This window comes from Camellia sinensis, unplaced genomic scaffold, assembly GCF_055761805.1.
Source record: "Camellia sinensis isolate YWXY unplaced genomic scaffold, ASM5576180v1 Unanchor1, whole genome shotgun sequence".
Taxonomy (NCBI): Eukaryota; Viridiplantae; Streptophyta; class Magnoliopsida; order Ericales; family Theaceae; genus Camellia; species Camellia sinensis.
Genome location: NW_028128987.1, coordinates 12,460,477 through 12,532,565, shown reverse-complemented (window position 1 = coordinate 12,532,565; position 72,089 = coordinate 12,460,477).

Sequence of the window (72,089 nt, the reverse complement as noted above, 5' to 3'; positions counted from 1 at the left end):
TTTCGATATTTATTTTCATTAAATTAATTTCCATCAATTTATCTATATATTACATATATCTATCTATCTATACTATATATATAATCAAATGTAGTGGTTTTGTCAAAAATCTATAAATATTCATTCCTAAATTCTCATAATTTTAAAATCATCTATTTCCTACGTGGCAACCCTTTTTGATTGTCTTTCGTGTTTTCTATTTTCCTCCATTTTCTATTTGTTTGATTAATTAAAATGAAAATTAATTTCATGGCTTATGGATAAATATTTGAATTTCAAAATTCCTCCATATAGATAAACATATAAAAACTAATAAATAATTTATGAAAATTAATTTCATGGTATACAGATAAAGATAAAAATTAAATACTTAATTTCATAACTTATAGATAATTTAAAATTTCTTCCCATAAATAAGCATATAAAAATTGATAAATAATTTATAAAAATTAATTTCATGGCCTACTGATAAAAATAGAGGTTAAAAAATTGATTTAAAAAAAAAATTACTCATATTTTTTGCCCTTCACTTTGTACTTTAATTAATTTCATTATAAATAAATATATAAAAAAATCATAAATAATTTATGAAAATTTATTTCATGACATTTAGATAAAGATAAAAATTTTAAAAATTATTTGAAAAATAATAATTTCATGACTTATAGATAAATAAACATATAAGAATTGATAAATAATTTATAAAAATTAATTCCATGGTCTACAGATAAAGATAAAGATTAACTAATTGATTTACAAAAAAAAATTAAAATAATAAAATTTAGATAAATATATGATTTGTTAATCCATATCTATCAAAAACATATCTGTCTAAATCTTTATTTTAGTTTACTTATATTTTTTTTCTCCTTTTATCACATATTATCTTTTTTTATTTTGAATTTTTTATCTTGTGAAATACTCTTATCTATAACTTCTTATCTCCTCTTAACCTAATCCTCATAATTTTTATTATTTGTTATTATCTACCAAGTGATAAAGATATATATAAAAAAAGAATGGTTGGCTATGAATAAATAATTTTAAAATCATCTCTTTCCTACGTGGCAACCCTTTTTGATTGTCTTTCGTGTTTTCTATTTTCCTCCATTTTCTATTTGTTTGATTAATTAAAATGAAAATTAATTTCATGGCTTATGGATAAATATTTGAATTTCAAAATTCCTCCATATAGATAAACATATAAAAACTAATAAATAATTTATGAAAATTAATTTCATGGTATACAGATAAAGATAAAAATTAAATACTTAATTTCATAACTTATAGATAATTTAAAATTTCTTCCCATAAATAAGCATATAAAAATTGATAAATAATTTATAAAAATTAATTTCATGGCCTACTGATAAAAATAGAGGTTAAAAAATTGATTTAAAAAGAAAATTACTCATATTTTTTACCCTTCACTTTGTACTTTAATTAATTTCATTATAAATAAATATATAAAAAAATCATAAATAATTTATGGAAATTTATTTCATGACATTTAGATAAAGATAAAAATTTTAAAAATTATTTGAAAAATAATAATTTCATGACTTATAGATAAATAAACATATAAGAATTGATAAATAATTTATAAAAATTAATTCCATGGTCTACAGATAAAGATAAAGATTAACTAATTGATTTACAAAAAAAAATTAAAATAATAAAATTTAGATAAATATATGATTTGTTAATCCATATCTATCAAAAACATATCTGTCTAAATCTTTATTTTGGTTTACTTATATTTTTTTTCTCCTTTTATCACATATTATCTTTTTTTATTTTGAATTTTTTATCTTGTGAAATACTCTTATCTATAACTTCTTATCTCCTCTTAACCTAATCCTCATAATTTTTATTATTTGTTATTATCTACCAAGTGATAAAGATATATATAAAAAAAGAATGGTTGGCTATGAATAAGAAGAGTATTAATAATTAAATAATGAAAGCTGTATGGGAGAAGACAATACAAAAATCTCACAAAATTATTTTCCGTCACTATATTTATCCAAGGTAATAATTTGATATTCTTTCTTTTAATTTTTAAAAATAGTTTACATTAGATCATTGTTATGTGTTTTTTCTTTTTCTTTCTTTTTATTTTTTTTATAAGATTGTCATTTGTTATAGTATTTTTTCAATCTCATCTCTAAATTTTCTCTTTGAAATTTCTATTTTTTTAATAATAAAGTTTAGAACTAATTTCTTATCAAATTTGTTTTCTTGGTGCTTATTTTATTGAAAGATTGAGACAAGTAAAACTTTCATATGATATATGAAATTAATGAATATAATACAAAGATGGTAGAGAAATACTACATATTTGTTGATATCTTTCTTTTATTATTAGTTGATTTATTAAATTATATTATCAATTTAGAACCCATATGATTTAATTCAATGTCCATGACTTTAGTTATATTCGACCATTTTGTTGTTGAGTAACCTATATAAATTTTTTTTTTTGGGTATATAATGATTAAAGCTATCATTTGTTATATTTCTTCAAATACAATTCAAATAATTTGTCATCATTTTTTTTTTATAAATAAAATGGATTAAACTATTTTCTTATATAATTTTTATAATCCTACAAAATTCTTATCTTGATTTTTTTTTTTAAAATATTGTAGAAACTATGCAAGTATTATTCAAGTTATGGAGAATGATTACTTACAAATTATAATTAAAAGTTGAGATTTATTCATAATTTGGTCCCACAATAATAATATAAATCATTGATTTAAAATAAGTAAATTTACGATAACTTATACAATTTATTTCTTTTAATGCTTTGTTTTTGTTTTTGTTTTGTTTTGTTTTGTTTTGTTTTGTTTTGTTTTGTTTTGTTTTTTTTGCATGACACTGTAGTCTGATACAAATTATTTATGTTAGCAAGTGATTGTAATACTATTATCCTAACAATCTTTATAATTAACAATTTTTTATGTATATCAAATTTTTATTGTGAAATTTTGTAGATTAATTATTGTTAACATCAACCAAGATGGCCTAACGTCATGGCTTGCTGCTATTAAAATATAATTCAAGATTAGAATAATTTATATATCACATAAAATGTATATAGTTTATTTTTCCGTGCATCGCACGTGTTACCGCTAGTATTACATAAGCAAAAGTGGGTTTATAACCCACAATGCCTCCAAAAGCTCAAATATCCCAACCTTAATTTTCTAATTTTTTGATTTTAATTTTTTTTTTTAAAAAAAAGCTTCTATTGGTTAGCTCTCATTCAAGCAAAAAAAAGTAATAATAAAAATAAAAATTAATATCCCTTAATTTATGACCTTCAAATGGAAAGTATATCAAATCTAAAAAATGAAAAGTATAGTAATCTATTCCAAAATTCAAATTTGAAAGTCACTAAATATGGAATGCAACCTATTAATTTAAATTTAAAATTGACACAATATAAATTCAAAATTATAATAATATATCCCATGATTTATAAGTTTTAAATATAGATTTAAAATTATCATAATTATCTTATAATTTTTGTATTATGGAGCAGTAAGAGGGATGTTGAGATTATCAATATATCTTTATATTTTACAAAAGAATACTTCTAAGGAGAGATATTATAAAAGTTTCAAAATCTCATACAAAATTATTTTTAAAATCAAAACCTCTATTGACTAACTTATTTAAGTATAAAATTTAAATTCATAATTATCACAATACAAATTTAAATTTGCCATAATTATTTCATGATTTAAGAATTTTATTTAAATTACCATGATTTATCCCAAGATTTAAGGATTTCAAAAAGGAAAGCCCTCTAACTCAATACAAGATTACCACGATTCATATACCTACAATTTTTGAGACTTATCTCATTCTTTTAAGTTTTGAAAAAAAAAAAAAAAATTTCTCTTCCATAGCTCTCTAAATTTAAATAAGAACATTTTCTCTTTGAATGAAAAATAACTTTTATTTAATATTTTGACTGTAGTAATACTTTGTGAATACAGATCTATATTACAATGGAGATCATGGTGATGGTGATGATAAATTACGAGACTTTGTTGTCATATGAAAAAGAACACACAGTTAAAGCATGGAATAACATGTTAACTATATATATATATTTTAAGTAATTATATATTTTAAGCAAAAAAAATATTAATCGACTGATGGTAAAGTTTTATTTACTATTTTTTTTTAAATAATTGTCAATTGCAAGAAATAGCAAAATTGATCGTATTTTTATAAATGATGGATAAATGGATGTTTATGACGAAAGATTGAACGCATGTCATTCTTTTCTTTATTTCTTCGTGTTTTTGGTAAGGAAATAAATTTCATTAAGAGAATGTCTGAATTTAAACTCGAGAAAAGGTCATATATAAATAATTTTCTTATCTTTTATTTTATTTTTTAAAAATAATATGTTATAAATAGACAGGATATATCAAAATCCATCTCCCAAACTCATTCCAATAAAATAAATAGATTTGAAATTAAGTTTAATTCCAATAAAATAATTACGCCTAAAATAATACAGAAGTTAAGAATTGTACCAAACAAACTATTTTTTTTTTTTTTTGAACTGAAACAAACTATCTTTTGTATTTTAACTATTTTGTATACTTGTAGTAAATAAATTAAATAGGTTTAAAATCTAATTTAATCCCGATGAAATAATTATTCATAAAATAAAATAAAAAATAGAAATGTATCAAACAAACTATCTTTTATCTCTTATGTATTTTATATGCCTATTTTTTTGCCAATAAATGAATTTTTTCGCAAACTTCCAATGAAAATTGTAAAGTTCCATTATGAGAAATTTTAGAACTTCTATAATTTTTAAAATTTTTTGTAAAAAATAAAAAGAAAAAATCAACAAGGCATTTTAGTATATAGTGCAGAATAATATTAAAAATTTTAAGAAAACTATTTGTAAACGATTTACATGGTAGCCTTTTGGTTATGGTAACCAGAAAAAATATTACTTTCTTAAGAAATTCTCAAAAAAAAGAAAGAAAAAAAATCGATGGAGGAATCTTCACTTTAGAAAGTTATAGATGAAACCTTTTTACACCATAGAAAATAAATTTAGGGGAATTTTTTTAATGTTCCTGATATTAAGATTTTATAGGATAAAGGGCATCTAATATTTTCAAAATGTCTAAGGTCCCTCAATATCGATCTTGAGGAAATTTGATCTAGAGAATTTCTCTATAGAGAAAATTCGATCTAGAGAATTTCTCTAAACTTCCCAGAGAACTTCTCTCCAGAGAAATTGTAGCGATCCCAGTTTTGCCACTTCGCTGAGTATGTCGGGGATCGAGCTGCCCGGTTAGCTAGCGGCGGTCTAGGGGACAGCGCCCTTTGGCGGGTCCTAAGGCAGCGTCCTGGCAGAGTTGAGGGGCAGTTTTGCTTGTCCGCTCGAGTAGCCGTTTATGCGCTCGAGCGGAGAATGTTTGGTTCTAGAAGTTTGACATGTCTGCAAAAGTACTAGGAAGATGCATTCGACGCTCGAACGGGGCTTTCCACACTCGAGCGGACCATGTATTATATCAGTTCGTGAATCTGATATTTCAGATCACTTTTGTATATCTCTCTCTCTCTAAAAACCTTTCATTTCCCTTCTATCTACATTTCCTTATGCCAAATTGGATCAAAACCTTAATTTTTCAAGATCCAGTAGAGTTTTGCCATAGGTTCTTCATCAAAGTTGGTTAACTTCTCGAGGGCTTCGTTGTGTGCGGTGAAGATCGAGTTTCGACACCGTTGATTTTTGGGGTTTCATCTCATTTCTTCTTCAAAACTTGAGGTAGGGATTTTCTTAGAGTTATATATATATTTTTTTGCAAAATCTATATGATTTTCGAAATCATCTTTCGATAGCTTTGAAAATTGATTATTGATTTAAGAAGTTGAACGATTTTGAAAGTGGGCTTGTCTCTTATTCTTTTAAAATGATCTTATGGGTTTTGATCTTCGTTGATTGAAGAAAAGATGATTTTGGAAAGTTTTCTTTCAAAAGATTTGAGTTGTATAATTTTGGTGAGAAAACCTAGAATTTGGAGATTTTTTTAATAGAGACTGAAAATCCATGAATGATATTGTTATATTTATTTGTGTGTCAAAATAAATGGATGTTTAGAAAATTTCTTATTTATATTTATATAAATGATGAATTTCAGGGAATATGACAATTGTTGTTCATTTTGGAATTATTGTTCAAAAAGTTGAAATAGTCTTGAAATGACTAATTGTTGAGGATACTTGAGAAGAGAGAATTGTTTTATTCATTGGATGATGAAGTGGAATAAAAGTATTTATATTCATCTTATGTTATTGGCATATCAATTCATTTGATTACATTAAACTTTGAAAATTGATTTGAAAACTTGCATTGAGAAAAGAATGTTGAGAAATAAGTTTTCATGGAATGAATTTGGGGTAAATACGTTGGTAAGTCTTGATAGGTGGTGTAGATGATATTGAATAAGTTGGCCTGAGTGTAATGCCCCAAATTTCTAGCCCAAATGATAATACAGCAATCATAGCTCTTTCAAGGAAAACCGAATATAAATCACCAAAACTTACATTACATGATACAATAGTTTTTCATGCAACAATACATTAATCATACAACAAGTAAATAAACAAATAAATACCCCCAAGGGTTTACAAGCTTCGAAGGCTTGAACCTGATTACATAAAATAGTTATTCAAACCCACACACATACAAATCTTGGCTTACACACAGAGTCACAGCAAAATGAGAGTCTCGTACTCTCAACACACATTTCCTCGCCTTTAGTTAGGCGACATCACCACATCTTTTCCTGCATAAAAATTTCGTAGGGTGAGCATAAAACCCAGTAGGAAATCCTTAACAAAGTATATAGATTTTATACAAGTCTCAAGAGATGAAATGCACATGCCATGCTATGCTATGCTCTTTTGAAAGAAAATCACATCTTCATCTTTGAAAACCCTCATACTCAATGATGTCATGCAATTTCAAGTGTTCAATACTTAACAATTTATTTCAAAGGTGGTAAATACGACTCTGGTAATCCCTAGGTCGGTGTTTGCAAGTAGACTATACAAGTACTACCAAATTGTCATTTTTACCGGTATTAATAGGAAGGCTCGACACTTATTCGCGCAGGTTTTCGGTCTTTCAGCCCGGACTCTCAGACCAACTTATTCAATATCATCTACACTACCTATCAAGACTTACCAACATATTTACCCCAAAATCATTCCTTGAAAACTTGTTTCTCAACATTCTTTTCTTAATGCAAGTTTTCAAATCAACTTTCAAAGTTTAATGTAATAAAATGAATTGATATGCCAATAACAGAAGATGAATATAAATATTGTTATTCTAATTCATCATTCAAGGAATAGCACAATTCCCTTTTCTCAAGTATCCTCAACAATTAGTCATTTCAAGACTATTTCAATGTTTTGAACAATAATTTTCCAAAATGAACAATAATTCTCATATTCCCTGAAATTCATCATTTATATAAATATAAATAAGATATTTTCCAAAGATCCATTTATCCATTTATTTTGACATACAAAATAAATATAACAATATCATTCATAGATTTTCAGTCTCTTAAAAAAAAAACCCCAAATTCTAGGTTTTCTCACCAAAGTTATACAACTCAAATCTTTTGAAAGAAAACTTTCCAAAATCATATTTTCTTCAATCAACGAAGATCAAAACCCATAAGATCATTTTAAAAGAACAAGAGACAAACCCACTTTCAAAATCGCTCAACTTCTTGAATCAACAATCAATTTTCAAAGCTATTGAAAGATGATTTCAAAAATCATATAGATTTTGCAAAAACATATATATAACTCTAAGAAAATTCCTACCTTAAATTTTGAAGAAGAAATGAGATGAAACCCCCAAAATCAACGGTGTCGAAACTCGATCTTCACCGCACACAACGAAACCCTCGAGATGATAACCAACTTTGGTGAAGAACTTAGGTCTAAATCCCATTGGATTTGGAGAAATCAAAGACAGAAGATGACTTCTAGAGAGAGAAGTTCCCGATCTGGAATTCTGGAGAGTTTTAGAGAGAGAGAGGACTGAAAAAGTGATTTGAAATATCAGATTCATAAACTGATATAACATGGTCCGCTCGAGTATGGAAAGCCCTGCTCGAGCGTCAAATACACTAACCCAGTACTTTTACAGACAGGTCAAACTTTTGAAAGCAAACATTCTCCACTCGAGTGCATAAACCGTCGCTTGAGCGGACAAGCAACTTCGAATGCATTTTGTATTTTTGCTTCGGGGGCGTTGCCCCTCAACCCTGCCAGGGTGCTGCCCTTGGACCTGCCAAGGGGCGATGCCCCCTCGACCCCCGCGAGCTAACCGGGCAACTCGATCCCCGACTGGCCCAGTCAAAGTAGCAAAGCATGAATGAATGATCGAAACCGGGATCGGTACAGCCTTCCCCCTTTAAAGAATTTCGTCCCCGAAATTTCAAATCAAACTACCCAAATAAACGGGTTTCTAGCGATCAAAGCCACGCTATTTCATTTTCAAATCACAATACTAACTCTCATCCAAATTCCACCATTTCCACCATGGTTATCTCATTAACAACAACCTCCCAAATGTGCATAAACATGAAATTTTCTAAAATGTAATGGCAACTCTCAACAACCTTATGCTTAAAACAACAATGCACATATCAATATGTGGTTAACAACTTTAAATACGTGTAATGCCCCCAAAATAATACAATAAAGATAACTCATATGCGGAATAAATATGAGAAACAACATACTTTCATATATCAGAGTTCACTATTTAACAACCAGTTAAATGCCATGTAGGCTTACATCTTTCCAAGCCATTGCTTGGTTACACAAATTGAGTCTCACTCATTACATCTTAAGCCCTCGGCTTTACAAATAACAAATATACACACATAAGGCATAAATAAGAAGCTCTTGCTTTCCGAAAATCCATCCATGCTATTGCCTTGGAGGTATCATCTCACCTGTACCTGAAAATGATATTCCCGTACAGGAGGGTGAGCTAACAGCCCAATAGAGATAATCTTACACAATTTATGAGGTTTAGCAAAGGTATAAATACCACGTACATAAACAATACCGATACGGAAGTATTCACAAGGCCTGCATAATCATATGCCACTAAGACCAATCCTATTCCATTTTCCTTCAATTCATTTCCAGTTTATATATGCTACTCAATTCATGAGTTAAATTCTTTATCTTTCAACAACCAAAATGAGACTACAACTCAATGGTTTTCCAATTATGCAAAACACACATAAACACTTCAATCTTGCCATTTTACGGATATTTCGTCTGAAGGAACCGGCACCCATTTATATATATAATTTCGGGTCTTTCACCAGGACACTCTGGCCAACTTGCTTTAAAATGGAGTCCATCCCCTTTCTCCTCCCAAACAAATATACATTTGCAATGTATTTATAAACATAATCATATATGGAGTACATCCCTTTTCTCCTCCCAATAAACATACATATACAATGTATTTATAACATGGTCATATATGGAGTACATCCCCTTTCTCCTACCAATAATCATACATATACAATGTATTTATAACATGGTCATATACAATGACACCAACAATGGATTAGCATTAAATCGCCTAATCCTCATGCAATTTCTACAACAATCATAGCTATCTTCCACCGATAGCCCAATACAATTATTTCTAAAGAGAGGTTCAATCTCAAAATAAATATTTTATTCAAAACTTATATAAGTGAGATATTACATATCCAATATCACCATTTATAACCACAATCTTCTAATTTCACATTTTCAATGTTAATTCCAATTATTTATGCAAAATAATGATTTAATCAAAATTAGGACAAAATCCCCCTCTTTCCAAATATCAACTCAATTCACCAAAGTCAACTATTTTGGCACAACATGTTCATATGTTCAAGCCTCATACTCATTACCTCATATTCATCAAAATCCCTCTTTACATTTCACACCCAATTTCTAGATTTGTCCAAACCACAACCAAATCTCATAATCTACACACAATAGCAAATAACTAAGCTAAAAATCATATTAAAGTGTAGAAATTCCCTACCTTAAGTGTAGAAGATGGACAAGCAAGGTTGAAACTCCGAGATGACGAAATCAACTCTTACTTGGATCAACATGAAGCTCTTGAAGCCCTCTACCTTATTCTCAAAGACAATAGGGTCAATAACTCAATGAATATAGATGAAACCTTAGAGAGAAGGTGACTTCTAGAGAGAGAGAGACTGTAGATTTAGGGTTTGTGGGTGAAAAGGAGATAAAAAATGAAACAAAAACGACGCTGCTGTGAACTGATGTACACCAGGCTCGCTCGAGCGACCAGACACAAAAAGGTCGCCTCGCTTGAGCGTAAAATGTGAAGCTTCAGGTCTACCACCCAATGCAGACGCACGCTTGAGCGCAAGAGTCCTCGCTCGAGCGAAGAAACATTTTCATAGGGCTCGCTCGAGCGCAAGAATCCTCGCTCGAGCGAAGAGGAAAAAATCTGAGCGACAACCATTTGTACTAAAAGACAACCAACCTGTTTCAAATTCGCCCAACAAGTCCCAAAACTCAAATTCAAAGAATTAAACGAAGAAAACAAGACATAGACAACAATATAAAATCACGGAACCCGAGTGTAGACGTCCCGAACGCCCCGGGAGGAACGAGCTCCCGTTCTGTTCATTTGGGGTCACTACAGCTCAGGACTCTCAAATTGTCACGGTTCTAAGTCTGAACCAAAGAGTCCAAACCCGACAAATCGTTTTGAGAAAAACAGATTTTTGAAAGAAGTGCCAAATATGGACTGCTTTGCCAGATACAGAGTCGCCACCTAAATATTTTATTTTTGGAAAATTTAGGAAACCCTGACTCGTTTGCCTAAGGCCGCGTGTCTGTCATCACCAAAGTTGCCTCGGCTCGGGAACTTGGGTACGATTGGGGAAGGTCACTTCGTGAGCACCCCCGCTCGCCCGATCAAAGATCGGCCTCTACTAACCATGATATCTATTTTTGAAAACATTGTGTGTCCTTATTCCGGTTATTAGCCTAGATTACTATGTGATGTGCACAGCATACAAGTATAGACTGAGTCGCTTGAATTGGAACAAAACATTTCATGTTTGTTTGTTTGAAAATGGTTTGATGGTGCTACCCGCAGGTAGGCTAAGACGTGGATTTGCCACTCTCGGGTGGGCTTAGAAAACAATGGTTTTGCCACTATCTAGTGGGCTTAAAACAAACATTTGATGAATTGTTCCAATCCAAATAACCCAACCTTCACCCACGGGCATTCAGGCAGTTATATCACATAAGCATATAGCCTCATGGTAAGCATGCTATTCATGGCAGTCACTCACACGCATGCAAGGATGCTAAAGCATAAAAACTCACCGAGTACTCCAAGCCAAAACAGAAACTACATTAGAAATCATGCATGATCCTAAGTATACAGAAATGCCTAGTGCAACACATGCAAAAATGCAAACTATAGCAGGCTCGGCTATTCTAAACAGGGCATATGAAATGTTACAACTAACATGTATTCAACTTGGAATTGAAAATACAATGCAGTTAGTATGATGTGCCGAGTCCGGTGCATGCAAAACAGATGAATGAATGCAAACATGCTGTCATACTATATGCTAATTGAAATATGCCCTAATCTAACCATCATAAGCTGGTAAATAAAAGGGAAGAAAGACGTGGGGTTGGAAGACATACATCACACTCACCCACACTTATTACAATTATGCCCTCGCACAGAGGGTCCAAATAAATAATACAGTCCCAAATGAAAGAATAGTACAGTCCAAATATTACAATCCAAATAATGTACAAATTCCTAATTAATTTACAAATTAACTAAGAAAGCTGTAAACTGGCATGCAAGCCAGGGACTGCCTTGACTCTGATGAATGATGCGTGCCCGGGTTGCCTTTGCGTGGAAATCCATGACAATGCCCCAATTAGCCTCTGTTTGCACCTGTTCTTGAAATGCGTGCCAAGCCTCGGAAGACCGCTGATTCTTGATTTGCTGCAACAGAGAGCAGGAAAGGGGCATAGCAATGTATTTTCACAAATGTATGCATGCCTCGATCCTCGTGCCACCAATCACGCATCTCGATGTATGATGGCCGAGGAGTCGAATTGCACAATTTAATATGAAATGAATGCACATGAAAACACAACAAGGCCTAACTCCATCATGGATGATCCGGAGTGTCGGTGACTAGAGAATTGAGACACGTTCCGTCACTCGGAGTATGAAATGCACCTCGTTTCCCGTGCCCGGGCTAACTCCTATTCCGAACACGATGCAATATGCATGACATGCATGAAATGCAACTAAGATACAATCCTAACATACACAATGTTATGGAATGACATACAAGCTACACGCGGTAATACACAACCGAGCATACACAATGCTATGGATGAAATGGCATACGCAATGCAATAATGGGCTTACACCAACATGAGAGAGCCTCAGCCACACTCACATAGGAGGCCATTAGATGAAAACAAGACAGCTCGAAATGCGTGCACGCGTGTATGCAAACCGAGGACCGACCCTCAAGCACCGAAATGCCACTCTAATGAGACATGGCAAAGACATGGACTATGATATGCAAACATGCAAAAATCAGTAGCAAAATGAGGGGCAAAACAGCCCCGAAACAAGGCGAAATGACACCCGATGTATGGAATTTCTCCCGAAATGCAAAACTAAGTACATGAAATGGCTTACAGCTATACAAAGCATGCATAATTTGAACATGAGATGAAAATACAGAAGCAAGGAAGCCCCTAGAAAAGAATTTTTACAGTTTAAAGCATGGCCAAACAGTGAGCACAAGTTGGGCTAAATTAGCATACAAAAGTGGCCCTAAATGTGAGATAATGAAGAAACTCACAGCTTCTGACCCCAAACAGATTATGGCCCTTCAACAAAGTTGAAGAGGGGCCCAAAACATGATCTTTTACAGTTTATGGAAAACCACAAAAACCAGCACAAGTATGGCTAAACTCTCATGCAAGAAATGGGCCAAAAAATGGCCAAAGAAGCAAGTAGTGGTTGCTGGCCTTAAACACAAAGGGGCCCTTTAACAATGTTGAAGAGGGGCCAAAAATAATGCATTTTACAGTTGATGGTCGGACCCAAAACAGTATGCAAATATGTCCAAAATGCTATGCAAAATGAGGCCAAAAAGAGGGATATAACACAAAGTATGTAAAATATGCCTCAAACCATGAAAGACGCTTAATGAAACATGAAGAATGGGTCAAAATAAGACTGTTTTCAGCTCTGAAAAGAGCCCAAAAATAGAAGCACAATAGGCTAACAAATCATGCAAAAATGGAGCCAAAATGGAGATATAAAGGTAAGTGGCACATGGAGGTCCCAAACAGTGATGAGCCCTTCTTCAATCTTGAAGAAGGGCTCAAAATAAGCCTATCTACAGTTTACATCATGCTCCAAAACAGATCACACATAGGCCAAAAAATACTATGCAAGATTATGGCATACAAAGGGGTAATGAAGCAAGTGCAAGATGGGGGTCCCAAACAGGGTAAGACCCTTAAACAAAAGTGAAAAAGAGCTCAAAAAAATGCCACTTTCAGTTAGGGCTGGAGCTCAAAACAGCAAGCATGTATGACTTATGTATTGAACAAAATATGGACCAAAAGATGGGAAATGGAGCTTACCCTTGAAGACTTGACTTTGGCACCCTTTTGGCTTGAGATGTAGCACTCCTAGGCCTTGAAGAAGAGCCTCCAGCTGCTGGAAATGGAGTAGTGGAGGTGATGCTAGGTAGTGATGAAGAAAAAGGGGTAGAACTTGGTTGTTTGAGCTTGAAAGAGAGCGATGGAGGGAGATGTGTATACAAGGCTTTTAGGTCATTTTTTCAACCCCAAACCAGCAGCTGGAGCTGCTGTTATAAAGGCAAAAAGGGGGGGAAAATGGGGGGAAAAATGGAGGGAAAACCAACCAAGTTTCCCTCCAAAAAGGCAACCCCCTCCCGGATACCAAATCCGGGGAAAATGAATACATATTTTGTAATGTACCAACCCTAAGGATCATGGCCGGCCAATTATCCAAGCTGTAGGTGGCCGGCCGGCCACCTCTTATGGCCGGCCAGCCAAGGGTCAAAAAGGTCAATGAGAATTAGTAGCCGACCATATGATATTGGTGGCCTCCCATGTGTGCACAACACAACCATGTGGTCAAACACTAGAAAAAGTGACCCAAGAGAGAGAACAACCCACTTTTAGGAGGGGTTCAAAAGGGTCAAGCAACATTAGTGGCCGGCCATATGATATTGGTGGCCTCCCAGGTGTGTACATCACAAATATGTAGTTTTGGGTGCAAGAAAGTGGCCCTAGGGTGGTCAACATTGGCTTGGAAGTGAGAAAAACGGGCGTCGGAGGGCGCCGGAGGAATATAACTGGTTGCTGAAACAATTGCTGGCCTCCCACCCTTCTACGGCCTTCCTGGTGATGAAACAAAGGTACCTGCCAAAAATGAACGAAAACCGATGCAAAACGAATGTTCGGGGGCCAGAACGCGCAGTTCGGGGCCCCGAAAACTGCCTGTTAAGCACCGAAAGTGGCATTCGACCACGAAGTGGGTCTCTCAGACCTCAGTGTCCCTCAAAAGGGAGCAAATAAGAAGTATGCCAAAAACCGAAGTAAACGGAGGTGGTTAAGCGGTCCCGAACCGAGGCACACGGCCAACGGCTCCGAAAGACCGGAAACCGGACTCCAAACGGGCAAAATGGCCTACGACCACAAAACGTAGCCTATGGCCACTGAGAGATGATCTACGAGACCTCTCCCTCCTTTCGCGAAGAGAAAACAGAGAAAACCGAGCTTGGTTCGCAAACCGAGGCAAAGCATGAAAGGTCCGGAAATCCGGAGGCAAGGCTCGCAGCCGAGACTCTGAAACTTCTGAACGAGCACATTATGCAACATCACCGAGCGCTCAATCAGTGACGTCTGAGTCTTAAGGTCGGTCAAAAATGGGGTGTCTACACCGAGTCTGGAACACAATAAAGGTCAGGGTAAAACCGAGATTGCTATAATACGTTTCCCTCAACACTAGGGAATATTACAAAGAAAAGCAACTTAAGCATTTTCAAACAAATCCAGATATTTGGACCTGATTTTCGCTTCCCGTTCCCACGTCGCTTCTTTAACCCCATGGTGTCTCCACAATACCTTTACCAACAATATAGTTTTGCCCTATAGCACTTGCTCCCGGGTATCTAATATTTGAACCGGTCGTTCTTCATAAGAGGCATCCTCATCTACCTCTAAGTCAACCCAATCAAGAACATGAGAAGGGTCGGGTTCATACTTCCTAAGCATAGATACATGAAATACGTTGTGAACTCCAGAAAGTTGTGGCGGTAAAGCTAACCGGTATGCCACTTCCCCAATTCGCTCTAAGATCTTAAAAGGCTCAATAAACCTTGGAGATAATTTACCACTCTTACCAAATCTCATCAAACCCTGCATTGGTGAGATTTTTAGAAACACATGGTCACCAACTTCAAAAGATAAAGGTCATCTCCTCTTATCGGCATAACTCTTTGGTCGGCTTTGGGCCGTAGCTAACCTCTTCTGAATGAGAACAATTTTCTCAGTTGTCTCTTTAACAATTTTTGGACCCAATAACGGTGCAACACCCACTTCGGCCCAACAAACCGGTGATCTACAAGGTCGGCCATACAAGGCCTCAAATGGTGCCATCCCAATACTAGTTTGGTAATTATTGTTGTAAGCAAACTCAATCAATGGTAAGTGTCTTTCCCAAGGCCCCTTAAAATCAAGGACACAAGCTCTAAGCATGTCCTCCAAAATCTGAATGGTACGTTCCGACTGTCTATCAATTTGAGGATGATAAACGGTGCTAAGAGTCAACTTAGTTCCCAACGCCTCTTGAAGGCTTTGCCATAATCGGACAGTAAAACAAGGATCCCTATCCGACATAATAGTCACAAGGACTCCATGAAGTCGAACTATCTCTATAATGTACAACTCTGCCAAGCGTTCAACTGAGTCACTAGTGTACATCGGAATGAAATGTGTAGACTTAGTCAACCTATCAAAAATCACCCAAACGACATCATTGCCTCGTTGTGTTCTAGGAAACCCAACTACAAAATCCATAGTAATGCGCTCCCATTTCCACTCGGCTATCGGTAAGGGTTGTAACAAACTCGCTGGTCTTTGGTGTTTGGCCTTCACTTGTTGACAAGTAAGGCACTTCGATACAAATAAAGCGACATCCCGTTTCATACCCCTCCACCAAAACTGACGACTAAGATTATGATACATTCTAGTGCCTCCTGGGTGTACCGCAAAGCGTGAGTGATGGAACTCCTGAAGTACTTCCTCTCTACAAGATTCTGGTACAAACAAATGGTCTAGGTAACATACACTTAGATTCGAGTGAACGTTCAAACCTTTCTCTTCCTTTCCATTGGAAATCTTAACACGGATTGATTCCACATCACGGTCTCCTCGTTGTGCCTCTATGACCTTACTAACTAAGGTAGGTTGAGCATTCAAAGTAAACAAGGTATCACTCTCTCCGGACTCACCCAAGTGCAAATCAAACTTGCTAATAACATCTAGCATATCCCATTCCCGAATGGCCACACTTGCCAAACTACTCACAGATTTTCGACTCAAAGCATCGGCCACCATATTGGCTTTCCCTAGATGATAGTGTAACTCGAAGTCATAATCCTCCATAAATTCCATCCACCTCCGTTGTTGTAAATTCAAGTCTTTTTAAGAAAACAAATACTTTAGACTTATGATCGAAGAAAATCTCAAATTTCTCACCATACAAGTAATGTCTCCAAATTTTTAAGGCAAAAATCACCGCCGCTAATTCTAAATCATGGGTGGGGTATTTCTTCTCATGAGTTTTCAATTGTCGTGATCCGTAGGCCATAACTTTTTTCTCTTGCATCAAGACACAACCAAGTCCATCCCCGGACGCATCACAACAGACAGTGCAATTCAAACCCCTTTCCGAAATTATCAAAACCGGTGCGGTAGTCAATCAAGTCTTAAGCTCTTGGAATGACTTTTCACAAGCCTCACTCCACACAAATTTGATACCCTTTCTAGTCAACCTAGTCAAAGGTGCAGCTAGTCTAGAGAAGTCCCTTACAAAACGTTGATAATACCCCGTTAATCCCAAGAAACTCAAGATTTCAAAAATATTTTTGGGTTGTTCCTAATCCTATACGGCATCTATCTTTGAGGAGTCTATAGTCACTGCCTCTCTAGACACTACATGCCCCAAAAACTTCACCTTTGTCTCACATTTTTCAAATTTTGCATACAATTGGTGCTCACTAAGTAAATCCAGCACTACCTGCAAGTGAGTCCCGTGTTCCTCTTCAGAGGTTGAATAAATCAAGATGTCGTCCACAAAGACGACCACAAAACGGTCCAAGTATTCTAAAAAAATTCTGTTCATTAAATCCATAAAGGAAGTTGGTGCATTGGTGAACCCAAAAGGCATTACAAGGAGTTCATAGTGGCCATAACGAGTACGAAAGGTCGTCTTCTGAATGTCCTCCTCCTGGACTCTAAGTACGAGTATGAGTACGAGTACAAAATAAATATAACAATATCATTCATGGATTTTCAGTCTCTTAAAAAAAAAATCCCAAATTCTAGATTTTCTCACCAAAACTATACAACTCAAATCTTTTGAAAGAAAACTTTTCAAAATCATATTTTCTTCAATCAACGAAGATCAAAACCCATAAGATCATTTTAAAAGAACAAGAAACAAACCCACTTTCAAAATCGCTCAACTTCTTAAATCAACAATCAATTTTCAAAGCTATCGAAAGATGATTTCGAAAATCATATAGATCTTGTAAAAATATATATATAACTTTAAGAAAATCCCTACCTCAAGTTTTGAAGAAGAAATGAGATAAAACTCCCAAAATCAACGGTGTTGAAACTCGATCTTCACTGCATACAACGAAGCCCTCGAGATGATAACCAACTTTGGTAAAGAACTTAGGTCTAAATCCCAATGAATTTGGAGAAATCAAAGACAGAAGATGACTTCTAGAGAGAGAAGCTCCCTATCTGGAATTCTGGAGAGTTTTAGAGAGAGAGAGGATTGAAAAAGTGATCTGAAATATTAGATTCACGAACTGATATAACATATTTCAGATTCACGAACTGACATAACATGGTCCGCTAGAGCGTGGAAAGCCCCGCTCGAGCATTAAATACACTAACCCAATGGTGAAAACCCAAATATACAAAAATAAATAAATAATTAGATAATAATAATTTTACAAATCTCAAATATTTTATTATGAATCTTTAAGTGCGAATTAAATATTATTGGAGAGTCTTTTTGTGATAACCCTCACCACTGTTTACTGATAACACCACTGATTACTGCTAAACTGAGACTGATCATGATAATTGACTGTATTGACTGAAATCCTGAACTGATTGATTGTCTGTATCTGTTTAAGTGCATTTCTATCTGTTCGACTGTCATATTATCTGTTCATGTTTTATGTTTTAAACTGCCAATTGAAGGCCTTATCGGCGGCCGAATCAGAAATTTATTAGCGTTATGTGCTAATTAGAGTTTATGGGATTTTATGGTATATTTACTTGAAATGTGATTCGGTATGATTAAATTAGATTAAATAGCATTGAAGCACAAAAGTCCAAGTATTTACCATAATGCCATGTTAGTGGGCCACTTAGGCAACACATATTGAAGCCTTATTACATTCCAACAAAACATTTGTTCAGACATTCTTGAGCCCTCTACCGACTAAGAGAGAGAGAGTGAGAGAGTTGAGTTGTTCTTGAGAGTTTTAGCTTGGAATTTGAAGAATCATAGAAGAGATTGCCTACTTGAGCTTCTAGTTTTATAATTGGAGACTTAAGGTAGAGTTTATACCTTCTTGTTCATGAATTCAAGTCATTTTGTTACATGGCATGGAAGTCTAGAGATTAAAGACATGAATTAGCTTCATATGTTGAATTAAGAGCTTAATCCATGCATGCATGTTGCCATTCTTGAGTTTTGAAGTTAATGTTCATGAAATTCCTCATGCATGTTCATATTTTTGCAATGGACCATGAATTCATCTTGTTTTTGAGGAAATTGGCTCATTAGAGCATGTAATTGAAGCTTTGATCTTGGTTTAATACTTGTATGTCACATTAAAGCTATGTTCTTGAAATTTGGTTCAAAATTGTGTTTAATTGAACTACCATTGGGTTTTGATTTCTCAAATTGATCTTCAAAACATGTTATATTATGAGTTTTAAAGTGTTTTTCAGAAAATTAGCCCAAAAGGATCGAATTTGGTATATTGAAACTTGTTTTTGAGCTTGAGGTTCAAATCTGAAAATTCCAGATTTTGGACTTACGCTCGAGCGGAGTTACTGGCGCTCGAGCGTGAAATTCGTGCATCCAGTACTTTGCACTATTTTACAGTCCGCTCAAGCGTGGTCTTGGACGCTCGAGCGAGGACTTGTGTCACATGTTCGAGCGGGTATCGAGCGCCCAATCGAGCGTGATTTTCGCACATCCAGTACTTTTGGCATGTTTTACAGTCCGCTCGAGCTTGGTAACTCGCGCTCGAGCGGAGTATTTTGTTTGCCTGTACGCTTGAGCGGGTAAATCCACGCTCGAGTGGGACCCCTGTTCTCTGAAAATTTGTTAAGTGTTTTTAAAAAAGCATCTTTGCATCCTCATTTCATCCTAGGCATTTTTAGGCCTAGTTTAAGGCATCTTAATGAGGTTATTGATGTAGAAACACACCGAGGCAAGATAGGGATTAAGTTATTATTTTCCCAACTGAGTAGCTTAGTGTGTGTTCACTCTGTAACTGTGTAGGGTTGGCATCCGAGGACGTGTACTAGCTTATCTGTAGCCCAGAACTCTGTGAGTAACAATGTTGTAAAGATATGTTCAAATAATGATTATCTTCTGAACAATTGAACTGTACTGTTTCTTGAAATGATACTCTTACTGAATGAATGATGTCCTATTTGTGAACTGTACTCGTGGCATCCATAACAATTTACTGTTACTGAATTGTTACTGCTACTGTTACAGAGATCTCTGTCGGTTCCCACGTTTGGAACCATTATTGATGGCCATCAACTGACTGTTCGGTCTGATAAGACCTACTGTACTGTTTTGCTATTGGATGTACCACATATGACTATTATAGTTTCTGAATTTCTGTATGGCATAAATTATGAGCCACAAACTGAATGACTGATTTATTGATAGATGACTGTTTTCAATACTAAAAGGACATTCATTCTTAACCCCTTCACGCATATGTTATTCACTAGGCTTTAGCTCACTGCTCATATATATATGTAGGTGTACAGGCACCGGACCATTGCTAGAAGCGTCAGGGTAAACTCCAGTTTTGTCAAGCCAACCAACGTGCCTCACTGAGAGGTTCCAAGTCCTTCAAGCTAGGGCTTTCGGGGTGTTTTAGTTTCCCTTTTTTTTTTTTGTATCTGTTTTGTAATTACTGTATAGACTGAGTGGTGTTGTACTGTACTGTTCTAATAGGGATTAAGTCCCTGTCCTGAATGATTGTATATATTGTACATACTGTTTTGGTACTGATTGTATATATATATATATATATGAAAAGTCTTTTTGCATACAGGCTGTCACAGCTCATTGGACATCTTTTAATTACTGTTTTGGCTTCTGCCAGCCCCTGTACTCTGTATTACTGTTAAGCAGGCCTTCGGTAATCTCGGATTACTGGCCGGTTACGGTGCTAAACCCATAGGGGCGGGTTTGGGTCGTGACACTTTTAATTAATTTTAAACTTAAAATAAATTTATGGCGAAAGTATTTAATTTAGAGGCAAGATTTATTATTTAAAAAAAAATAGAGGGCAAGTTAGTAAGTATATTTTGTTGTAATAATAGTTATATTTTATTTAAATTAATGGATTAGAAAATAAAATAATATAAAGAGATAATAATTTAGAGCCTTTTGTTTAGATATATAACGTAACCCTAGGTTGCCTAATACAATATATAACAACACCAACATCAGCCACGGGGAGAGAGAGGTTGAGAGAAAAGAAGAAGAAAAAAAAAGGGTTGCAAACAAGGAAGAACTTTTGGGTATGTCGTAAGTCTTTATCTTTCTTCTTCTCTTTGTTTTTGTTCTTTATCCTTACTCTATTATTATTTAGTTCATTGATGAAGAGATTATAGGTTTATGTATTTTGTATATATATGTGACAACCCTCACCTCTGATTAGTGTTAAACTGTGATTGAGCATGATAAGTAATTGATTAGAATGAAATCCTAATCTGTTTGTATGAATGTGTTGCTTTAATTGCATTTCTATCTGTTTGTCGTAGAATGACTTGTTCATGTTTTGACTTCGAATTGCAAATTGAAGGCCTTATCGGCGACCGAATCAGAAATTAATTAGTGTTATATGCTAATTAGGATTTATGTGATTTTATGGTAGGTTTAATTAAAATTCAATTTGGAATGATTAAATTAGATTAAATAATGTTAAATTACATTAGTTTGCATTTACTACATAATTGCCATTAGTGGGCCACTTTCATAGGCGTCTTTGAGGCTTAATTCATACACTTTGATACATCATCTCATCCACCTCCAAGACCAAAACCGAGAGAGAGAATGAGAGTAAGAGAAAAACTTGACTTCATCAAGAACTGGCTTGGAAAATTAGAGGAATTGAAGAAGATTGCAAAATTGAGCTAACATACTTGGAATTCAAGACCTAAGGTAGGAAATTCACCCTCTTGAACATGAATTTAAGTTGTTTCTTGCATGGTTCATGGTAAATTAGAGACTAGAGTCAAGTTATAGCCTAAAGAGTTGATTTGAGAAACAATGTGTGCATTCATGTCCATATCATTGGGTTTTGGGATCATTTACATGAGAATTTCCACATGCATGTCCATATTTTGGTTGTAGTCCATGAATTCATCATGTTTTAGAGTTCAATCTTGCATTTGATCATGTTTTGGAGCTTTGGAATTCATAAGAACTCATGTATGTTATGTTCTTGCATTATTCTTTAAGTTTCTTTGACATTGGTGTTCAATTGGCTTACCTTTGGGCTTGATTTCATAAAATGATCTTTGAAACGTGTTGTAGTATGAGTTTCCAAGTGTTTTCCAGAAATTGGCCCAAAAGGTTGAGTTTTGATAAGTTTAATTCTTGGTTTGAGCTTTGAAGGCAAATCTGGAAAACCCAGATTTTGGCTTCCTCGCTCGAGCGAAGGATTCCACGCTCGAGCGAGCACCTTTGTTTTCTGAATTCTGCTCGAGTGACGGAATGCTAGCTCGAGCGTAGATTGCAAGCTCTCAGGTTTTTGTGGACGCAGACGCACGCTCGAGCGACGAGACCTGCACTCGAGCGAGCATCGAGCGGAGATTTTCAACAACCAGTACTTTTGTATTTTTACAGACCGCTCGAGCGAAGGAGTTTACACTCGAGCAACCCCTCTGTTTTGGTAAGCTCGCTCGAGCGAAGAAAGCCACGCTCAAGCGAGACCCCTGTTTTCAACGAATTTTGAAAAATGTTTTAAAGTATATTTTTGCATCCTCATACCATCCTAGGCATTCCTAGGCCAAGTTTAAGGCATTTTAATGAGGATAATGTTATAGAACCACACCAAGTCAAGTTAAGGGGCTAAGTCATTAATCCTAAGAGTGTAATTTAGTGTGTGTTTGTTCTGCAACTGTGTAGGGTTGGCACCCGATGACACTGACTAGCCTGTCTATAGCCCATCACTCTATGAGTAACAATGTTATAAAGATATGTTCAATTATAACTATTTCTGAACAATTAATTATACTGCTTTCTGAAATGGCATCGTTTACTGAATGAATGTTTGTCCTATTTGTAAACTGTATTCGTCACATCTATAGCAACTTACTGTTACTATACTGTTACTGCTACTGTTACAGAGATTTCTGTCAGTTCCATTGTTTAGAACTACTACTGTTTACTGTTTGATGGCTATTAACTGACTGTTCGGTCTCTCAAGACCTACTGTATTGTTTTGCCATTGGATGTACCATATATGACTACTATGTTTTCTAAATAACTGTTATGGCATGAAATATGAGCCACCCATTGAATAACTGATCTACAGATGCAATTGACTGTTTTAATTACTGAAAGGACATTCATTCTTAACCCCTTTACGCATTTGTTATTCACTGGATTTCAGCTCAATGTTTATATTTATATGTAGGTGTCCATGCACCGGACCGAAGCTAGGAGCGTCAAGTTAAGCTCTCGTTTTGTCAAGCCAACCTTTGTGCCTCACTTTGAAGTTCCAAGTCCGTTCAAGCTAGGGCTATTTTTGAGGTGTCTCAGTTTCACCCTTTTGTCTCTGATCTGCAATAAATGTTTAAGACTTGACTGTACAGTTATAGTTAGGGATTTGGTCCCTAACCTGGATGTTTGTGTTTATGATGTATATATATATATATATATATGTTTTGGTTATGAATGTGGCTTGTTTATAAAAGTCTTTTTGCATTCAGACATTCACAGCTCATTGGACATCTTTTTATTATTGTTTGGCTTCCGCCAGCCCCTTACTCTATATTACTGTCATTACAGTTAAGCAAGCCTTTGGTAATCACGAATTACTGGCCAGTTACAATGCTAAACCCATAGGGGCGAGTTTGGGTCGTGACAGAGTGGTATGAGAGCGATATCAAAGCACGAGTTATACCGCACATACGTGTCCAAATGAGCTATAGGATGTCCTAGAAAAGTAATTAGGGCATTGCATGAGCATGAGAAAGTGTGTGTGGCCATGATATGAATATATGTGCTAATGTGCTTAAGTAAGCAATTTCCTATGTTTATTATTATTGTATTGCATATAGTGGAATAGAGAATGCAAGAAATGCCAATGAATCTGAATCATCTGAGGCAAGAATGGCAAGGTTAGAAAGAACGGTTGAACTGTTGACTGAGACCCTAAGGCAACAACAGAACCAACAGCCCCCACATTCTCCAGTACAACCAGAACCGAATGTTCATGATGATGTTATTTCTTTGACACAGAAGTTTAATAAAATGAAACCACCATCTTTTCAAAGAGGCCTTGAACCACTAAAGGCCGAAGCGTGGGTTTTAGAAATCGAGAAATTATTTGAAGTGTTTCAGTGTTCTGAAGCACACAAGGTATTACTGGCTACCTTCACTTTACGCGACACCAACAATGTTATGACTTGGGTTCAGTTTAAAGAATCCTTCTTCAAAAAATACTTCCCCAGTGTGTCTGAGACCGCAAGGTAACCGAATTTGAGCAATTAAAGCAGGACACCATGTCAGTAGCTGAATATGAATCAAAATTCACTGAATTCACCAGATATGCACTACACATGGTGGACACTGATTATAAAAAGGCCAGGAAGTTTGAAGACGGGCTTAATGTAGAAATACTTAATCGAATCAATGTCGTGAAACTGCTTAAATATGTGGATGTCCTTGACCGAGTAATTGTGGCTAAGGCAAATGTCACTGTATTGCAACAGACTAAGTCACCGGTACCTGAATGGTGGGGTAAGAGGCGAGGCTTCAATTTCAAAAAGGGCCGAAATAACTCATTGAATAAGAAGCAGAACACAGGGTCAACAAACAGTTCTAGTCAGGGAAGTGGTTCCATACCACCTTGCTCCGAATGTGGAAAAAGGCATAAGGGGGTTTGCTACAAGATTTATAGTGCTTGTTACAGGTGTGGCAAGGTGGGCCACACTGTCAAAGATTGCCCTTCCACGTCCCAAGGCAATAGTAAGGCTACTGCTAGTGCCGCAGCATCAACTGTTACACCGAAACCCAATCCCAAAGCTACTGGAAATGAGCCTTTAAGGTAAGGCCGGGTGTTTGCACTCGTACCGGGAGATGTGCAGAATACCGAGACAGTTGTGACAGGTATACTCTCAATTTGTGCTCAAAATGCTTATGTTCTGATTGATTCGGGGTCTACACATTCGTTTTTCTCGCATGCTTTTTCATGAAAATTAAATAGACCACTGGAACCCATGAACTATTTGTTAGCTATATCTTCACCCGCTAGGGGATCCATGACTTGTGCTTATGTGTATCCTGCATGTGAGATTGTTGTTGGGGATGTACATTTGTATATTGATTTACTGCCTTTGAACATTGATCATTTCGATGTAATTTTGGGAATGGACTGGTTAACAAAATATCATGCTTCTATTGACTGTGTAATGAAACAAGTTATTTTTCATCCACCTGGTTTGCCTGAATTTGTGTTTAACGAGTTGGTGTAGTACCTCCTTCATATCTGATTTCGTCCATGAAAGCATTCAAATTAATCAAAAAGGGGTGTAAAAGGTATTTATGTTGCATATTGACTGTACGTACTGATACTAAAGCTAATGTGGACAGTATTCCTATAGTCAGAGAATTCCCAGATGTTTTTCCAGATGATTTGCCAGGGGATTTGATTGATAGGGAGATTGAGTTCACTATTGAAGTATTACCGGGTACACAGCCAGTTTCCAAAGCTCCGTACAGAATGGCACCTACCGAACTGAAAGAATTGAAAATTCAGCTGCAAGAATTGTTGGATAAGAAGTTCATCAGGTCTAGTACTTCACCATGGGGCGCACCAGTTCTATTTGTGAAGAAGAAAGACGGCTCACTAAGACTCTGTATTGACTACCGTGAATTGAACAAGGTAACAGTGAAAAACAAATACCCACTGCCTCGTATTGATGATTTATTTGACCAATTACAAGGTGCTTAGGTTTTCTTCAAAATTGACCTTAGATCCGGATATCACCAGTTGAAAGTCAAGATAGGGGACATCGAAAAGACTGCCTTTCGAACGAGGTACGGACATTATGAATTTCTTGTTATGCCTTTTGGAGTTACTAATGCGTCTGCTGCATTTATGGACCTTATGAACATAATTTTCAAATCATTCCTCGATGAATTTGTGGTTGTATTTATAGATGAAATTTTGATTTATTCCAAGAGTAAGGAAGAACATGAACATCATTTGAACATTGCCTTACAGACCTTAAGAGAACAGAAACTATATGCAAAACTGACAAAGTGTGAATTTTGGCTTGATAATGTTATGTTTTTAGGACATGTGATTAGTAAGGATGACATCTCAGTTGACCCACAGAAGATTAAAACACTGGTGAATTGGCCTAGACCGACTAATGTTACTGAAGTCCGGAGTTTCTTGGGATTAGCTGGGTACTACAGAAGGTTTGTGAAAGACTTCTCCAAAATTGCTTTACCATTGACTCAGTTGACTCGAAAAGGGACATCATTTGACTGGACCGATCAGAGAGAATCAGCTTTTCAAGAATTAAAGACTTGACTTGTGATTGCACCGATTCTTACCCTACCCTTAGGTACGGATGGATTTACCATTTTTAGTGATGCTTCTTATAAGGGTTTGGGATGTGTGTTAATGCAGAATGGTAAAGTGATTGTGTATGCTTCCTGACAATTGAGGCCACATGAAAAGAACTACCCTACTCATGATCTAGAACTTGCCGCAGTGGTTTTTGCATTGAAAATTTGGTGCCACTACTTATATGGGGCAACATGTGAAGTGTACACAGATCACAAGAGTCTGAAATATTTCTTTACACAGAAAGAGTTGAACATGAGGCAGCAGAGATCGCTAGAACTGATAAAAGACTATGACTTGCAAATTTTGTACCATATAGGAAAAGCTAACACCGTTGCCGATGCACTGAGTCGGAAATCAATTGGGAATTTGGCCTATTTACTCACCGGACAAAAAGAACTACTATGTGATTTTGAGAAATTTAAAGTTTAGATTGTTTTACGAGAACAAGGTGGGATATTAGCTGTTATTTCTGCGCAACCGGCACTCATTGAGGAGATTAAAGAGAAACAACACCAAGATGACCTTTTGAAGAAGATTATTGATGAACATGAATCCAAACCAAGCCCGGACTTTAAATTTGAAAACAATGTATTGAAATTCTAGGGAAGGCTGTGTGTACTAAATGATTTTGAACTGAAAAGGCGAATTTTACAAGAAGACCACAATTCAAAACTTTCCATCTAGCCAAGAAATACAAAAATGTACTAAGACTTGAAACTTAATTTCTGGTGGTCGGGAATGAAAAAAGAAATTGCCGAGTTTATGTCGCAATGCCTACATTGCCAACAAGTCAAAGCTAAACATCAACGACCCGCAGGCTTACTTCAGCCCTTACTGATATCGGAGTGGAAATTGGAACATATTACTATGGATTTCATTGTTGGTTTACCTCGCTCCAGTAAAGGTGTGGACTCAATTTGGGTTATTGTTGATCGATTGACAAAATCTGCTCACTTCTTACCTGTCAAAACAATTTATAGCGGACAAGTTGGCTACAATTTATATCGATGAGATTGTTAGATTACATGGAGTGCCTGTGTCTATTGTTTCTGATAGGGACTCGAAGTTTACATTGAGATTTTGGCAAAGTCTACAAACAACATTGGGTACTGAATTGAGACTGAGCAATGCATATCATCCTCAGACAGATGGCCAATTAGAAAGAACCATCCAGACTCTAGATGACTTACTGCGTATGTGTGTTCTTGATTTCCAAGGAAATTGAGAAAGTCATTTACCGTTAGCTGAATTCGCCTACAACAACAGTTTTCACTCGAGCATTGGTATGGCGCCTTTCAAGGCTTTATATGGCAGAAAATGTCGATCTCCTATTTACTGGGCAGAAGTTGGAGATAGGCCTTTGCTTGGGCCCGAGATTGTACATGAGACCATAGAAAAGGTCAAACTAATTCAACAAAGATTGAAAACCGCACAAAGCTGACAGAAAAGTTATGTGGATGTCCGAAGGCGAGACAGGGAATATAAAGTAGGTGATCACGTTTTTGTTAAAGTGACACCAATGAAAGGATATACTCGTTTTGGGGCTAAGGGTAAGTTAGCACCGAGATATGTTGGGTCGTATGAGATCATTGAAAAGATTAATCCAATGGCGTACCAAGTAGCGCTTCTTCCTGAAATGGAGCATATGCATAATGTCTTCCATATTTCAATGTTGAGGGGTTATTTTCAAGATCCCTTCCATGTTAGTGAGCCTACCCGTGTAGTGCTAAGTGATGACTACACTTATGAAGAACGGCCTATTCAAGTTGTAAACCAACGAACCAAGAAATTGAGAAATAAAGAAATTCAGTTAGTGAAGGTGGACTGGCAAAACCATGGTGGCATTTATGCCACTTGGGAAAGGAAAGACGATATGATGAAGAGATATCCTAAATTGTTCCCCTTGAATCCAGTATTCTTCCAAAATGAAGGTAATCCGAGTTTGGAGGACTAAACTCTTTTTAGAATGGAAGACTGTGACAACCCTAACCTCTGATTAGTGTTAAACTATGATTGAGCATGATAAGTAATTGATTAGAATGAAATCCTAATCTGTTTGTATGAGTGTGTTGCTTTAATTGCATTTCTATCTGTTTGTCGCAGAATGACCTGTTCATGTTTTGACTTCGAATTGCAAATTGAAGGCCTTATCGGCGACCGAATCAGAAATTGATTGGTGTTATATACTAATTAGGATTTATGTGATTTTATGGTAGGTTTAATTAAAATTCAATTTGGAATGATTAAATTAGATTAAATAATGTTAAATTACATTAGTTTGCAATTACTACATAATTGCCATTAGTGGGCCACTTTCATAGGCATCTTTGAGGCTTAATTCATACACTTTAATACATCATCTCATCCACCTCCAAGACCAAAACCGAGAGAGAGAAGTAGAGTAGGAGAAAAACTTGACTTCATCAAGAATTGGCTTGGAAAATTAGAGGAATTGAAGAAGATTGCAAAATTGAGCCAACATACCTGGAATTCAAGACCTAAGGTAGAAAATTCACCCTCTTGAACCTGAATTTAAGTTGTTTCTTGCATGGTTCATGGTAATTGGAGACTAGAGTCAAGTTATAGCCTAAAGAGTTGATTTGAGAAGCAATGTATGTATGCATGTCCATATCATTGGGTTTTGGGATCATTTACATGAGAATTTCCACATGCATGTCCATATTTTGGTTGTAGCCTATGAATTCACCATGTTTTAGAGTTCAATCTTGCATTTGATCATGTTTTGGAGCTTTGGAATTCATAAGAACTCATGCATGTTATGTTCTTGCATTGTTCTTCAAGTTTCTTTGAAATTGGTGTTCAATTGGCTTACCTTTGGGCTTGATTTCATAAAATGATCTTTGAAACATGTTGTAGTATGAGTTTCCAAGTATTTTTCAGAAAATTGGCCCAAAAGGTTGAGTTTTGATAAGTTTAATTCTTGGTTTGAGCTTTGAAGGCAAATCTGGAAAACCCAGATTTTGGCTTCCTCGCTCGAGCGAAGGATTCTACGCTCGAGCAAGCACCTTTGTTTTCTGAATTCCGCTCGAGCGACGGAATGCTGGCTCGAGCGTAGATTGCAATCTCTCAGGTTTTTGTGGACGCAGACGCACGCTCGAGTGATGAGACCTGCGCTCGAGCGAAGGCCTGTGTCCCGTGCTCGAGCGAAGGCCTGTGTCCCGCGCTCGAGCGAAGGCCTGTGTCTCACGCTCGAGTGAGCATCGAGCGGAGATTTTCAACAACCAGTATTTTTGCATTTTTGCAAACCGTTCGAGCAAAGGAGTTTACGCTCGAGCGACCCCTCTGTTTTGGCAAGCTCGCTCAAGCGAAGAAAGCCACGCTCGAGCGAGACCCCTGTTTTCAGCAAATTTTGAAAAGTGTTCTAAAGTATATTTTTGCATCCTCATACCATCTTAGGCATTCCTAGGCCAAGTTTAAGGCATCTTAATGAGGATAATGTTATAAAACCACACCAAGTCAAGTTAAGGGGCTACGTCATTACTCCCAATAGTGTAATTTAGTGTGTGTTCGTTTTGCAACTGTGTAGGGTTGGCACCTGAGGACGCTGACTAGCCTATCTATAGCCCATCACTCTGTGAGTAACAATGTTGTAAAGATATGTTCAATTATAACAATTTCTGAACGATTGATTATACTGCTTTCTGAAATGGCATCGTTTACTGAATGAATGTTTGTCCTATTTGTAAACTGTATTCGTGGCATCCATAGCAACTTACTGTTACTGTACTGTTGCAGCTACTGTTACAGAGATCTCTGTCAATTCCAATGTTTGGAACTACTACTGTTTACTGTTTGATGGCCATCAACTGACTATTCGGTCTGTCAAAACCTACTGTACTGTTTTGCCATTGGATGTACCACATATGACTACTATGTTTTCTAAATAATTGTTATGGCATGAAATATGAGCCACACATTGAATAACTAATCTACAGATGCAATTGACTCTTTTAATTACTGAAAGGACATTCATTCTTAACCCCTTTACGCATTTGTTATTCACTGGGTTTCAACTCACTGTTTATATTTATATGTAGGTGTCCAGGCACCGGATCGAAGCTAGGAGCGTCAAGTTAAGCTCTCGTTTTGTCAAGCCAACCTTTTTGCCTCACTTTGAGGTTCCAAGTCCGTTCAAACTAAGGCTATTTTTGGAGTGTCTCAGTTTCACCCTTTTGTCTCTGATCTGTAATAAATGTTTAAGACTTGACTGTACAGTTATAGTTAGGGATTTGGTCTCTAACCTGGATGTTTGTGTTTATGACATATGTATATATGTTTTGGTTATGAATGTGGCTTGTTTATAAAAGTCTTTTTTGCATTTAGACATTCACAGCTCATTGGACATCTTTTTATTACTGTTTGGCTTCCGCTAGCCCCTTACTCTGTATTACTGTCATCACTGTTAAGCAGGCCTTTGGTAATCACAGATTACTAGCCGGTTACGATACTAAACCCATAGGACCGGGTTTGGGTCGTGACAATATATATACTGTTAAGAAATTTGAGGAGTTAAATTCATGTATAAAGAATGGGTGTAATTCTTAGTCCAAAAATTATACACAGAATCACAAACTTTAAAAATCAATAAACTATATCAAATGGATGAATTTTAAATTGAAATTTTTACAGTAGATTAATTATATATTGAATTGCATATCTGAATTTTCTCATAATTTTTGGGAGTCAAAATATATATTAACTGCTGCGTTCAAATCTGTCCAGAAAGTGGTTTAAACCGTAACTTCGGAAGTGTTGTTCTCTTTGGGTATAAATCTGAAAATTATCAAATTAGCGTCCTTAGAACCGGTTATGAGTCTAGTTTCTTATATTTTTGGCCTTGCAATGATGGCTCGTGTATACTAAGAGAATCATTAATTTCTTTAAAGTGCTGCAGAAAACAACCTATTTGGGCATAATTAATTGTAAATAATTATTTTGATAAGCAAATCAAGTAAAACTAATTGGGTTTGAAACTTAGGATATATTAGTTGATATCTGGAGGATTTTGGAATTTTTTGAATAGTGTAGAGTGGGTTTTGTAATTTTTAAAGTTAGCGAATAGATTGGGAAAACTTGTTTAAAATTCTGTTTTATCTTAACGCTACTTTTAATTAAGTTTCGATTTGAACCCATGTCTTGGGTGATTTTAGACCTTGAAGAACATGAACTTAGGTAATATTTAAGAGTAACGGTGAGTTGGGTTGAGCCGTGTTAGTGCGCTTTAGTTGAGGTTACTTAGTTCCTATTTTTTTAGTATTTTTAAATTAGTAGTAACGTGTAGTTTTTATACTTGGCTCAGGGCACTAGTAGGACTATTATACTCTATTCGAGGATTACATTATTTCGTTTCCAGGTGAGTAGTTTCATGCTACATATTTTTATAAATCTTTCCCTACCCTGAACTGTTGGAAAATTAAATTGTTATTTCATGACTAAACTGTTTTGATAAATTATTATATTATCAAAGGAATCAAATTATTTCTGAAACATGTATGAACTTGGCATACTGTAAACTATTTGTTTTGGTCTCATGTTTATAATGGTGAACTACCATGTTTTGCGAAACTGATGCGTATTGATTATTGGGACCATCTGTGTATTTTAGTCCAGGAAAATTATTCCACTGTGTGTGGTGACTCTGGCCACTAGGGAACAGATCCGGGTTGGGCTGTGATAACTCTAGTGCTCAACGATTGTAAGGAAAAGACCTAGGTTAGGCTAGGTGACCTTCAATCGGATCGTCTTGGAGAAAAGACCCAGGTTACCACACTGAGGATGACTCTTGGTTCGATATTAGATCCAACGGGCTTATTGCCTTGAGAACTGTGTGGCATGTCACTTGTTATTTCTTGTTACCCAGAAAATTATTGGTGTTTATGTTGTAATCTGGTTAAGTGAAAAATGTCATTTATCATGTTCTTGAGAGACATGAGTATTTTAACTGTTGAACTGCGGAACCTTCTTTTTGAAACAGATTGTCTTTATCAAACTATATGCCAATCTAGTTTCTGTGATGTATATCTTATTTTGGAATTGAACCATGTTTTCAAAACTGTATTTACTATCCATGTTGCTACTCACTGAGCTATCAGCTGGCTTAGTTGTTTATCACTTTTAGGTGTTAGAAGGACATAGAGTGGACTTATTGCATAGCGGGGACTCAATTGCATGGACCTCTAGGACATTCATTTATTTTGTTTTAGCTTGTTATGTTGGGTTTTGTGCAAACATTGTGGTTGGATTTTTTATTTAGAATTATTTTATTTTGTGAGCGGTTTGTGTTCCATTTAGTATATATTTTTGGTAGTTGGTTATGGTTGGTTTTACCATTTATACTTGTGACTTGTCACTGGATTGGGTTTTGATTTATTTATTTATGGGCATTACATTTATTCTTCGTGATTTTGGGTTCATGTTTAGGCTTACGTGTGCCTTGGGCTGAGTCCCTGTAGGTCACGGTCGGTCATGCCTGGATTTAGGGTGTGACACTTTTGCAAACAGGTCAAACTTTTGAAAGCAAACATTCTCCACTCGAACGCATAAACGACCGCTCAAGCGGACAAACAACTTCGAATGCATTTTGTATTTTTGCTTCAGGGGCGCTGCCCTTCGACCCTGCCAGGGCGCTGTCCTCGGACCCGCTAAGGAGCGCTGCCCCCTTGACCCCCGCAAGTTGACCGGGCAGCTCGATCCCCGACTGGCCTAGTTGAAGTGGCAAAGCATGAATGAAGGATCGACACCGGGATCGCTACACTGATAGTCTGGGGTGAAAGACCGAAAACTCGCGCGGATAGGTGTCGAGCCTTCCGGTTAATACTAGTAAAAATGTCAAGTTGGTAGTACTTGTATAGTCTACTTGCAGACACTGACCTAGGGATTACTAAAGTCGTATTTACCGCTCTTGAAATGAATTGTTAAGTTTTGAAGAATTGAAATTGCATGACATCATTGAGCATGATGGTTTTTCAAAGATGAAAATGTGATTTTCTTTAAAAATGGCATAGTATGGCATGTGCATTTCATCTCTTGAGACTTGTCTAAAATGTATATACTTTGTTAAGGATTTCCTACTGGGCTTTATGCTCACCCTACGGGATTTTTGTGCAGGAAAAGATGTGGTGATGTCGCCTAACTAAAGGCGATGAAATGTGTGTTGAGAGTACGAGACTCTCGTTTTGCTGTGACTCTATATGTAAGCCGAGGGCTGTATGTGTGTGGGTTTGAATAACCGTTTTGTGTAACCAGGCTCAAGCCTTGGAAACTTGTAAACCCTTCAGGATATTTATTTGTTTATTTACTTGTTGTTGGATTAATGTATTGTTGTATGAAGAACTATTGTATCATGAAATGTAAGTTTGGAGATTTATATTCGGTTTTCTTTGAAAGAGCCATGATTGTTGTATTATCATTTAGGCTACAAATTTGGGGGGTTACAGAAATTCTAGGAAGGCTAGAGAAATTCTCTAGATTCCAGTCTAGAGATTTTCTCTGGATTTCCAGATAATTTCTCTGGTTTTTGCAAGCATTTCTCCGGGTTCGAACCAAAAAAATGCTCGAGATTGTGTAATATTACATGTCCTTTATGCTTTGTGTAATATTGTCATAATGGCTAAGGTCTCTCAATATTTTTCCAGAAAAATTTTAATCTAGAAAAATTACGTGTAGAGAATTTCTCTAGATTCAAACTAGATAAAATTGAAATTTCTCTGAGTTCAAACTAGAGAAATCCAGAGAAAATTGAAATTTCTCTGGTTTTGTTCACAAATTTCTCTGGCTTTGTTCACGAAGAAGTGAAATTTCTCTGACTTTGTTCACATAGAATTTCTCTGTGTTTGTTCACAATTTTAAACCAGAGAAAATTATTTTAACCAAGCTTGAGAAATTTGTGAGCAAATCAGAGAAATTTTAACCCAGAGAAATTTCAAAATATAAAGAAAATCTATGAAATTGAGCAAACTAGAGAAATTTCAAACATAGAGAAATTTCACAAATTTTTGTGTTTTCAAGAAAGTGAAGCAGCCGATGAAGATCTACGGCGATTTCAAGAAAGTGAAGCAATCGATCTCTCCTAGAGGAAAACTCACAAACTTTCTCAACTCTCTATTCACTACAGTAAGTACTAAAAAGGTGAAGATTTCATCGTCGTCCAACACCGGAAGTTACAATGACAAGAGTTTTGATTGTAAATCGAAATCATCAACATATGTATCTGCATCTTCATTGGCTTCTTCGTTTTCCCGATCATGTTTGAGCAAAACTCCATCTTCAAGAGGGAAATTGAGCAATGGAGTGAAAAGATCAGTCAGATTCTATCTTGTGAGTGTGATTGTGGATGAAGATTGTCAACCATGTGGAGAAAAATCGTTGAACAAAGATGTTCCAAACAGCACACAAAGAAACTCCATTAATGAAGAACTTAAGCTTCGCATCATGGAGAAGAATCACTGAGTCGAGGAAGTAGCCAAAGATTTGTTGAAGAATTATTAGAAAAAAGTTCAATACAACTAAGATCAATTTGACAATGACGATGATGATTAAGATGATAATGCTATTACTACTTTTGAGAGAGAACATTTTAGAGAGAGAAAGAGATGCAGAGATGAAAGATAGAGAGAGGAGAAGAGGAGAGAGAATGAGAAAATAGGTGTTAGGGTTTAGTGGGACTCATTTTGGGTGGGTGAGATATATAGGGGTGGGTGAGGGACCTTAAACATCACAAAATAATATTGTGAATCTCTTCCATTATTAAAAATAGGAGAGGGACCTTAGACTAATTTTCTCATAAATTTATATGTTTGGAGACTTATATTATAAATTAATTTATTTTATTTATAAAAATTATTACAAATTTGTTAGGTACTGAATTGATAAATTTACAAGTATTTAACTCATACGTACAACTCCTCTTTTGTAATGTGGAGATGATTCCTTTAGTCATGTGAATTAGAAAACTTGAATCTAAATATTTTTAGATGGATTAATATCAAGTTTCTAGTTGATAACAGAATTAAGTATGTGAAAATATCTATATTCAATTATTTTGTAACTAATTGTGAAGAATTACCTATCACTTAATTTTTAAAATTAATTTATATTCAATGAAACAAAACATGTGTAAGTATTCTTAATTTTAATATGTATAATCAAAAATGTTTTTTTATTTTCTTATATTTCAAATAACTTAAATCAACGTGCATGATAATCCTTGTGAGTCATTTATTATGCCATAAATGAATTAGATTAAATAAGATAAAATGGACTAATAAAAGTAAAAAACTTAGAGCACCTCTACTCGATATGTCAAATCTAATGTGGCATCCAACAACTCTATTTTGACATATCAAACAAGCTTCACCCGGTGTGCCAAAAGCTTACTTGGCTTTTGATATCACCCAATCATGTCAATTTTGACATGAAAACCACTTCATGACTATTTTTTTTTTGGTTCAAATGAAAGAGTTCAAATTTTAAAAATAATAGATTTGACAAATCGGGTGGAGAGCTTCTATGTTAAATTGACATATACCAATTTGTCACCTAAGCTTTCAAAAAAATTTGACATATCAAATTATGAAAGTTTGAGTAGAGATGCTCTTATGTCCTAATTTATTTTTATTTTAGCCTTTTATTTTATAAAATTTCGTGCATAGCATGGATATTATGCTAGTTTTTTTAAAAGTTAAATATGACGATAATTTTAATATCATTATTAAACCAATCCATTAAATCAAAAAATCAAAAACTAAAAACATTTCATATTTTAAACGATTACACGTTAAAAGCCTAATAGCTGTCCATCACATGATAACCATCAAAAATATTTGTTAATAATAGATACAACTATCTATTACATGATAACCATCTAAAAATATCAACAGAAATAATCATCCATTATATGATTATCATCCAAACATATACTAAAACTTAATTTTGTAAAAAATAAAAATCTATCATTTTTATAAAATTTTATCTTTGGTGGGTAGAAATAATTTTTAAAAATTTAAAAATAATTTTTTGACATTTATTTTTGTTAAACTAGTTTCTATTTTATCAAATTGACGGCTTCACCTTTGAAATGGAGCAACGGTGTTTTCAATTATCTTTATTTAGAATAAGATTCAAAACTCAAAATCAAATATATCACAATTAAAAGGTCATGGACCAAAATGACATAAGGTTCAAATTACAGAGACTGTTAATATAATTTGTCCTATATATTGGCCCTGTTTGGTAGAGCTCTGGAAAAGTGATTATAACTTATAGCCTAACAGTTTATACCTTATAACTGTGACTATAAGTTGATTTTTGACTTATAAATTAAGCTTCTCCTCCCCCACTCAAAGAATAAGTTGATTTTTGACTTATAAAAAGGTATAAGCTATATTATTAAGCTGAACCAACCACATCAAAATAGTTTAAATTAAATTAAAAACTGAATTAAGCTGGAAATAAGGCTTACCAAACAAGGCAATTATCAACAAACTTTCCTTACTTTGTCATTTGATACCTTGATTATTAACTTACAGTACCTATTTGGTTTACGACAATTTTGTTGAACAAAGTTTGGATATCATGTATGTACTTTTACATTATTAAGTTAAATTTTGTATTATGAAATAATGTTCAGGAGCATATTATTTTTATACGACAAGGGAAAAGTTATCCATAAGTAAAATCACTAAAGTAAAGAATATTTGATACATCCGAGAAAAAAGAAAAATTCACCATAGTAGCTTCAGGCTAGTGCACAAATTGGTACTTATAATGGTTCACGTTTAAAATAAAAAAAATTATATTCTCCAGTAATGTGATTATAAAATAAAAACATGCACATTGAAAAATTTCCGTAAGTTGTGATAAGTAGCAAAAAATTCATAGCTCCACTTGCCGCCACCATGATGCTATGGTTGTTACACCTATAATGTCCTTACCTGGTATTTAGAAGGGTTTAAACTAAATAGTAAAACTATGAGGGTTAAAAGTGCTAATTTTATTTAAATATTTATTTACAAGGGCCAATGTGTTATTATTAAGATGTTAGAAAGAATGATATATAGTTCAAGGGTTAGATTGAGATGTCTTAACGAATTTGCATTGCACAAAATTCATGCCATTTTCATTCAACTGCAACAAGAACAACAATTCCACAAGGTTGGGCTTTTGTTGTTGGGAGCAACCATTCACGTAGGTCTTTGTAATTCAAGAGAAGTATCTTTTTTAGCCTAAAAGTTAAAAAATACTTAAAAAATTAAAAAGTCAACAACCTATTGTAAAAAGTTAAAGATTCATTTTTCTCTCTACTTTTTACACATTTTTTCATAAAAAATCAAAAAGTCATTCCAAACATACTAATTTTTTTTACATCATATTTTAGTCAAAAAGTCAAAAACTTACTAAAAAAGTCTGTTCCCAAATAAGGCCTAAGGCCAAAAGTCACTATAAGTTATCACTTCACTCTCTACTTTTTTGCACATTGTTTCGTAAAAAATAAAAAAATTACTAAAATAGCATGTTCCTAAACAAGGACTAATTTTTTGTCTTTTCAGATTGTTCTCTAAATCTTTCCCATCTCTCTCAATTTTCTCTCCATATAAACAAAAACTCTCATTTTCTTCCCTAGTAGTGTTCATGTCATTGGAATTAAATTTTTCTTTGGTGCTTCACTTTTGAAGTTAATCTAATACTAAATAGGGTTCAACAATCAATAAGAATTCAATTGTTTTTAGATTTGTTGAATTGAAGCATGAAGTTGCAGTAATTAAATGATATATTGCAGATCCAAATTTTAAATATCATTGGAGATGTGATAACGCTAACATAATTAACTTGACATTTGCTAATGACATGATGACATTTTGCAAGGGTGAGCTACATTCAGTGTAACTAACTAAACAAGGATTGGACGAGTTTCAGGCACTATTAGGGTCAAGCCCTAACCCAGAAAAGAGTGATGTATTTTTCTCTGGGATAGATAGTTGTGATGTATTTTTACTTCGTTTGGTGTAAACTTGTATTTTGTTGGAATGGGTTCCTCTATAAGTGCCGTTTAGCTTTCTTTACCTTCATGAAAATTTCTATTGATAAAAAAAGAAAAGAAAAAAGATAGTCATGAAGAGCAAAGAAAAAAAGAAGCTTTGGGTTTTAATGAAGGCAAATTACTGGTGAAATACTTAGGGGTACTATTGACTACTACCAATCTTACACACAAAGATTGGTTGAGAGGATCAATCCAAAATCATGTCAGATGCTCATAAAATTATCTTATGCAGAGAAATGCAATTGATGATGAACATTTTATTTTGAATACAAGGGTATTGCTCTTCAACATGTGATATAGAGAGCTATAGATAAAATTTGAGATAGCGAGACATGAAACAATTTGGATATAGGAAATACTGTCTAATAATTAGGGTTTAGAGTGTGTATGTGATTGATTGTTTTAGTAATTTTTAATTTTTTTTTTCCTTAACGAATTTAGAAAAGAAATATTTAAAAATAATTACATTTTTAGATTCTACTTGATGAGATGACGAGGAAGTTACAAAAAAAATTGAAAAAAAAAAAATCCACTTACGATTTTTTTTTTTTTAAAACTTCTTAAAGCATTTACAATAAACAGACCAAAATGTAAAAAAATTGACATAATTTTGGGAAAAAAATCACTAAAAATAAAAGAATTTTTATAAAAAAACTTTTGTATATTCATTCCAAACTCATCCTTGCAAGGTAAAGTTCATAGGAACTTATGAGCAGTCGACCATTTGTTAGAAATTGGGCGCTCATGTGGCATGACTTTTAGAGCCTTTTGAACCTGAACCTTTTGAACCTTATCTATATAAGTTTGAATTTGAATTCAAAACTTATTTGGATAACCATTCAGGATATCTATATCTATCATATCAATAGATATGGATAGATGGATAGATAGATATTGGTTATATATCAGATTATATGGTTAATCTAAAGATATATATATATCAGATATACGTTATGTGATTTTTACCCATAACTTTTTTTTTTTCAGTCTCTCTTTCTCAAATATACGTTATGTGGTTTTTACCCATAACCTTTTTTTTCCAACACTCTCTCTCTCTGACTCTCTCCCAGAAAACAACGATCAAGCCATTTTGCACTGTGACTTGTATGGGTGATACTCATTTGGTAGTATCACTCCACTGCTGGGTTCATTGACTGATCAGATTTTGGAAGCACGTGATTTACCCACGAGGTTGTGTCATTAAGGTATGATCCGAGTTATTTTTATCTGCTGCGTTAATTTATAATGCTTTATGATTTACATTGGTATCAGAGCCTATACGGGTTTTTTCGTGCTTATTTTTTATGCATTAAAATATGTGTATTTTTTTTATATAAATATATACGCATTATATGCATGAAAATTAATGAAGGAGGAAGATGAAGTGCACGATTTTTTGCACTTCAACTCTCATTGATTGAGAATGTGATACACTTCATTTTTATGTTCATTAAATGTTATTTTTAATGCCATAAATGTTTTTATTGTGAAAAATGGAGTCCGGCAGTACAAAAATTGAACCAGAAAACACCCTGGAAGGTGGAGCGTGGGCCTCACGCGCCACCTGATGCCGTGGGAGGCTTCCACGCGCATCCACGCGCCTCTGTGCGCTCTCACGCGCCTCCACGCGCGCGCTGTTCCGCGCTTTCCACGCGCGCGCCCTCCGCGCCACACACGCGCGCCGCGTGCTGAGCCGCGCGCCGAGCCGCGAGCCGAGCAGAGTCGTGTGCTGAGCCGCGGCATTTTTCCTCCGCCGGCTTGGCTGCTGATGTAAGGGTCTGTTTGTTTTTTTTTTTAAATTCAGAATTACGTTAAATGGTCATCATTAATTCGTTATAGCTATGTTTTAAGCGTGGTTAGTATCGTTAGACTCAGAATTATATTTTCTATCTTTTGTAAAATTTTGAAAATTTTATGAAAATAAAAAGTATTTTTCCTGTGATTATAATTCATTATTTATGCTTTAAAATGCTTTTGGTATTGCATAAATTATTTCTGGGGTTGAATTTTTTATTGTAGACTTTTGAAATGTTTTACTATTTACTGGAATAATTTTTTCAGTTTATCAGATTCTGAAATTTTTTATTTCTAATTTAATGTGTGTTTATTAGTTATTTAGAATTCCAGAAAATTCCAGAAAAATTCCAGAAAATTTCAGAAGTGATACAGTTTCTGTTATGACATAATTTGAATATTAAATACAGCATATTATTTTTTTTAGGGTTTGTAATATGTTGTGATTAGAATAGCATGATTAATTATTTTTTTATTTTAATTCCGTTATTAAATGTAACATAGCATGTATTGATTGTGAATCTACATTATGATGCTATTGTATGGAATTAGAATTTTTTTATCATGCTTTTAGACATGCCATAGTCAGTGGGAGGTTATTCGGTTGAGAGAAATTTTTGTAGATTAACTCCCGAAAACCAATATTTTGCGCATAAATTAAATTAAATTTTGGATAATTGTCACTTGTGGCGCAAGAGATGATTACGAGCATAGCGGATTTTCGATCTTGCGACTTGTGTAATATTGTCACTGATTAATTTAGATTTTTGTGGCAAAATTATATTATGCTAATCAAATTAATCCCAATGCGAATTTCTCTCTAAATTGACTTAGCTTATGGAAGTTAATTGGTTGACCTAGACTTAGTAAAGATGTTCAAATGTGAACAATGTAATCCCATTCTTTAGATGAGAAAAGTCTTGGAGACTTTAGGTCAAGTCTTAATTGAGCCAAAGTAAGGAAACATGACTCAAAGTCGCCGTGGTTTTGTTGCCTTGTTTGGCATAATAAAAACTAATGTGTGCGCTATGGTTAGCGGCACGCTACGTAGTTTTGTTTGGCGAGTTTTGGAGTTATGAAATTAGTAAGCCCTCAATAGATCTGTATATGATCTTGACTATTGAGCTGCGTTGATTGACTTTGTAATTTGACTTGTAAATAATGTTACATCATTGGATGAAGTAACATTCAAGAGTCACGTCATCCAAGAAATGCGAGCTTAAATAAATTAGTCATTAAGTGTAAGACGAGTAGTCAGTATGAGCAGTGTTTTGCTCTTTACCCAATTATTGGGAGTGGATGGAGCAAAATTTCATGCACTATAATAGTGTGCGTTGAATTAACACTAAGTGAAAAGATTAGAATTTAAAAGCTGCAAAATCTATTAACATTATGTGAAAAGATTAGCACTTGGAAGCTGCAAAATTTATTAACACTAAGTGAAAAGATTAGCGCTTAGTGGCTGCAAAATCTATTAGCATTGCCAACTTGTCTAAGACTGGACACTTACTGTTTCCACACTTGAGTGTGAGACATGAGCAGGGGCTTCTTTGTATGATTCCTTAGCTAGGCTAACGTTTTTGAATGACGTTTACTACTAAGTGCAAACGTTGCAGCATAATAATGAAAAGGTCAAGGCTGACAAGGTTGTTATGACTCTAAGAATTTGATGCATGGCTCGTGAGAGTATTGTGTTGAATTAGACTCTTTAGCCTAATTCGTGCTTAAGTTACTTCAGGAGCTGTCATAGTTGATAGCTTATTCTCTCTTTCTTGTGGATAGTAGAATTAATTGCAAGTAACTATGAAGCGAGAAATAGATATGGCAAGAGGAGTATCGTCATCTTTCAACTAGATGCAGTAAAGTGTATGGAGAATAAAATTGACTTGAAGGTGCAGGGGATTAGCACTTACTAGTTAAATTTGCGACTTAGGCGCACTTGATATCTCCATGACATCCTTTTATGATCTAGTGAATATGAATTAGTCGTGAGTCATTACCTAGTTAGACCTAAACCTTTAAAACTTATCTTTGAGAACTCATATTAAGATGATTGGAATTAGTTTATGACATTGGTCATGAACCAGTGGCTTATTATACTTAATCACATTAATGAGATGATGACACGATGGTTTGAGTAGGCCTTCTCGGGCCCACTCGCTTATGACATCATACTCTCATGTGAATGTGTAACTTTGTTCGCAATGGGTGCGCACAAGTAAGTAGGAAAGCCGTAGAAGGTCATTTGTTTTGGCGCATTTAGTCCACTATGATATTTGTGACTGGATATGTGTAAGGGTATGATAGCTAAGCCTCAATCTCGACACATTTATAGATTACGATACGCATCTGAGTCAAGACTATTTGATCTCCCATAAGTCAAAAGTTTTGAGATGATTTTTGACATAGCACATATGAGGTTAAGATAATAGCTTTCGTGCCTTTAGTTTTGACCAAGGTGGCGAGTATCTATTTGAGTTATTTTAGAAAACTCTGTGAAAAGAGATAGATGCTTAGAAAATTGATTATTCCTAGTACTCAACAACACAATGGTGTAGTAGAGATAAGGAATTAAATATTGTTAATGTTAGGTGGATAATGGCGCAAAATGTTTTTCAATTGGGAATTGCACTAGTTTGTTGCCTATATCCCTAACTAAGTGCCCTCTATATCAGATTTTACACTCCATTTGAGTAATGGGTTAGCGGAGAGCCATCTATGGGCGATCTGTAACCGTTAAGCAGTTTATCTTTATTTTACTTCTCATAAGATTGCGAAGTTAAGACCTAGGGTTCTATAGCGCATTATTGTATGCTGTCTTGTAAACACAAAGGGTCGTGTGGCACATTATTATATGCGGTCATGTAAACCCTCCGGGTCATGTGCATATAGGTAAGCAGCTTTGTGGTAGTGTAACTGAGTCACATAAAGTTTTATTAGTAAAGGTGACGTGAATAGAGTTTTTGGAACTCTATAAGATAGAGAATTCTAAGCACAGCGCTCTATGTAGCCTAGTTGAGAATGGAAATAAATTTCTAATATCCTAGGGACAGTGGGAGCGATGTGCCTACTAATGGATTACTCCATTAGAGAAGAATACTCTACATTCTTAGTTGTGTGGTAGCGAATGTGAAACTTTTCCACGTCATCACTGGGTGATTGAGAGGGAAACATTCATGATTGCTTCGCAAGATGATAAAGAGCCTAGGATAATGCCTAAGGCTCTAGTCCCCTATTTTTAGAAAGTGGATCAATGTTGCGCAGTTTAAGACAAAGTCTTTGAGGATTAACCATTTTTATAATTTGGTTGACTTTCCATTATGACGCAAAACTGTTATAAAGTTATGCGTAATTTGGATAGTCATTGTTGAGGCATAAGGCTCGCTAGATATCGAAAAGTCGCACCATTGAGGAAAGTGTAGACCATGAGAAGACTTCCTCCTGGGGAGTGAGGTTATTTTGACTTAGGCTATGATTGACATAAGTTCGGAACATTGATTTGTGGACACTGTGACCCAACTTTCTCGTTAGAGAATTGGATAAGTAGATCCGTAGGGATTTACCTTCTGCTTTTATGGTAAAAAGTTAGGAGCGCAAAAAGGTTGCTAGTTCCAATAAATCTTTTACAGCCTAAAACAGTTATCCAAATAGTGGTTCTTAGATTTCGTCAAGCCATGATAGGCCAACGATGATCGATGAAGACCACTGAGGCATGATCAATGGTCCAAAAGAAGTTTTTCCTTACTTAGTCATTATGAGCCAGGAATTTATAAGGTTGTCACCACCTAGGGTGGGAAGTCCTCTATTTTAGATATGATGGACATGGGTGATGTAATTTATATGCTTGGATGTACGATCCTTAGGGATTGCTTTGGGAGAATTCATATTTTGTCTTCGATGACTTACATAAGAAATATCCTAGAACGATTCTAGATGCAAAATTACAAACCCATTGACTTACCTATCAGTAAAAGCCAGAGCCTTAGTTATTGAGTGAATCCTCGGATTGTCTTTGGGAGAAACAGATGACCTATATTCCTTGATCTTTTCTTTGTTATGGGAGCCTAAAGTACGCTATGTGGGCATATTCGGCATGATAAGTGTTATCTTTGGTAAATGGTCAACTGAATTGTTTAGACATTGACCTTGCTCATTAGACTGTGGATAAAATGCTTTACTAGTAGTATATTAATTTGCTCCTTGTAAGATTCAATGAGCTAGTTGGGTGCATATGCGCTAGTTGGGCGTATTAAGAATGAACGCAAATTGGTCACCAAAATATCTTTAGAGAGGTTATTGCGCAAGAGGTAGTGATCTTAAATCCCTTCATGTGAGGCGCACATGGTGGATTTCGTTGTATATACTTATCGCAAGAGGTGCTGATAAGGTCTATGTTTGGAATCTAGAATTGTGATCTTGAATCACTTCATGTGAGGCGCACATAGTGGATTCTGTTGTATATACTTATTGCAAGAGGTGCTGATAAGGCTTATGTTTGGAATCTAGAATTGCGCAAGCTGTAGTCAAATTTTTTTTTTAATCGATCACTTATTTTGAGATGATGAGATGTTGACACTATTATGGTTTGTGTCATAATGATTAGCAGATGATGATGTCAGCAGGCAAGATTGGCTCACTCACACGAGCAATCGCCCTTGGCGCTTGGGAGCGAGCAAGGATGAGACTAGTGGTTTATTTTTATTTGGAGCCAAGAGAGGCTTAAATAATCCACTATATATGTTGCCTTGGTTATAACCAAGATGAGGTCGTGTTAAGGATCAAACATGGATATTAGTACTCACTTTCCATGTTGTGCCTGTTATGATTAGCCAGATGCGAGATTTCATTTGGCGCCTACAAGGCGAGCAAATAGAGAATTCGAGTTAGGCACTAAAAAGCGACTAGACTTATATCTGTACGGTGTATCGAGGATGACGTCACTCTTTTGGAAGAGTTACTCCACCGTAACATGTATTCATACTATATGTACTTGGCGACTGAGTAATGAGGTGAGAGAATGGATCCCTGTTTCCTCACCGTGTGAGTCTTACGTGTCATTATTGATATGACTTTCATTTATGTACCCTTTTGTGACTTTTGACTATGTCATAAGGTAAGGGGTTGATGTTCTGCTACTTTGGTATGTTGCCTGCGGTCATGTATGATTCGGCCTTAAGGGACATCACTGGGAAAGCAGTCAATCCTAAACTAAATGGCATGAGGGCAAAGGGAAGATCATCTAGTATTACACCACTGTTGTATATTCACTGCCGGCAACTCACATCGCTCTGTATGAGAAGCAGATTAAGTGTGAATATATTGCAAGAATTGAGAAGGTCAAACAAGCTCTTTTGAGGGATTAGAGATGTTTTTTGGACCGGTGTAATTAGATGGGTCTGGGGTATATGAGACATTATTTCTGTTCTTTTTGGGTTGATGTCTCTATGCTGGCTCATTTTGAGTTTCTAGTATAGAGCTCCCACATGCAGGTGTTCTCAGCAGTCGCACGGTGCAGTGGCTAGTATGAGATTATTTATTTTTTGGAGAGATTGAGATAGAGATGTGGCAGTGTCATGCCAACTCATGTCCGAGTAGGAGATGTTAGAAATTGGGCGCCCATGTGGCATGACCCTTAGAACCTGAACCTTTTGAACCTTATCCAGTAAGTTTGAATTTGAATTCAAAACTTATTTGGATAACCATTTATGATATCTATATCTATCATATCAATAGATATGAATAGTTGGATAGATAGATATTGGTTATATATCAGATTATATGGTTAATCTAAAGATATACGTATATCAGATATACATTATGTGGTTTTTTACCCATAACCTTTTTTTTCCCAGACTCTCTCTCTCAGATATACGTTATGTGGTTTTTACCCATAACCTTTTTTTCCCAGACTCTCTCTCTCTGACTCTCTCCCAGAAAATAACGATCAAGCCATTTTACACTGTGACTTGTGTGGGTGATACTCATTTTGTAGTATCACTCCACTGCTGGGTTCGTTGACTGATCAAATTTTGGAAGCACGTGATTTACCCATGAGGTTGTGTCATTAAGGTATGATCCGAATTATTTTTATCCGCTGCGTTAATTTATAATGCTTTATGATTTACACCATTAATATCCAACAAGTCATGCTTCAAATTAATAGGTCCATATTTTCAGTTTTACCTTCATAACCCAATCCTATAATCTATAATTCTTAATTAACACTGATTCTCACATCAAATCATATTTTTTTCAACAATTCTCAATAGCAAAAAACACAATTTTGAGGACTAATGTGGCCATAAAAATCTCATTAAAGACCTATTATATAGTAACTTTAACTAATAGGATGGATTGGTAATTTTGGGGTGATTTTATTTGCATTCAAATAATAACTAAGTGTGCCCAACTAAAATTTTGAAATTTTAGTTCATATTATATTTTAATATAAATTTACTAATATGACAATACACATTAAATCTTAAAATAAAATATTATTTAAAAATAAATTAAAAAAATTGACTTTTAATCTACTTTTCAAAATAGGCATTACTCACAGCTGAATCCCTAGGTCCTTTTACTCTTCTCGCATTACAAATCCCGAGAAATAACTTTTTGTTTGATTCCACACCCACCCCTCAATTTGTTGAAAAAGATTTGGCCTATTTTGAAAAAAAAAATAGAAAAGAAAAGAAAAGTATTATTTATCAGTCAATAGGTCTAACATCGTCTCCATTGCTCTTCTGCGTCTATCTCTCTCTCATTAAGGTACTCTCAGTCACTCTCTTACTGTATTGAAGAAGATTGTATATAACACTCAAACCACATATACATGCATATATCTATATAAACACAAATCTTTCATGTATAAACATGAATCTTTTATTTCTTTTGAGCATGATTTATATATATAAGATTATATACAAATTCTCTAGTATTGGTTGAAGTATCAATGATTAAGATGATTTCAAAGATTTTCTATACACTTTCTTTCCTTTCTTGTTTTTTTTTTTTTCTTCATTGGGTTTTCTCTTTGATTGGTTGCAGAGAAAGAAGAGGAAAGTCATAAATAAACATGAATGTATAACCTTGCATGTTAAAGTATAGGCCAAAGTTCAACAGAGATGATCATAATCTTTTGTCAACACTGGAAGGATCAAAGCCAAATCTAGATATAACGATTTTTGATGCTTTTGTTTGTTGATGTTTTTGTTTGTATGTTATTTTCTCTTTACTATTCAACTTTATTTTCTTTTCTTTAGGTGTGTGTTTGGAAGCCAAGAAAACCCTTATGGAAAAAGAGTCAACTCTCAAGCGTCTAATGTGGAAAAGAAATGAATTTTGGAAGATTCAGTTCCTTTTTCTAAATCTATCACAAATGATCTTTATGGTAGATAATTCCTTGTTAGTCACTTGTGCACCTTTACTCAATCTAAGGTTATCACTTCAAACCCAAAATCATAAGTAGATTATGGTATTCTCTTCATTTCTTTCTCAAGTTTCAATTATTTTATCTTCATTTTCTTCTCCAAATTTCAGTTATTTTCTCTTCATCTTCTTCTTCACTCTAAAATTTCAATCCACCCCACAAAAACTTAATTTCTATCACCGAAAGTTTGTGGAATTGGGCCAATTAGCATGCTAAACTAACTGCCATAACTTCTCCTAGTAAAGAGGAAACAACATGGGTGTTATGGGCTACCCCATTGAGTACAGATCCTTTGCCATGGTTCATGTGGTGCTCGCCAAAACGACGTTGTTTTGTTTAACTATTTTTTTTCCTTCAAATTTTTCGTTTTCCTTCTTTTTGTCTTCTCTATCATTTGTTTTGTTTTATTTCATTGTTGCCTCACCTAACTTAACAGAGAGAGACGAATTGAGAGAGAGATGAACTGAGAGATGAACGAGAAGATGGAGGAATGCGACGACAAAGGAGAAACGTAGAGGATGGTGGGCGATGGTGAGTCGGATGGCGACGCCATGGAGGCAAGGCGAGGTTGCAGCGATGATGAGGTCCCTTTCATCATTCTCATTTGTTGTTGTTATATATATATGATTTCTTGGGTTAGATTTGTTATTGATTTCTTAAATGGGTTTGATAAATGGGTTTGATGATTTGGGATTTGTTGAGGATTTTGTTTCCCATTTTAATTAGAAAATGTAGCAAAAAACTCAGAAAATGTAACATGGGGCTTTTTGTTGTGGATTTTTTGGGGGCTTTAGGTGTGGAGGTGTGGTTCTAATGATTGGTCATAAACTTAGGACATCACTCTTGTCTATCAAATGGTTTTACTATTTCTTCAGCTATGGTTCTAATCTAATATGATTTAAACCTTATTTGATGTGTTTTAATTTGAAACTTAAAGCAAAAAATAAGCTTTTAATGTTAAAACTTGGTGAGACTTGACTTATTGAATGCTTATTGAAAATGAATATCTCATTTTCATGTTGCTACATACACAGATTTAAACGCACACATATATATACATATATACAATGAATATCTCATTGTTTAGAAATTGAAGCTATATTCTGAGTTTTTATTATGTTTTATTTTTTTTAAGCTGTAAATGCATTTGTTTATATATATAAAATGAATATCTTCATGGAGATTGTAAATGCATGAGAAATTGAAGCTATATTCTAGATTGTAAATGCATTTGTTTTTATTTATTATTTGTATGCCACTGAATTGCAGGTAATGGAACAAAATCATGTTGCTAATGAGTTGGCCAATGGTGGTTGGAAGCCGAAATTGGGAATGTCATTTTACTCTAAAGAAGCTGTGTATGAATTTTACAATACATATGAAGGAAAGGTGAGCTTCATTATTAGGAAGGCCTATGCAAACAAGAACAAACATACTAAGGAAATTACTTAATGGACTGTTGTGTGTTACAAAGAGGAAAGTCAGGGTATTGACAAGCGAGATCCACTAGTCAAGAATCTGAGACAAGAGGTAAGATGTGGTTGTGGTGCCCAATTTAGTATCAAGTTAGATAGGAATTTAGGAAAATATGTTGTTTGTGATTTTGTTGAATATCATAATCATGACCTTGTGCCTCCAAAGTGCATTCATATGTTGCCATCCCAAAGAAAAATATCTACTACCCAAGCAATTAAAATAGAATTAGCTTCAAAATATGGGATTCCTCTTAGGTCTCCTTATGAGCTATTTGGTAGGGAATTTGGTGGAAGAGCATCACTTGGTTTCACGAAATTGGACCAAAAAAATTACTTGAGATTGAAGAGACAAAAAGATTTGGAATATGGAGAAGCGGGCAGTGTGTTGCATTACTTTCGGGAGGGAAAAACTATGGAAAATCCATCATTTTATTATGCAGTCCAATTAGATTGTAAAGAGCAGATAAATAATATATTTTGAGCGGATGCTCAAATGATCATGAATTGTGGCCAATTTGATGATGTAATGACCTTTGATACTACTTACAAATTAAATAATGAGTATAGACCTTTTTGAAATATTTGTTGGATTTAATCATCATCGAGAAATGGTTGTATTCAGTGCAGCGTTAATGTATGATGAGACTGCCAAATCTTTTACATAATTATTTCAGATTTTTCTAGAGATAGCATCAAACAAAGCTCTAAAAACTATTTTCACGGATCAAGAAGCTGCGATGGCTAAGGCCATTCCAGTTGTCATGCCTGATACAAACCACCGACTTTGCACGTGGCATTTGATACAAAATGTTGTAAAGCATATAGGTTCTATTTTCGAAGATGTTGGGGTCAAGGCTGTGTTTTCAAAATTCATGCAGGACATTGATAACGAAGAAGAATTCATAATACAATGGGACCGAATGTTTGATAAGTATGATGCACGTAACAATCATTGGTTGGAGTAGACTTTTCTTGCGAATGACAAATGGGGATGGCCATATATTATGGATTCTTGGGGGTCTAGAATGAGTACTACTCAACTTAGTGAATCCTTCAATGCATTTTTGAAGGATTATCTCAATTTTGATCATAGCTTGATGGAATTCTTCGTGTATTTTGAAAGGATGCTCTATGAGAAAAGGTATAAGGAACTAGAAGCCAAGTATAATTTGTCCCAAAAATTACTGAGGGTTTCAATTCCAACTTTGATTTTAAAGCAAGTGCTAAAGATTTACACCAAAACAATTTTTAAGGAATTCCAAATTGAGTACATACAGTCCATTGAAGAGTCTGCCATAGGTAGTATTGATGATGGTGAGAGTACCATATTCACAATTAGAACGATGGTAAATGAAAAAAAAAATATAAGAATGTGACAATAGATAGAGAAGGTTCTTTGACTTGTAGTTGTAGGAAGTTTGAAATAAAGGGCATATTGTGCCGATATTGTGTGAAGGGTTTTAGAGATATATTTAATACAATGAAACTTCTTGCACAATATATACTCAAATGATGGACTAAAAAAGCAAAGGCTAAAAGTGGGAAAGATAGACGTGGGTATGACATCAAGGTTGATGTGAAACTACATCAAAGTAAGCAATATAGGTCATTAATGATATGTTTAGAACAATAGCACGTAGAGCCGCTGAAAGTGAAGAAACTTATCATTTGTCAGTTTCAAAAGGTGAATAATTGAGTGTCGTGGTTGAAGACAAATTAAGTGTGCACATTTGTAGTCAAGTGGAGGTCACTGAATTGAGAAATTCCTCATCTAACACATGCCCACAAAGTGATGAAGTAGACTATCCAATCCAAGCTAGAGGACTCAAGAAAAGAGAATCAACTAGTAAGGGAAGAATGAGGATTAAAGGCGAGATGAAAAAATCTATTGCAAAGAAGAAAAAGACGCAATCTAGTCAGGTAACTACAAGAAAAATTGCATATGATTAAATAATTTTTTTTATATGAAAAATGCACTACGTTAAAGCAATCTAGTATGGCTTCTTTGTTTTTATTTTATATTTTCTTGTCTATATTGGTTGTATGTAGGGTGCTGTTTTTACTCCCCAAGCTCAATCTCAATCTCCTTTCGTCGTAGGTAGTAATTATATTAAGGTAAAACTTAATAGTGTGTCAAACTTTTTAGGAAAATGTATTATCTCCTCTGTTTTTAATTTATATTTTATTTTGTCTGCATTGGTTGCATGTAGGGTGCTGTTGTTTATACTCCCCAAACTCAATCTTAGTCTCATTTCTCCATGGGTAGTAATTTTATTCAGGTAATATTTAATATTTTGTGCAACCTTTCATGAAAATGCATTATCATTTTTGTTTTTATTTCATATTTTATTTTGTTTATATTGGTTGTATTTAGGGTCATGGTGTCTATATTTCTCAACCTCAACCTACTTTTGTCTTGGGTGGTACAAGTGTTCGTCCTCTTATATAACCTGCATATGATGTGAGTTATAATTGATTACTTACTTTACATTAAAAGAGTACTATACATTTTAATAACATTTTAATAAATTTAGCACTATTGCAGGGAATTAACACGTTTCAATCAATGCCTTTTGCCTATCCTACTCACACATCCTTTTGGGAGTTATTTTGAGGTACAAGTGATCAATATTTTGCAATCCAAGTCTCGCAAGCCTCACATAGTCCTGCTAGTAGTCATGTAGATTGAAATCCTTTAGGGATTTGCTTGATTCTTGAATATAAAGGGTTAGATTAGATATTATATACTGTGGGGTCTACATATCCTATGTTTGTAATTTTTTTCGGAGAGGATATAATCTACTGTGGGATTGTATATCCCCCAAAATTGGTGGATATACAACACCACCCTCCCTCCATCATATCATATCCTTTGGTATGGGATAAGAGTTAAAAAGACCAATTTACCCTTCTAGTCTATCTAATATATACAACATTAGGGTTCAGCAAATCAAAATCTGTTGCTCAATGCATCTAGGCAGAGAAGAAGGAGCTCTTGTGTGTTTGCAAGTGTAGATCAATAGTGATTTTTTAGTCGATTTCCATTGGCAAAGCTTCTTTCTGGTGATAATCATCGTTTCCCTCTACTTTGCTCTATATTTTGGGGGGTTTTATAGGGTTTTCCTTGTATGATTTTTATCTAAAGCATTTGTGGCCCTTCCATTGATTTTTGTTCAATCTGAACTTTCTAAACCCTTTTTTTTATTTTCCAAGTCAGTTTACATATATATATTTGTAAAAAATTTCATTGTTTTTTATGTTCTTGATCTGAAAAACAATGTAAATCTTTACAAATAATCTGTTTCATAGCTTTTCTGAAACCTTTTCATTGTTATTGTCAAGTGTTTGATTTCTTTTATTTATTGATATACAAGGCTTCTTTAATCATCTTATCTTATCTTACTTATTTATTTTGTAATCTTGTTTTGTTTGTGGGTATGTTAATTTTGTCTCTTTTTTTTTTTAAAGGGAAGGGGGGCTTCGATTCAAACAATAATAATAATAATATCTTTTAAAGTTTTTATTTGAGCTTTTTGTTTGAAATCGGAGGACTTAGAGAGGTTGCATATACTAGTTGATTTGTTTTAATTTTTTTTTCCCCATTCATGTACATCCATGACCTGTGTTTGATAGTATTCATATATACAAGACAATAGAAATTGTTTGTTTTCTATGTAAAAATCTTGGGATTTGATTGAATTAAACTCTTCACATAAAATTAAAAAAAAAATAAAAAATCTATGAAGAGTTTGATTTTTTTACATAATCATATTTTTATATATTGGGAAAGGTAATTCAAAGATTGATTTTTATTGTAGCTGAATAACCTTTCTTCTTCAATGCTTCTTGTTTTTATATATTATTGATTTGAAAAACAATTATGCATCTATATACAAACAAAAATTATTAATTTATAAATATATCATAAACAATGAGAAATTTGATTGTTTGTATATGACAATTAATAATGTTATTTTTTACATCCAATGATGATTATTTTTGTAAAATATAATTTTTTTAGAATGAATAATGGTTATTTTTTGTTTTCAAATAATTTATTTGTTTGTTTGTTGTTGTTGTTGTTGTTGTTGTTGTTTTTTTGTGTGTGTGTGTGTGTGTGTGTGTGTCTGTGTGTAAGAATGATGGATGTGGGGTGATAAACGAGTGATGGTTATTTTTAAAATCAAAATACTTGTTTAAAATGATTTAGTGGTATTTATTTATTTTTTATCATTATCAGGTTGACATTAATATAATATTTTTTTTTTTTTGTTTGGGAAAATTATTGGATTTAATAAGAATCTTTAATTTGTTCAAATAAAAAACAATATGAATTTTTAATTTGTTTATTTGCTTTAGTTTCACTGGTGGTGTATTTGTTTCATAACTAAACAGTGTCCCTAGGCATAAGGGCAATATGGGTATTAAAATATATTATGAGGGCAATATTGGAAATTATTTGTTTAAATCCCACAATATATTTTGTAAAACAAACATAGATTATATCAAGTCAACAAACATGAATTGAGGGATATGTTATCTAGTACATGTATCCTCCTCATTATATATCCTGGCTAAATTTCATATCATATTATATCTTCCATTTTATATACAGTAAAACAAACAAGGCCTAAAGGCTTGCACTGAAAGATGATGTTGTTGATGATAGCGAAATAGTGGCACAATTAGATCAGAATGTTCACATATTTGTTACTTTTCGGTTATGTTTTATGGAAGAATGTTTATTTGCTTGTTGTACTTGATAGAATTTTAGTGTATGAAGAAGTCCATTTTATCTATATTGGAGTCCCTTTCTCCTGATATTTGTTTTGGAGAGATTTGTTCTAATTAATATGCTATCTAATTATTTTTCTTATGTGAATGTCAGTTGTTTTTTCATTTTTCTTTTTTTCCAAGAAAGAGTGTGATGCCTAAGTCTTATCCTGGATGCTTGGTTTATTATGATTATTCATTTTTCTATGTCTCACCTTCTTTTCCTTTGTGACAAATTATTTAAAGAGATACGAGATGTCAACTTTGAAGTTGTTGTCGAAGTTGATCTATTTTCACCATAATATACTTCCAGAAAATGTTTATGAACTTATCATTCATAGAAAAATATCCAGGTTGATTTGTTAATGAAATTGACCTCTATGTACGCAAGCACTCTTAACAAAAATTAGAAGGTATTCAAGGAATGCAGCAACAATTTCTTATGGGAAAAAAGCAACCTAACAATCTGATGCAATGAGTCATTTCTAGTGTTTCAAATCGTGTCCAATAAATGTTCATCTCTTTTAGTCTATTTGTCTCTCTTATAGCAAGAACATTTGTTATGCTTGTTTTCTTGTTCTAATGGCATGTCATGTAATGCGTATAATCTTATACAGTATCAAGAAGCTGAATTCATTGCAATTTTTTTTTTTATTTTTAAACACAAACCATAGGTAATTTTATTAATTAAGCATAGTACGAAATTACATGTACATTTCAAAACCCATAGTTTAAGCTTTACTAAATTCACAACCCAAATACAACTAACAAGCAGGGATTGTATTCACTTGAGTAACACCATTAGTATGGTAAAACCAACCAACACCATGGTTGTAAACATAGGCGGTGTTTAGGAAACCAAAAGTTGGTTTTTTTTTTTTGGGCTAAAATTCACAAATTACAAAATAGGCTAAAATAGTCAATAAGACAAAATGTCACATTAAACCTATAATCATTTTATTTTTTCTCTTACAAATATCACATCTAATTACGAAAAAAATCCAACCCCCTTCCCAAACACAAATATTTTAGCCTACTAAAATAGCCAAAAACTAAAATAACTTACTAAAATAGCTAATTTCCCAAATGAGGCCATAATCAATTTCATAACTCCTTAGTTTGCCTCAAGTCGCTCCAATCTATTCAGAATTCCATTGTTTCTCTCAAAATCATAATCATACCCTCTCTTATCTTCATTCTTTGTATAAATAACTTTACTTCTCCTTTGAATATTTGATGCATTAGGAGTCGCACCCTATGCAAAGTACTCGAACATCTGATCTGCACACTTGAAATAAAGCCAACCTGGATTTGTCTCTGATTCTAATATCTTAATTGTTGCTTTTTTTTAACATTTGCATCTTTTATTTTGAAAAAACCAAGCATTATTGCTTGAACCCATTAACATGTTAATCCTAATAAGAGCATTTTATGACACAATCAGTTTATTACAAGTAAACACAAAATTCAAACAGAGATCTAATTTTGTTTATTCTATCATACTGATATAACAAATTAAAAGAAAAGTCACTTTTCATACAAATGGTTTCATTGTCAATTATTCTACTACAAAGTCACTTTTCATGTTCTTACAAAATGGATGACACCAAATTAAATGATTGAATATTGAAAGCTACAAGCTCATTATTTATCTATTATTGACATTTCACTTTTGGAGTTCATGCCTTCTGATCTTTGTCTTTTAAAATCAAAATATAGGTTTTACTTTGATTTCTCAGCAACTTATGTCCATGTCAAGATGATATGTTCGTATATAATCATCATATCTTTGCTAGTTGAAGCAATTCTCTTATGGGGTCTAATGTGGCCATTCATACAAGAACAGAAAGGCCATTAGTACCTTGCAGAGCTTAAACCAAGCACTAACAAAGAATAGGCACCAACAAACCCAAGAATAGGCTACAAATTTTTTGCTTCAAATCAACAACTTTAACAACAAATCTAACCTAAAAATCTACAACAAAAAAATCGGGAAAACAAACAGCAATAATTTAATTAAATCATATTCTTATTAAATTATCATTTGACTGGATTATTACAAATATCTATATTAAATTACACATTCTACTATGAAAGATAGTTTACCTCATAGCCATAAGATTGGATAATTTTCTGCATAAAATGATAATAATTCCCTTCGAAGACAATAATAATTTTTCCACTCACTCTTCTTTGCTAGCCAAAATGGGTGGATGAAAAATATCAAATCTATTTAGATTGACTGATATTAACATAGTAAGTAAGCAACCAGGAAAAAAAATTTCAAATGAGAATGAAAAAAAAATTAAAAAAAAAAAAATTCAAATTCACAATAAATATGTTTCCGCAACAAACCCTAAATCATAAAATCCATAAAATTCAATAAATCAAACCACTTATCAAACCCACTTAACAAATTAACAACAAATCAAACTGTGGCAAGAAATCATATATATATATCAGTAACAAATGAGAATGAAGACGAAAGGGACCTCGTCTGTGATACCCCTGTTCTGTATTAAGCTAATTGGTCCCTAATACGACGGTGATTATATGTTTTGGTATGATTTTGTGTACCATTATGTGAAAATATGTGCTTTTGAATTCCTATCTGTTCATCGTAGGAATATCTGTTTGAATAATCTGCTTTGGAAGTTAAATTGGAGGCCTTATCGGCCACAGAACCCGAAATTGATTACGCCATTGTGATTGGCATAATTTTTAGAGCCTACGGTGAAATTTAATTGAAAAATTGATTCGGGTCAGATTAAATTGATTAAATTAGTTTAGTGCCCAATTATTTAATATTAATAATTTTGAGTTAGTGGAGCCATATAAGGGCCCTTATTACATTCAATTCCTCTCCTTATATCATTTTGGCTGAAGTTTAACTCTCTAGAAAAGAGAGAGTCGACTTTGAGAGAGAGGGGAGGCACCTTTGGGCATTTTGATTCAAAATTGTGAATTGAGAAGGCTAGGTGCAAGACTTGGCCATAATTGTGAAGATTGAGCCTCTAGGTAAGCATTGATTCTTGAATTCATGAATTTAATGTGTAATCTTGTGTGTTCAAGGGTTGTTTGTGATCAAGAGCATGATTTGAGATCATTTTGTTGAAATTGAGGCTTGATATGTGCATGCATGTAATGAACTCCCATGGAATCACAAATCTAGCATGTAATTTGTGAAATTATGAAAGATTGGTAGTGTAATCCTACATGCAAGCATGTTTTTGTTGAGCTCCATGAGAATGAACACCATTTGCATTATTTGGAATGGAAATGAAGTCAAAATTAGCATGCATGTTTGAATAATTAAAGATAGGAGCTTTGAATGCATGAATGTGCATGATAGAATTGAGCTTGAATTAAATTGAACCATGCATGTATTTGATTTATCCATGAAGATGTGTTCTGGTGTGTGTACCATGTTAGTACAAGTATATGTGAAATTGGAGCCATTAAAGACAAGAAATGATGGTTTGAATGTTGAAGGGAGCTTAAGAACTCAATCTGGAAAACCCAGATTTTTTATGTCCGCTCGAGCGGGTTAAGTGCCGCTCGAGCGGGAAAATCGTGCTCCCAGCACTTTTTGCAGAGTTGGATTTCCGCTCGAGCGGGATATCTCATGCTCGAGCGGGGAGTTTTGTAGACAAGCCTTCCGTTCGAGCTCTTTATTCCACGCTTGAGCGTATTTTTCATGCAACCAGTACTTTTACAGGCCTTAAGGGTCCGCTCGAGCGGGTAAGTTGACGCTCGAGCGGGGACCCTGTTCTCTGAAATTTTGTATGCTCGTTCTGTGTTTCGTTTTCCATTCTCTTTCTCTTGTAAGAACTCTTAAGCATATGTTAAGCATTGTAAATGAGTTAATGAGATAAGAATAAAGCCTAAAGAGGAATATGTGAATCAAAGAACGAATTGAACTGTTAGTGACCCTTTTGTGTTCATGAAATGTGTAAGGTCAAGCTCCAGGGCAAATCCACAAGCCGATCACTGTGAGTAATATCGATATTTGAATGATTGTGAATGTCCAATTATTATTCCCTTATAAGCTTTATGAGTTGCTAATTGGGATTGTGGACCAAAGGTCGTTTTGATAAACATAAATGGACCAAAGGTCGTTTCGATAAAAATAAATGGACCTAAGGTTGTTTTGATAGAAATAAATGGACCTAAGGTCGTTTTGAAATGAATGAGTGGGCCGAAGGCCATTTTGACACGAATGTATGGGTCGAAGGCCGTTTTGACGTAAGCGAATGGACCGAAGGTCATTTTGACAGAAATGAATGGACCGACGGTCATTTCGATAGAAATGATTGGGCCGAAGGCCGTTTTGACATGAATGAATGGGCCGAAGGCCGTTTTGACATGAATGATTGGACCGAAGGCCGTTTTGACACAAATGAATGGACCGAAGGTCGTTTTGGCACAAATGAATAGACCGAAGGTCGTTTTGACATAAATGAATGGACCGAAGGTCGTTTTGACAAGACATGAATGAATGGGCCAGAGGCCGTTTCGACACGAAAGGGGCCAGTTTGATATGAAAGTTTGAAAAGGCTGCAGGCTAGTTTGACACGAGTAATAGTTTGACAATGAAATGAATGAATTGGGCCCGAGGCCGTATGATGTGTTTGGAACCTCAGTTACTTAACTTACATGTGTCTATGTATGTATATACTAGTTAAAATGTAAATTGGGCCTAAGGCCGTTTGGAACATGTTGTTCTACATTGTTATGTAACTTCTGTATTTGATTTGATATTATTCACTGGGCTATCGCTCACGCTCATTCATATGTATGTAGGTGAGCCAAGAGAAGTCCATACCCAGCCTCAGTGAAGTCTGTACGGAATAACTAAGGTTTTGAGAGAGTTAGCCCTTGTGTCTCACGCATGAGACCCGTCTTCGTCCCTTTTGTCATGTATTTACATTTTGTCAGGTTGGAGAAAGTTTGAATACGTCTGTATGTAGTTTTGCTTGGCTGACTTAGATTTGAATGATCCTGTCTGTACAGTACTTATGTTACTATACTTTTTGTTGTGAGTTATTAACATATGTATGTCTGGAATGTTATGATGTGCATATAAGCATGGCTCTATGGACAAAGTTTTAAAATTGCTTTCGTTTGGCCCCTTTTACTCTGATGAGTTTTGTCTTATTTGGTTTGAGGCGTTGGTAAACTCGTGATTACTGGCCGGTTATGGCCTTAACCCAGAGGGGCGGGTTCGGGTCGTGACATCGTCGCCTCCTCTTTTCACTTTGCTATTGTTGTCATGTTGCCAGAGTCACATCGGCCGCCCTCCTCTACCAAAACTCACGTCGCCTTCTCTGTTCGTCTCTCTGAAAGACCGGTTAGGGTTCTAAATGAGAGAGAAATAAAAAAAGACTAAAAAGCAAAAGGGGGAAAAAAAAGGACACAAGAATTGTCGCACGAAACAATGGCAGAGAGTTTAAACTCCTACTCCATCAATGTAATAGCTGGTCAGAAAACATGACTCATTTTATTTTTGGTAAGGACACGTGGCTGTCCCAATTAACTCAGACCATTCCTTTTGAGACCGTGGAACGCATTGGGTTAGCTTTGGAAACAACCCAAAATCTTTTGTTCTAACTTGGATCGCTCCCGCGACCATAGTGGTCGCGCCCACAATGTAGAGAAGTACAGGTTGCGCCTGCGATGAGCTGCGACCAAAACGCACCTTCAAGTCTGTTGGCTAGAGAGAAATTGCATGGCCCCGTAAAAGGCCGCGAGGTAGGTAGTGATTCGTTGATCAAGCCCGCGAGTAATTGGTCGCACCTACGACCTTGTTTATTGGTTGATCGCACCTGCGGTCTATTCCATCGCGCCCGCAATGGGTCGATTATATAAGTCATTTGTGCACATGAAAAGTTACTTAGGTTCTCTCTCTCTTTTTCCATTTTTGCCATTTTAAAGCCCATTTAAGCTTTCGAGCTTGGGTTTCATCTATTTTGAGTGATCTCTTATCCTAGTTCCGTATACCAAAATGTAGAGCGTCGTGAGGGTTTCGATTTAATCTGAGCGGCGTGTTTTCGTCGCTGGTGGATTTCGACTTTTCTCCTCTTTGCTTCATGAGGTAGGGATTCTTCTACTCCTTTTCAACACCCTGTTATAAATAGATGTATGGTAATTTTTCTGGCATTAAAATCATGATTTTGATTTATGATTTTATGAAAAGCATATCGGTTGGTTAGGGTTTGAGTTTATGTGTTTATGGGTTGAGTTGGTGGTTGATTATGAGATTGTGATGATGTTTGGGATGTGGGGTTAAGAAGCCTTGGCTTTTAACTAAAGATTTATGGAAAGAGAAAATGGGTAATGTTAAATAATTGTTGAGTTATGTTGGTATAAAAAAATTGGGGGTTTTTGGCTAACTATTAAATGGGTATTGATGCATATGGGGTATGTTAAGGATTTAGAGGTATGGAAATTGAACTTTTGAAACAAATTAATATTTCATTAATTGTTTTACAAAATTGAGAATTGGAATTGGGTTTATACGTTGTGTTTGTTATTAAATAATTGGAGTCTGTAGAGTTTTGTCCTTGGTCATCGGTAGAGGATGGCATTAATTGTGCTTAGTAGATGCCATGTGTAGGTGTTATGTGCTGGATTATGAAATCTAAGATTGTATTGTGTTGGTTGTGAATAGCGATTTTTATTTACTTTATATGTTAGGATTATGTCGTTATACAGAATTGGTAAAAGAGAAAGGAATCGAAATGGTTGTGAATGTTATTTATGAGTTTGTTGTTGGATAGATTGCTTGGATAAAGTGTAACCATTAACTAGATATGGTATTATTAGTGATTAATAACTCATATTGTATTAAAAAGGAAATTGTTTTGATGAGATTGAAAACTCGTTGTTGAACGGTGATGCAAATAACACATTTTATAAGTGTTGATTCATGCCTTAGTCGTGAGGCCTCTAACTTCTGTAAACCCTATTAAGTTCCTGACTTTTGCGATTTTATAATAAAACCCTTAGTTCTGCGTTTATTTGCAAAATTAACCCTAGAACTAAAAACGCATCGCAAACAAACTCGTACAAACCCTAATCAACCTCGATAGCTTAGTAATCAATTCTGACACCCTAATATTAACTGTGAGGCCCCTAACCATGGTAATTTTATTATAGACCTCTGTCACGACCCAACCCCGGGTTCTTAGGGCTAGATTTGCAACTAGTTAATTAATTCTAATTTTAACAAATTAAGTGGCGCATGCGTAGACGAGATAAAGTAGTAAAGAAATTAAATAAGTAAATAAATAATCAAAATACTCAATAATTTTATAAAAAATACATTCCTCAGGACTTTTACATTTTTTTATTGATGATTGGACAATTATTACAAATAAAATAAAATAAAATATGTCCGCATTAAATCTTGTGCTTGTCCCATTACACGAAGTTATCACTTTTTCTTATATTTCATCACCTAAAAGGGGATAATAACTATAAGTACATAGCAGAGTGAAAAATATTATATCAAGAGTATAGAGCATAAAATCATCATGGATAACTATTTAGGCTAAAACATTGTACATTATTTAATTGGAGGTAATAATAATTTAAATAGCATAAATGAATTTCAGAATATAAATAACATAGTCATGACTATGGTACATAATGACAATCAGAACGGAGGTCACCGAAGTGAAATTTAGAATATAGGTCAATAGATCCATGACAAACAGAAGGCCACAAAGTGACTAATCAGAGGCCAATGGTTATTTAAGTCCCCCAAGGCATGGAACTCCCGTAGTGGTTCTCACAAAAATAAGTATTTATATGCTCATTGTCCAATAACTTCTAAAATTTAAACAATCATATTCATGGGTTTTAATTTAAACAAATAGGGTTCATAAAATAATTAACGTAATTGAAATATTAATATAATTTAGAAGACATGAATTACATAAAAGAATTTGTGGTAACTCAAAACATACGTAAAATATTTTATGGTGACTCAAGGTATAATATTACTCACCTTAATATAGACTCTTAATCTTTAATTTTCCATTCTAAAGCCCCTATCATCTACTTCATTTTCTCTATGTGTTCCCAATACATCTCTTGTTTGTAGGAGTTCTTGATTAGGACTCACACTCTAGTCAATTGGATTAGGATTGATGGCTATATTTTTTTTCTTTTGTTTTGAGCTTATCTACAACAAAATTGTTTGATTAATTATATACTGACCCTAGTTAATATAATAACTATATACTATCTTTTTGATAGGACACAATGACCCCGCTAATTAAGAGCTGGTTTGACATCCATGAAAAAAAGATAAAAAGCTAAAAAGTTATCACTATTCACAAAAAAAATATAAAAAAATAAATTTACAAAAGAAGTACAAGTCAAAAAGTGTATTGAAGTGATGTGCTATCTGTAGTGCTGCTAGTACACATTAGACAGCCGAATACACTTCCCATGACACACAAGACAATGATGTTCCGCTTGTAGGGGCCCATCGCGGGTCCCGTTTTGATCATCTGAACCATTCAATGTGTATAAATCGTTGATTACTATATGCTTATAAAAAATCACGTTAATTGGATATCAATAACTATATGATCAAATTAGTTTTGTATAAAAAAATAAACGGTACATAAAGTAATAGTTGACAAAAAAACTAATCCGATCAGATAGCTATTGATATCCGATCAATGTGATTTTTTACAAGCATATAGCACTCGATGAGTTCTACATATTGAACGATTCCGATTATCAAAATTGGACACGTGGTAGGCCCCCATAGGCCGAACAGCACCGTCCAGTCCGAATAGCACCGTAGGCAATCTGGTCCTATACATCTTACTGCCAACCGAATGCATGTCGATACCATCACTGTCAGTAGGCAATTATATATTTAGGGGTAATATGGTAATTTTGCTATTTTATACAATATTTTAATACATATTTTTTCATAAAAAGTCAAAAAATTATCCCAAGCAACCATATTTTTTCCTTTACTTTTTAGTCCAAAAAGTCAAAAAGTACACTTTTTTAGTTTATCTCAAACAACCCCTAAATTACATTTGAGCACATATAACTATTAAATTAAATATATTGTATATATATATATTGTTGATATTAACGCGGTGTTAAAACTAAGCGTAAATTATACTTTAACCCCCTGTGATTTGCCTAAAAAGCACAAAACCCCCTTATAGTTTCATTTGTAACATTTAAACCCCATATACTTCATACCATAGTGCAATTTCTGACGGAACTGGTTGTTTAAACAAAGTGTGTGTTGTACAACCATGAATGGTGAGTGGAGCAGTTTTTCCTGCCAAAAAACATATGACAAATGACCAAAACACCCTTATTATGATATATATATATATATATATATACAGATTAAGACCTAAACAACATAGAACCCTAAACTCAAATTTGTCCAGATTTTCCCAAAGTTGAAGATTTTGAAGATTTTTGTTAGATGGCTTCTTCATTTTCATTTGCAAATAGACACTCAAGGACAAATGATCCAAGACTATGTTATTGTGGAGAGAGATCCCATGTGAAGACTTCAATGACATCTAGAAATATGGGTAAAAGATTTTATGGTTGTGCAAGATATGAGATAAGCTAAACTTAAATTTTATTTTCTTGGAAAAAAATATTGAATTTTGTTTGAAAAAAGAATTTGTGGATTCATTTATATATATATATATATATATATATTTGTAAATTGATGCAACTTGTTGCTAGCTTAAATGGGTTGATCCACCTATGTGCCAATGTGGGATGGTTGCAAAGATAAATCGGTTGTAGAAGGAACTAGCAACAAGTCGTAGAAGGGAGAAAATATTTTGCAAAGCTCTATTTGGGACATGGGTTTTTTTCCTTTAACATAACAATGTTTTGGGTGAAGCTACCTGGAGGCAAGAAAAATGGATTGTTATTGGGCCATAGAATTTAAGAGATGAAAAATATAGTGAAGGTAGAAAATGAAGAATGAAGAAAGTGTTCATTGTTCCTGTATTGACCAATGAAGGTGTACAATGGTTTGTGAAACAATTGTAGTGAAAGAATCTTTTGGGTCATGAAATGTAAGCATCTGATGAACCAAAAAAATGCAATAAAATTCTTGATTACATCTTCCAAGAACAGTAAAGAATAGAAACATGTTGGTTCCCATTATGCAACACCCATGTACAAAGGTAACACAAAACAATTGTGCAGCACCATGTTGTTCCCCTATTTGAAACATGCAGTACCATGTTGTTCCCCTATTAGAATTCCACCATTCATCAACCCCTTGATCACATGAAGGAGGTTGCCTCTTTCTTGTCTTTACAGTCTCCCTTAGTTAGAAAATATCATCATTTTTTGGCCCTTTTAAAACCTCATTCAACCAACTAGGCTTATCATTTTCATAGTCTTTATTTTGTGAACCACTGTCATCATTCCCATTAACAATGTAATCAAGATCATCACTATCTTCTTCATCCCAAGCTGTATTATCTCTTTCCTCATCTCTGACATTTTCACCCCCATCTGCATGATCCAATTATTCATCTGCTACTTCTTCATTCTCATATCCATGATTCATTTCCTCCCTACCTACATCTTGCACTTCATCTCCACATTCTATCTCTTCTTCACTTATATTTTCTATTTCATGCCAAGTTAGCAGTAATTGGTACTCTTGGGGGTACCAAATGTTTCCCTTTTGGACTTACCACTTGTAATGGTTCCTGACCCTTCACCACAAATAATGGAATCACATCTAAACCTTCATAATCACATATCATGGTATATACATCAACATCTTCTTCAATTATTGTCAACCCACCATCCAAAGTTTTTCCAAGTTTCCTATACCACAATACAGAAGTACTATAGACATATGTTTTCATTTCCTTCAACATGGTATGAATCTTAAAAAAAGACAGTCTGTTAGGATCAACATCATATATATATATATATATTTTCCCTTGTTTATAATCAATATTAGGAGGCTTACTGAAGTACCCATTATAGTTGATCTCAAAAACTATTTTTCTTTACCTCACTGCACAAAACAACAAAAGTTCACAATATTACATTACAAAATTCAAAGTCATTGGGACCACATAACAAAAATCATAATCCTAGGACGACACTATTTAATTAATATTTTATTATTAATTCAATTCCTCAATATTTAATTCAAATCCCCTTGGGGCCACAATAAAATATACCCCACCTTCACCAAACTTCTAAAAAATTAAACCAATACAGGCATGACATGCATAAAAATTTACAAAATCTCTAAACACAAACAGAATATATGAATGGAATATATGCATACAACTATAAACAGAATATTTGTATTAAAAAGACTACATCATAAAAAAATATGAATACAATTCTAAACCCCACTCCATTTTAACCAAAATCTCAAGAAAATATAGCAAGAAAATGCATGACTGCAGACACTAAAAAAACATAAAGTTAGCATCATAAGAAAAATACCTGTTGTTTATGAAGCTCTATACCCCACCCTACCCCACTCCACTTTAACCAACATCCCTAAAAAAATAAAGTAACAAAAGGCATGAATGCAGAAAACTAAAATATACAAAAACAGATATGTGAATAAAAAATACCCAAAGTTAACATCATGAAAAATAATACCCATTATTTATGAAGCTCTATACCCCACCCTACCCCACCTTAACCACAATCCCCAAAAATTAAAGCAATACCGGCATACCATGCATAAAACATTACAAATTTTGTAAATCGAAGTCAACACACACTAAGTTATGAATAAAAATTAGGGAAAATCAACATCTAACGATCAAAATAAATTAGGGTAAACAACACATACCTAAACTAGTGATGGTGTTCGCAATATGATGGTTTAATCGATGATGAAGCCCTACTTCAATCCAATCAACCACGGTGAGAGAGAAGATAGAAAGAGAGAGAGAGAAGATAGAGACATGAATATTGTATTAGTCAAATGAAAGGAAACGACTCAGGGATGTAAAATATTTAGGGGCATTTATGACTTTTACAACTTCTGTTACGTTTGTCAAAAATTGCATTATGGTATGAAGCATATGGGGTTTAAGTGTTACAAATGCAACTATAAGGGGGCTCCGTGTTTTTTAGGCAAACCATAGGGGGTTAAAATATAATTTACCCTAAAATTAATTAAACATTTTGGGGGTCACACCCTCATGTAGACCCAATTTTGACCGGCCCTAAGACTTGAGCACTTTTTTTTGATTACTTGATGATGAAACAAGAATATGTTTCTTACAAAATTCTCAGTAAGAAAGATGAAATTGCGTTTCATTTCCAAACCTAAGCTTGTTTTGGCCAATTGTTCAAGTCCCGTTCAAAATTCTCTTTCGAAACTTTCTTTTTGCGCTTTGTTTTGAATATTTTGGTACTGTTTCGAGGCTCACTTTTAAACTTTAAAATGAAACATTTTCTTAGGAAATTGAGTAAAGAATAGTGTAGAAATAAGATGCAAGGACGAGAATCCTGTCAAAAAATTTTATTTCATGCAAAACAGTCAGCAATGACCAATATTTTGGCCGGTCGGCCAATTAAGTTGGCTAGCCAAGCAACTTTTTGGTAGACCAGCCAAGTAATTGGGCGACTAGCCAATGAATTGGTCAGCTAGCTAAATTGCCTAAGAGCAAGGCAGTTTCAGTAGAATTCTTGATGAAAGTTTGTGGGTCATGCCATTTCAGATCTTTTAATGATAAATTCATGCATGAGATGTATCTAGGCCCCTTCCATTATCCTCCTTTTGGCCTCCATTGTCAAAAGGGAGATTGTCTTCTATCTCAAAAGGAGTATCCAAGGCAACCACCCTTATCACTCCATCATCTTTGTCTCCCACCTCATTGACTTTGCATTCTATTCATTATTTATATGGAGGATCAAAGTGAGGGGAATTGAATTGAGAGTTACAGAGAGAAAGAGAAAAGTCTTGAACATTGAGCTATAAGTTTAGAAATACACTGATATACCATCTTTCAATATATCAAACCAAGCCCATAAATTCTATTATAGCCATATTCTTGAGCCTTGATCAAAAGAGAGTGAGTGTTGTTGAACTTAAGAGAAAAAAAAAAAAAAAAAACAGAGAGTTGGAACAACTCTGCCCACACACACTGTTAAACCATCCAAAAACACCATTCCAATAAGAATTTTGAATTTTTAACCTGAGAATTGAAACACACTTCCTAAGGTTGAGGGTGATCAAAAGGAAATTTAGAAATAAAATCCTTCTTTGGAAGGTGAATTTTTCACACTTTTCATTTTCTAGTATTTCTTGCATTTTCTTTCTTCTATTGCTTTTCTTGTTTCAATTTCATGTTATAAACCTGTTGTAAGCTAACTGGAAGTGGTTAGTTAAGCCACTTGTATATTTTCCATTTGTTTTTCTAGTGTTTGAACAAAATAGAGTTTTCGGCCTGGCTTGATTGTCCGATCGGCCAGCTCATCTTTTAGTCGGCCAGCCAATTTCCTCCTAGACAGAACCTAGGAGCCTCCCGATGTCGAGCATTATAGTCTTTGACGATCTTCGAGACCTCCTAAAGTTTTCTGTTTTCTTTTTAATTAGAGAGTGTTTGTGAGGATTTAATTTTGTTGTAATATTTTTTTCTCTTCCCCCTTATTCGGATATGTAATATTCAAAGTGATGTAATAATTCTCCACTCTCGCTTCTTTCTATTCCGTTCTTTTATTTGCTTTCCATATTCTGTAAATATGTATCTTATATTATGCTTGTCATCATAATCATGCCTTGTATCAATGTTTTATGCCTTAAGATCAGGCTAAATTCGTATTTGTGAGTTTAATCGATTATTATGTGATTTTGTGCGGTACCTCATGTTTTGAGATGATTCACATGTCATATATTTTAGAAGCTGGATTTGTAGTTGCATTTCATGAGTGAATTGCATTAGGATCTTGTACATAGGATCATGCATATTTTTACTAACTTTGTTTTGCGATTATTTGCGGGACGTTGATAAATATGTAAGGTTTTGTGCTGTAGCATCCTATCTGTGTGTGATTTTCTTACTACGTTTAGCATTCTACCATGCGGGTATGTGCTTATTTGATATAACTCTATGTATGCCAGTAGGTGAAGGTTGTGTTATTTAAGTTGGAATAAAATTAATTTTCATGATTGCACTATTCAAAACATTTTTAAAATATATGAAATCAAATTATTCCAAAATGAACAACACAGTCTATATTTGTTTGCTTCACATAGTAAATTTTAGGATTTAATAAATAATTGAAATATGAACATATAAAGTCAATAAAATTCATATCATGGCTTAGTAGAGGCCGATCTTTTGATCAGGTGAGCGGGAGTGCTCAATTAATGACCTTCCCCCTTCATACCTAAGGTTCCGAGCCAAGAATCCTTGGTTACGATGAACAATGGCCATGGTGCGAGTCACAGATTTTCTAATTTTTTCAAAATATTAGGTGGGGACTTTAAGATCTGGTAATGTAGTCCATTTTTGGAAAAGAATTTGTAATAAAATGAATTCTCTATAAAAATTGTCAAATCTGGACTCTCATCTATGTTTCACATTGCACTCGTGAAACTAAATCAAAAAAGTTGAGGGTCCGAACTATTAACATGCAGGCATCCCTGGGTAGTGTTACACCTCACTTTTGAATTCTTTTAATAAAGACTCTCGATTTTCTATTTGATTTCAATTTTAACCCTAGAGTCAAAAACAAGCATCAACCGAGAACTCGCAAACCTTGACCAATCTCGATAACTTAGCGACCATTTCTAATACTCTAATGATAAATAAATAACCTCCTAATCATAAATCTACTATTTAAAACCCTATATTTTCTGTTCTCATTACAATTCGCCGTTTAATCTAAAATAAAGAAACTTTAATCGAATTGAATTCTCAAATCCTAATTTAATTAAATACTACACTTAATACATGTTTTAATTCATAAATTATGGCCTTGGCCCTCATATTTTTTGAATCACAAATGGACCTCAAATTAGTACCATTATATATATATATATATATATATATATATGTATGTATGTATACATACTTGTACCAATTTCCAAATTAAACAAGTTGCACATGAGAGATCTTTTGTACACAAAATGATTAATAAAATCCCTCCAAACCTTCATTATGGCCAACCATCAACCACCCTCCCAGGTTATAATGATAATCAAATCAAATATTCTCTAATATCATGAGAATCAAATTAAAAATATATATATATATATATATATATATATATGTTTGTATCTTAATTCAATCTTTGTTTACAAATATTACATCAAATTGTACATATAAATTTCTCAAATCTTGAGCACATGGCCAGCCACTTTTTTCCCTTAGGATACACTAGGATTTATTAGGAAAAAATCTCTTGAATCATGAAACCATGATGATGAATTTGGTACCTATATAGATTTGTTATATATATAGGTGTGTGTGTGTGTGTATGTGTGTGTACTTGTAACTAGAAGTGTTTAATTAGCCCTAAACCTAACTAGATTTTAATTAAGTATATGATCAAGGTCATAATCATCCCTCATTCCATTACATTCAAACTAAATTGAGGCACCATTTAATTAAATTGGAATCAATGGGCATTTTAGACTTTCGCATAAAATCCTCTATAAATATACCACTCATCCCCATTTGTTGAACGCATATACACACCCACACACTACATTCAGATGAGGGAGAGAAAAAGAGAGGAAGAGAGTATAGACACCCCATTTTTGACCGCCCTTAAGACTTGGGCACTACTGATGGTTTATTTGGTGGTGAAAGGTGTGCAGGGCAAAAGTTCGATTTCTTCGACAAGAGGAGAGTTAAATCCTAACCACACACCCCATTTTGGACCAAAGCTATTTTGAATGGTTTTTAGACCTTAAAACCCTCTCTTTCAAAACCTTTTTGAAAATAAAGTTCCTACGATGTTCCAACGCTCGCATTTTGTTAAATGTTGTATTTTTCGGCAAACCGAGCAAGGACAAAGTGGAAATAAATGAAAGAGAGATGAAATATTTAAAAAATCTTTCAAAAATGCCTTGTTTAGGGGTATGGAGTTGAATAAAAGAGGAGAAGAGAGAGGAAACCCAGTCGGGGAAGGAGTTGGGCATGAATCTTTAAGAGAGAGACGAGAAGTCCTTGCCAAATCAGGTCTATCCTTTTGAATACTTGGATTTCAGCTATGAGGCCACCACCATTGGAAAGCTTAGGCTTTATGGGAGAGGCATTAACCAATCACTTTTGGCCGGCATTAGCCAATCATGCTGAAATATTAGCCAATCACTTTTGCACTTTGCTTTTGTCCTCTTTGCATATTGATTTAGGCTTTGCTTATAACTGGAAAAAGTCTTATTTTTAAGTTATTTTTAAGTTTGGTTAAGGTCACTTTGCTGTTAGGGGTGTGTAACCCCCCTTCCTTGCTTTGTTTGGCTTTGTTTTAAGCCATATCTTGGAGCCTCCGAGCTAGCCTTGGTTTGGCCTTCTTACCACTGAAATCCAGTGGATTTTTAGTGGTAAAGGTGTGGTTTTGAGGTCCTTAATCAGAGGGGGTAGCCCCCTCTCTTTGTGTTCCTCTTTGCTTGCATTTTTGGCCTTCCAAAGGACCATCCTTTTATGTATTTTTGAGGCTTGGTTCAGGAATATTTTTGTGACTTTTAGGACCTGTCTTGGCCCTGTCCATGGCTGGTTTGGTCATATTTTGCATGCATATAGTATGTGTAGTGTAACTCCATCCATAGCTCATCAAAGTAGCATGTGTGCTTAGCTTGTGTTGAGTCCATTTCAGTGGATTTTTGGTGATATTTTACCATGCCATGAACCTGTTTTGGGTTGGTTTTGTTACCCCATGCTTGCATGATACACTTGTAGTGTAAATCCCCTAAACTAGCTTCACATGCTCCATGCTTTGCCATGTCATTTTAGCTTGTTTGGTTTATATTTCAGCATGTATTTGGTCATCATTTGGCATGATATAACCTTATCCATAGTTGGTTTGATCATCCTTTGCATGCTCCATATAGGTGTAGAACAAATCTTGTTTACTAGCCCTTTGTGCATGATGTTTTGACTCATCATACTAGCATATTTTGGCTTTGCTCAAACTTGATTTTATGCTTATTTTGAAGTGTTCTAGGACTATTTTAGGCTGCCATGTCCATATCACTCATGCTTTGTATAGCTATAGTATAAATACTTAGGCTAGTTTTGGATTTTGAAGCCTCTATCATGTCATACATGTGATGCTTGCATGCCTTGCCCTCATTCCACATACTATTTCAGTCCATGAAATATTGTTGTTCACTTGCATTTGACATGCCTTGATTGCTTTGTATAGCTTGTGCTTTATGCTTCAAGAATGGATTTTTGCGCATGCCGCTTAGCCTAAGCCTTTGGCTCATCATTTCAGTACATTTTGGGTCCTAATATACCATGATGTAACTCTGTTTTTGGTTGTCCAAGTCATGCCATGATTGGTTCTCATAGGTGTAATGCATTGCCTCTTTTTTAGCCTTTCATGTCCTATGTTTTAGGATTGTATGCTAGCTTGCTTTGGCTTACTTCCATGCATGTTTTAGTCTTATATCAGTATGTGCTAGGACTATTTTGGGTTGCCCTTGCCATATCCTTCATGTTTCATATAGCTGTAGTGTAATTGGCCTTGCAAGCTTCGTGTTTCGATGATTCATGCATGCTATCCTTGAGCTATTTAGATGATTTGGCATCGTTTATCATCTCATTTCAGTGCCTCTAGTGTTGTTACACTTGCACATTTGTCACTTCTTAGGCACTTTTGAGAGTTGCCCTTTTAGGCCCCTTTGATGAACCTTTCGCATTTCGCATGCTTGAGTGTGTTGTATGGCTTAATTCATCGCTTTGGCTACTGATTTGGACCTAGTTGAGAGCCATCCATCTTTGGTGTAAGCCCATCTTACCATGTTGTCACATGCTTGTTTCATTTCG